The sequence below is a fragment of the Akebia trifoliata genome, chromosome 1 (assembly GCF_017979445.1).
Source record: "Akebia trifoliata isolate Shusen 1 chromosome 1, ASM1797944v1, whole genome shotgun sequence".
Taxonomy (NCBI): domain Eukaryota; kingdom Viridiplantae; phylum Streptophyta; class Magnoliopsida; order Ranunculales; family Lardizabalaceae; genus Akebia; species Akebia trifoliata.
Window position 1 is genome coordinate 8,718,323 of NC_141375.1, and position 72,089 is coordinate 8,790,411.

The 72,089-nt window shown below is 34.3% G+C and overlaps 1 protein-coding gene and 2 pseudogenes across 2 annotated transcripts; all 3 read right to left on the minus strand.

Annotated features, from left to right (window-relative positions):
* Window positions 1-23,712: 23,712 nt before the first annotated feature.
* On the minus strand, window positions 23,713-24,404 carry LOC147410647 (polyubiquitin pseudogene; annotated as a pseudogene).
* A 104-nt stretch (window positions 24,405-24,508) lies between these two features.
* LOC147410648 (uncharacterized) lies at window positions 24,509-27,274 on the minus strand. 2 transcript variants are annotated; one of them, XM_086444610.1, is made up of 6 exons: window positions 27,166-27,274; window positions 25,904-26,019; window positions 25,655-25,815; window positions 24,890-25,485; window positions 24,716-24,775; window positions 24,509-24,638 (listed from the first exon to the last, which is right to left on the minus strand). In XM_086444610.1, exons 2-4 carry the CDS (start codon window positions 25,997-25,999, stop codon window positions 25,302-25,304), a joined length of 441 nt encoding a protein of 146 aa, XP_086300736.1. In that variant the 5' UTR covers window positions 26,000-26,019; window positions 27,166-27,274; the 3' UTR covers window positions 24,509-24,638; window positions 24,716-24,775; window positions 24,890-25,301. The 2 variants fall into 2 exon arrangements, with proteins under 2 accessions (XP_086300736.1, XP_086300702.1); XM_086444576.1 differs by lacking the exon at window positions 27,166-27,274 and adding an exon at window positions 26,826-26,995.
* Window positions 27,275-28,746: 1,472 nt separating this feature from the next.
* On the minus strand, window positions 28,747-29,067 carry LOC147410649 (2-methylene-furan-3-one reductase pseudogene; annotated as a pseudogene).
* Window positions 29,068-72,089: the final 43,022 nt, after the last annotated feature.

A 72,089-nucleotide genomic window follows, 5' to 3' on the forward strand; every position in this document is an offset into this window, starting at 1 on the left:
AACTGTCAAACTAATTTTTTCTCAACTCATTGTGTGTTCCAGGATTTGACCTCGGGGAGGATGATTGGCAGTGCTAAACAGAGTGGAGGACTCTACTTCCTTGATGATGGATCTGAATCGAGGCAACAATCTCAACAAATATGTTCCTATTTTGAATCTATTTCTGTTTCCAATAATAATATTATGTTATGGCATTTAAGATTAAATCATCCAAGTTTCAAATATTTAAAACATTTGTTTCCTAAGTTGTTTGGCAATAAAGATCCATCTATGTTTTATTGTGAAATATGTGAATTTGCAAAACACCACCGTACATCTTTTCCTTCACAACCATATAAACCATCAAAACCTTTCACTATTATTCACAGTGATGTTTGGGGTCCTAATAAGATAAGTACACCTTCTAACAAGAGATGGTTCATCACATTTACGGATGATCACACTCGACTCTGCTGGGTGTATTTATTGAAAGAAAAATCAGAGGCCGAATGCGTTTTTAAAATTTTTTACAATATGGTGCAGACTCAATTTCAAACTAACATACAAGTTTTCAGGAGTGATAATGGGAAAGAGTATTTTAACATAACCTTGGAAAAAAAATTTCCTGAAAAAGGAATAATTCATCATAGTTTTTGCATCGATACACCCCAATAGAATGGTGTTACAGAAAGAAAAAATAAATATTTGTTGGAGGTGGCTCGTGTGTTACTTTTTGCAACTAAAGTTCCCAAGTATCTGTGGAGAGAGGCTGTTTTAACTGCTGCATACTTAATAAATAGAATGCCCTCCAAAGTTTTACAATTTTGAACTTCTTTCCAAGTTTTCACAAATTATTTTCCAACTGCTAGACTTTCTGCTGATCTACCTCTAAAAATATTTGGTTGTACGGTTTTTGTTCATGAACATCAAAAATTGGAACACTTGAGCCCAGAGCTATAAAATGTGTCTTCATTGGTTACTCCCCAACTCAGAAAGGCTATAAATGTTTTGACCCGATATCGAAAAAATGTTTTGTAACAATAGATGTTACATTTTTTGAAAAACAACTATATTTTAAGGATATTCATCTTCAGGGAGAGATTTTTAAGGAAGATTCATTTAACTCGGGCGATGTTTTTCTCTCAGATGATATGTTTTTCTCTCAAGAGTCTGAGTCTAGTATCTCTGCACCTACAGTAAATGGCCAAGATTCGTTCTTTGAAACTCTCCTACTATGAGTGACGTTTCCCTTGAGTCTAGGCCTACATTTGGAAAACAATCTAAAAATCAGAATTCTGAACAACAATTTTTGAAAATTGAAAATAAGGAACAGCCTACTATAATGTCACAACATGATAATAGATTCAAGGAAGGTGACCGAACTTGGAAAGGGATTGTTTACTTGAAGAAGAATCATAAGAAAAGGAAATACGAATTGATTCTACAGCACAGCCATGATTCTGAACCAAGGAAGAATCAACAATTTGAGTCTGTTACAGGTAATTCTCTTTCTCTTCCCAACAGTCAGTCTAAGTCTTCTGATTTAGACATTCCTATAACTCTTCGTAAAGGGGTTAGACCCTATACTAGTCATCCACTGTCTAAATTTGTGTCATACTCAAAATTGTATTCATCTTTTACTATTTTTACCTCTCAATTGTCCAATGTAGAAATTCCTAATAGTGTATAGGAGGCTTTAATGGTTCCAAAGTGGAAGGAAGTAGTACTTGAAGAGATGAGAGCTCTTGAGAAGAACAATACTTGGAGTGTTGAGACATTGCTAGCTGAGAAGACCACCGTGGGTTGTAAATGGGTCTTCACTGTGAAGTACAACTCTGATGGTTCAGTGGAAAGATACAAGACTAGGTTGGGGGCAAAAGGATTCACCTAGACATATGGCATTGATTATTTTGAGACTTTTGCTCCTGTTGCAAAATTAAACACTATGAGAGTACTTTTATCTATTGCTGCTAATCTGGACTGGCCCTTGCAACAACTAGATGTAAAGAATACCTTCCTCAATGGTGATTTGGAGGAAGAAGTGTACATGGATAGGCCGTCGGACTTTGAGAAGAAGTTTGGTTCAAGAGTATGCAAAATAAAAAAGTCGTTGTATGGTCTCAAACAGTCTCCAAGGGCTTGGTTTGAGAAGTTCACACAGTCTGTCAGAAAACAAGGATATTCTCAAAGACAAGCTGATCATACCTTGTTTTTCAAGTTCTTTCATGAAGAAAAGGTTGTTGTGCTAATAGTTTATGTTGATGATATTATTCTCACAGGTGATGATGTGATCAAAATAGAGAGACTAAAGAAGAGCCTTGCATTGAAATTCGAGATCAAGGATTTGGGAACGCTAAGATATTTCCTTGGCATGGAAGTTGCTCGTTCAAGGAAAGGAATCGTTGTCACTCAACGAAAGTATATTCTTGATCTTTCGAAGGAAACTGGGTTGAGTGGTTGCAGACCGGCTGAGACTCTCATGGATCCCAATGAAAAGTTTTGGGAAAAGGGAAGTGTTCCTGTTGATACTGGTAGATACCAGAGATTGGTTGGAAAACTAATCTATTTATCTCATACTCGACCAGATATTGCCTTCTCTGTCAGTGTTGTTAGCAATTTATGCACGCACCTTATGAAGAATACCTCGAGGCAGTCTACCGAATTTTGAGATATTTAAAATCTACTCCTAGAAAATGTCTATTTTTCAAAAAGACAAATCAAAAGAGTGTTGAGGTATTTACTGATGCAGATTGGACAGTTCGATGGATGACAGGAGATCTACTTTAGGATATTGCACCTTTGTGTGGGAAAACTTGATTACCTGGCGAAGCAAGAAGCAAAATGTTGTTGCCAGAAGTAGCGCAGAGTCTGAGTTTAGAGCAATGGCTCAAGGGATCTGTGAGGTATTGTGGATATACAGAATCCTCGAAGAACTCAAGATGACTGTGAAACTTCCTCTGAAGCTGTACTGCGACAGTAAGGCTGCAATAAGTATTGCTCACAATCCTGTCCAGCATGATAGGACGAAGCACATTGAGATTGATCGACATTTTATTAAGAAAAAAATTGAAGTTGTAACTATTTACTTGCCGTTTGTGCCTTCTAGTTAGCAAACAACCGACATCTTGACTAAGGGCCTTGCTAGACCTAACTTTGAACATCTGATAAGCAAGTTGGGCATGATTGACATCTATGCACCAACTTGAGGGGGAGTGTAGGAGAATTAGAAACTGATTTCATAGAATCAGGAAAATAGGATATTCTTCTTGATTATTCTTGATCACTCTTGACTTTCTAGAATATTCCTATAATCTTCTACAATAGGATAGTTGGTTGATTATTCTAGATTATTCTTGAATTTCTAGATTATTCTTATAATAGGATAGTTGGTCTATAAATACCACTATTGGGGCATTTGTAATAATCATTCAAGAATTCTCAATAAATTCAATTTTTCTACACTTATATTTATTGGTCAAATTACATTTAGATTAAATTGAACACTTGGAAAAAAGTATGATCCTCCTACAACATGCCTTGTCAAAAATTGGAATCTTGTATCAATCAGAGTTATAAATATATTATGTCAACACTATACAATAACTTTTGCAGATATAATTTTATTTTAATTTTTTTTTATAACCAAAATTTTATTAGAGGAGGACAAGAAGTCCTCAAAAGAGAATAAAACAAAAAAAGGAGAACACAAACAAGAACAAGAGAAGAAGAAGAAAAAAACACCACCCCACTCCAAACCGGAGTCACCCGCTAGTAACAAGCTCCCACCTTAACTTGAAATCCTCAAAATGATATCCTCAAACTCATGAAACTGCTTACACCAGTAAACCAATAAACCCACAATGCTAATGATGATCTCCTACAGAGAATGCTCCTTCCCTACAAAGATTCACTCATTCTTTTCTTTCCACAAACCCCAACAGATATTCAGAGGTATAAAATGTCAAAGAAGCCTCCACCCACCAACAAATTCTGTGGACTTCCAACAATCAAGAAAAAAAGGGATCGAAAAAGGGGCACACCAAAAGTTATTGAACAAAGAAAGAAAATAAAACCAGACTTGATGAGGCACTCTATAGTGAGGGAGAAGATGGTTGATAGACTCATCATTCGACTTGCAAAGAAAGCAAAATTCCGCAAGGACCACACTCCCCTAATGTATATGCAAGTAAATATAGAGTACACCCATTAATATTTCCTAAATATAAGGACTTCAGCAAGTAAAAAAGATGCACTATTCATAGGAAGGCCTTTCACACAGCCTACATAAATGTGAAAGAGTAAACTCTTTAAAAAAATCATGACAGATGAAACTAGTAGATTGCAAATAAACAACAACATACAAGAAGCAAATAATGGACTGATGAGCAAGGGCATAATTCTATAGTTCATTTTACTTAGAATAGTAAGAGCATCAAGAATTGACATATTGAGTGCACCGATGGATTTTCACATCCAACAACACAGCCTTCTATATTTCATGGTATTGATCAGATATCAACAAAAAAAAAATGAGGCTTTATATAATACCTTTTATTTGTTATTTAAGCCCTGCTTGGTATGTTGCAAATCATTTGCAAAATGCAAATAATTTTCTAGAATCAATTTTATGGTGCTTGGTTACAGAGTGTAAATGATTTGTGTTTCAGAAAATTTGCGTAGATCACCCAAACTCTTAAAGAAATTTCAACAAATGATTTGCAGCACAAAAAGTACCTCAAATCATTTGCAAAAGTGTAATGATTTTCTAACACCTCCCTCTGACACACACCCCCTATGGCCTCATCACAGAAACACAGATCATTTGCATCGGGATACGCACAACCATAAATCTTCTTCTTGTGTATCACAAGCCAAATGATTTACGATTATGTGATGGGGCCGTGTGTCCAAGGGGGCGTCATATTATCACGACTCTTTGCAAAATGATTCGACTCCAACCTATGCAACTCAAAATTACTAAAATACCCCTTTTAATGAAATTACAAGCATACCCTCAGTACTTGTTACAGTGATATGCACTCAAATTTACAAAATTCATGATCAAAGTTACATTAAATTGCATTTTGAAATTACAAAATAATCATAATAATCAAAAGAATTATTAAATTATAAAAGTAGCCCTCTAGTACCTATTTCAATATAAAAATACATCTCATCAAAGATACATTTACTTGCATATGAAAATTACAAAAATACCTCTCATCAATGCTATTACAAACTATCCTTCATCATGATGGTATTTTTATAAATTTATATGCATGTTATTATAACAAGTATTTTTATAATTTGAATAGTTTGTTTGATGATGGATATTTATATAATTTTAATATGTAGGTTATTTTGATAAGGACAATTTTTTTTTTTAAATCCATGTATATGTTAAGTATTAGGGTATTTTTGTAATTTGAATTAATTTTTGATGAGGTCAAATAAGTTAAAACTGTTTAACGTTTTATTTTAATAAGAAACCACTGCAAAAAATAAAATAAAATTGCAAATATGAACCAAAAACAAAAATGATCTTGCAAGAGATTTTCGATGGCCACCAAGCAATAGTAAATAGTAAAAGTTTCATTGCAAATGTAAATGATTTGTAGTGTACCAAGCAGAGCCTTAGTCTCAGTTTGTTGACAATCGAACTCTCATCCTCTCATCTCTATAGAATGCAAAAAACATACAAAGATGAAAACCCTATGTACCACAATCATCTGTGTTGAATATTATAATGGCAATATGTAGCATTCTGTTTTACTCTCTCCACCAAATTAATCTCTTTAAAAAAATATAAATAAATAAAACAGTATAAGCTTAGTAAAGACCTTTGAGTTTGGGATGAAAACCCTTGTTTCAAAAATGAGGCAGTGCTGGACTTGTTTCTCCGTTTTGGCAATGGTTGAAGCTGCACCAATCAAAAAAAAAAAAAAAGAAATCTTTCAAGAAAGAGAGATGTATCAGAACACAAACCCTAATGAATCGATATAATGCATACGAAATTCGATCAAACAACACAAATGATCAAAAAACAAAAACAAAAAAAATCTCCGGGAACGATCAAACAACAGAATTGATTAATAAACCCTGATAAAACTTACCTTTGACCTCTAAAGCTTTCCTTTCAAGTACTTTCTCCTTCTCAGAAATCAAGAACAGAAAGTAGAGATTAATGAAAAGGCAGAGAGAGAGAGAGACGAATTGCAATCGAAATACGTTCTGTCTTGGACTCTTGGTTAAGAAAAAAAAAATCTAGACCAAGGAATACGCATGGAAGTCGATCTAGGAATTTGGTAAAATTACTTAAAAAGACCCTCGCAGAGATATTTTGTCTAAATAGTCCCTAAGTTTTCATGCTTAGTTAAAGAGGACATTTAATAAACTTTTTCTTTCTAAATAGTCCTTGAAGACCATTTTTACCATTTTGGCCTGGGAAATGTCATTTTCCTATCTTCTTCACATATTTAGGTTTCAAATGATGATTGCTATCATTTTTTACGATTTTTGATCATGAATGACGAATGGGAAATGATATTCTCTTAATTTTGAACATGTATATGTATTTTTTTTTTTATTCAATGATTTATAAAAAGATAATTGAAAAACGAAGTTGATTTTTTTTATGATTACATCGTAACTTTTGATTTACAATTATAATTGATATATTTTTTAGTATTTTGAGGAGATTAATCAAGTATCAAAGTTAAAAAATTGAAAAAAAAAATTAAAAAATCTGATTGCATTTTAGCGTCGAGTTCAGTAGTTTTTAACTTACACTCAAGTTCACCACCTTTTATCAAAGAACGAATTTGAGATTCAAATTTTTTTGATGATTACAATCAAAACATATGCATTTTGGGTATTTAAAGGAAATTAAACAAGTATCGAAATTAGAAAGAAAAAAAAAATGAAAAATCTGATTGCATTACAGCATTGAGTTCACTACTTTTTATTTAAATACCATCAAACTTGACGGCAATTAAATAAAAAGTCGTGAACTCGGCACTAAGTGATGAGTTCATCAATTTTTAATTTAGTGTCGAGTTCACCACTTTTTAACTTACTGTCGAATTCACGTTGTATAAATTATGATTTCAAATTAAAATTTTGCGATGTAATCATAAAATAAAAAAAATTTGAATCTCAAATTCGTTCTTCAATAAAAAGTAGTGAACTCGATAGTAAGTTAAAAACTAATGAGCTCACTACTTAGTGTCGAGTTGACCACTTTTTATTTAATTACCGTCGAGGTCGACGGTATTTAAATAAAAAGTGGTGAACTCGACATTGTAATGCAATCGGATTTTTTGTTTTTCCTTTTTCTAATTTTGATACTTGTTTAATCTCCTTTAAATACTCAAAAATGTATAAATTATGGTTGCAAATCAAAATTTATAATGTAATCCTAAAAAGATTTTGAATCTCAAATTCGTTCTTTAATAAAAAGTGATGAACTCGACAATAAGTTTAAAACTAGTGAACTCGACAGTGAGTTAAAAATTGATGAATTTGACGTTGTAATTTAATCAAGTTTTTCATTTTTTTTCAACTTTGATACTTAGTTAATCTCTTCAAAATACCCAAAAATGTATCAATTATGGTTGCAAATCAAAGGTTACGATGTAATCATAAATAAAAAAATTGAATCTCAACTTCGTTATTCAATTTTCTTTTTATAAATCATCGAAATAAATATATATAAAAAATACATCTAGATGTTCAAAATTCAGAGAATATCACTCTCTATTCGTCATTTATGATCAAAGATCGTCAAAAATGATGGCAATCGTCATTGAAAAACCTAACTATAAGAAGAAGATGAGAAAAGGATAATTTTGACATTTCACATGCCAAAAATGGTGAAAATGGTCATCAAGGACCATTTAGAAAGAAAAAGTTTACCAAATGTCTTGTTTAGCTAACTGTGAAAACTTAAGGACTATTTAGAAAGAAGTCCCTCTGTGAGCTTCCTTTAAGTAATTTTCCCTAGGATTTTTGGCTCTAAGCTAAGGTACTGATTGATTCAGTTTCTTAAATCTACTGCCAGTTTCTATTGTCTGAATCTATTGTCAGAAGCTGAAACATTAAAAAACCTGTTTGATAGAGCTTTGTAAAAGTGTTATATTGTTGACCAGAATCTGATAATTACTATTTGATACAGCTTCAAGAATCTGTTGTATTACCAGAATACCCTTAAGGTTGCTAGTGCACCCAGAATGCATTAAAAATTATCATAATACCCCTATAAATTATCATAATACCCTTATAAATATATAATTACAGTAAATATATATAAATATAATAAAATTATATAAAAAATTAAAAAAATAATTGTATTAATTTTAAAATATTTATAATTCTAAAAAAAATATAGAAAAATTTATAATTCTATAGAAATTTTGGCAGTATCTCCTCTTAAAAATAGACATATAAAATTTTCTTGATAAACAAAATATCTGCATAATACACAATCCAACATAATGTACACATAATGCAATAAAAATTACTAAAATACCCCTATAAATATATAATTACAATAAATATAGATAAATATAATAAAATTCTATAAAAATTTCGGCAGCATCTCCTCTTAAAATTGAATATATGAAATTTTCCTGATAAATAAACTACCTGCATAGTATGCAATCCAAATTTTACATTTTACATAACATATCCACATTACATCGTATGTACAGAATACATTCACAACCACCACATTTAGATTCTGACATCATTTAAACATAATAATCATAGTTAATATAATAAGTAAAACTGAAATATAAAAAAAATATGAAAAATATACATCCAACAAATGCATACAAAAGATATTTTTCATTCTTCTTATTTGACTCCGTTATTTATCTTGAGGAACATTATCATTGATAATGTCAACTTCATTTACCCACAGAAAAGACCATGCATGTCTCTATAAAGTAAAATAACACATGAATTAATATCAATGTCACCAAATATAAATACACACCCAACATTAATATCAATACCATATTACCTGCCAAAATAGACATCTATAAAACATCATCCCATAATTTTCTTTTATTTTAGCTGTAACTAATGTCATCACTCGACACATGAACAACATGGTGGATACGTATAGTTTGCCATCAATGCTATTCATCATATACAAAGACAATAAATAAATAAGCATAAAATCTTCAAAATATACTTAAAAATAGTATAATCTTTATTCCAACATTGTTTGATAGTATTTATAATTACAATACAAAATAAAAAAAATAGAATATGAAAATGTATCAATGATTGCCAGTAAAAATGGTATCAGCTATTAAATCCCTATGTATTTTCATTGTTTGTTGACTCTAACGATATATTAATGGGAAAATTGGATACTCTTAATTAGTGATGCCCTCTTCTTCCACTTTCATTGATCCTTCTCTTTGAATCAAGTAAATTCTTCATCGACGATAGCATGTTTTCTAATAAAATTGTGCAATGCCTTGCAAGCAACAACAATGTTTCGTTGTTTGTCCAAATTATATGAATGCATCAACTTTAAGATTGGCTATTTTACTTTCAAAATCCTAAAGGTTCGTTCAATCACGTTCCAAAGTGAAGAATGTAAATGATTGAATAGTTCATTTCGATCATTTGCTCGTGATCTCTTATAGTCTTGTAGATGGTATCGAACACCTCGATAAGGTGCGAGATAACCATCCATGAGTGGTTACCTAATATCTACCAAATAGTATTTGCCTATTATCTAAAATATATATATTAATTTCTAAGATTGAATATAAACAGATATAATTGAAAAACTTTTAAATATAGACCTGGTGGAGGATATGGAAAATTTAAACAGAGAGTATTCAATATCTCAAGGAAGACACGTGAATCATTAGCCGACCCTTCCCAACCGACCACCACATGAGTGAACAACATGTCAAACGAACATATTGCCATTACATTTTTGTGTAAGTCCTTTATGTCCTCGATATCATATTTGTTCCGCTATTGATACAAATGCACTAACATGCATTCCGTCTATCGCTCCAATACAATCTTACATATTTTTAAGGTATATTAATATATAAACATTAATGAAACAAGTATTTTTCAAATATATATATATTACCTTAAAATATGGCAAAAAACGAGAATTATTACGGATGTGCGAAGAGACTTCATTGAGGTCGGGAGGTACAATTAAGGACATTGATAAGTTCATCATAACCAAAAAAACTATGTTGAAATACTTACTAATCGATTGAACTGAATGATCAAAACTATTTGCAACTAATTTTTGCCCTTGATTATGTCCTATTATCAATAAAAACATCGATAATTGTTCTTGAATAGTAATGTAGCGTTCCATCTTCAGTAAACCTCGAACTTCCAAAATACTACACAAATTCAAAAATACGTGTCGTTCCATTCTAAATAATGAATAACACGATGCACGATTATCATCCAGTATTTCCCACACAAAATCAATCCCCTTTAACTGACTATTACTATGTGGCTCCTTATATAAGAAATTCTCGCAATATAATAAGGAACCTAGGACGCCTCCTATAGTGACCATACTTAAAACACTTGAGTTGACAGTATTGGTGGAATCATCATTTGAATCGATGGTATCAACCGTATCAGCTGAATCGATAATATTTGTGGTATCAACATCTAAATCCATGACCTGCTTATGAATCTATATTAGTGGTATATATCTATCTAACAACAAATAAAATATTCATCTAATAGAAAATATTAATCACAATATCCATCTAATAGCAAATAAAATAATCATGTAACAGAAAATATAATATGCACAATATACATCCAACAGCCAAAAATAACCAATGTATATTGAGCTCTATAGGTGCATCATAAAACCCACAAAAATATTGTAGTAACATATAAAACATGTCTAAAAAATTTTTCCAGCCAGAAAATCAAACATCTCGCTCTCCAACCACTCAAGACGAACATCTGCTGATTGTAATGCACAAAAAACCTCTCTGAATTGTTTGTTCTTCATAACTATCTTTATCGCATAACGATAAAGAGCACTTTTGGTGGGTACATCTAGTAGCTGGTCTAATAGCTCGATCGACTCTTGAATACTGCATTTCTTAAGTAGAGTGGGATTGGTAGAAGCGGATATCTGACTGTGAATTGCATCTGCGAGCTTCTCCAATGACTGGCCAATTTGCATAGTAGTAGTCATCTTTTGCCTACGACCTTGAGGTGGTAGAGTATCTCCACTTCTGCGTCGAACGTGGTCTATGGGTGGGGGTACAATAGGAGTAGCATCATCCTCAAACTCATCACCATCATTAGGAGTAAAGTCTAGAGGTGTCTGAGACTCTGGATGCTGGGTCGGCATGACATCATCTAGATCATCCTCATCAAGATTCTCATCCTGAGGTATTGATGCAGATGGCATTGTACCAGATGCAGGTGACCACATCCGGCTACCAGTGGTATATGTGCCTCCAAAGATGAAATCTAATTGTTTCGTAAATTTCAGAGGATACTTTCGAAATATTGCATCTTTTAGATGATGCTATAAAAAATAAAAAAAACCTATTTTACATAAAGAGACAAAAATCTTAAAATAAATAAAATGACAAATTAACAAGAAATGTACCTCTAACCACCCATCCCACCACTCATCACTTGCATCTAATATGCCATTATCAACATCATAAGAGATGCCAGTATTCGTGCAAATCTTATTCCAACGTCCCCAAATGCCTTTTGTCTATCCCACTTGTTTTTCATTTGCCCTCTATCGTAATAAATATTAATTCTTTTATTAAACTCCTTAACCAAGAAATCATAACCGGTCTTGTCAAGCACTTTATGCGGTCTCCTCCCCTTCTTAACTAATTCATAGCAGATCTCGACCCAAACTTCATGTTGTTTGGGTGTCCAATCTGCTTTTGCATTCTTTGAATTGTTATCTTCCATCTGCCAATGGTAATAATATGAGACACTAATAGAACGGAACATATCATATTCTATTTCAATTAATCATGTAAATTATTTGATTACTTACACCATCTCAACCTACAATTTTTGCACAGTGTATAATCAAAGAAAAAAACCAGGAGACAATGTCAGGTTATCATATAGATAGTCGGAAGAACGTACAGTTCTCAGTCCCATGGTTAGGGAACCCTGTGTTCTCAATCTTTGACTGTACAAAATATAGTAATTGTTGTGTGTGTGTGTTGTGTATGTGTTGTGTGTGTGTGTGTATGTATGTTCTCAGTCCCACGGTAGTCATTGACTTATTGTGAAGTTCTTCACCATCTCATCTTTCTCATTTTAGAGTCTTTTTTTAACCAATGACCTAATAGGTTTTTGATCTCTTTTGTGTGTATATGATTTGGAAAATAACCAAAATACAGGTTACAACTGCTAATTTTGGCACAATCTTGCAACCAAACAACTCAAATACAACTTGCACTGTATTTTACACTTGGAAAAATAAATGTAAATGGAAGAAAACATAGGACTGCTCATTTCAATTACTATTGAACTAGAACCAACTCTCATGTTTTGAACTAACAATCAACAGATGAGACTGAAAAGTCACCAGTTATTTGCGCGTAACTAACTAAAATTTAAATTTTATCGAGGCCAATTCATAAAGCAATACAAGTTACTTTCATGCATTTAAACAAAGTAATTGCCTACTCAACTGAATATCGTTTTTAAAAATGACTTACGCTAGAGGGCCATACTTTTATTCAAATATAAATCAAAAGGTTTACATAACAAAAAAAAAGTTTTTGTATTCACCTACAAGTACATAATCACAGTGATAATTTCATTACTATTGAAATCATATTGAAAGAAGTATTAAAATAGTTGTGCAAGGCATAGATGTTACAAAGCTTAATATTTGAGATAAGGCATATATGATGATGACGACAAATAAGGGATGCAAACTACTCATGTGAAAGAAGGGATAACATTCCTCACACTCAAATATAACTATTTACTTATTTATTATTATTATTTTTTGATACATGAGTATTCAAACTTAATCCAACTAATCCCATGGACAAGTCAAGAGTGCACTCTCTTATATAAAAAAAGATGATAATATTAGAAATGGACTAGATATGGTGGTAGGAAAAGATTTAATAGATTGAGTTTTGAGTATCAAGTAATGTGCAAAAATAAAAAATAAAACCAAAATTGTATCCATCTTGGTAGTTGGGGCCAAAAAAGCATCCATCTTGATTGTGATCCGATAGATTTCAATCCAACATATATTGAAGATGAAGAAAGATGAGCAAAATACATCTTCTTACAGTGGCATGGGAAAGATTTCTTAAAAGAGGAGATTGAAATAGATTATATAAGAATAGAGGTTGTGCTACCACTAAAGGCAAAAGAAGCAATGGATAAATCTTTAAAGTCGAAACCATAACTAAAACAACCTCTTGACTAGCTCTAAATCAGGAATTCAAATCTAATTAAGAGCATTGCTAAAATTGAAGATAAGGCATATATGATGATGATGACAAACAAGGGATGCAAACTACTCATGTGAAAGAAGGGATAGCATTCCTCACACTCAATTATAACTATTTATTTATTTATTATTATTATTTTTTGATACATGAATATTCAAACTTAATCCGACTAATCCCATAGACAAGTCAAGAGTGCACTCTCTTATATAAAAAATATGATAATATTAGAAATGGACTAGATATGGTGTTAGGAAAAGATTTAATAGATTGAGTTGTGAGTATCAAGTAATGTGCAAAAATAAAAAATAAAAACAAAATTGTCTGTTGGGATGGATAAGTTGTAATAATAAAAGGCAAAATATTTTAAAAGAATATATGAAATAAAATTAATAAATAGTAAAGTAATGAAAACGCATTTGAGATGGTTTGAATTTAGAATAGCTTTCAACAACTCCAAAAAAATGATTCATGTAAAAAAAAAAAAAAAAAATTCGATCTCAACTATGTAAACGCAAGCTAACAATTGAAAATTTTAATTCTAACGTTCATCTTTAACACTTAAAGAATTGGTTATATATTTATTTATGAATAAAATATAAAATTATATTTTGTTTCGATTTTTGGAAAAAAAAACTATATAACTCAATGATAGTCATGGTCGCACCCAATCAATAAGCTCTCACCATCCTGGATTGGCTTAACATGGCCTTGACTTGTTGAGTTCGAGATCGATATTGTGATGGATATACAGGTAAAACCCATTCTCTAAACCAAAAACCCCAAACTAAAAACGTATTCGATCTATAAATATACTGAAATGAGAAGGATACCTGTAAGAGTTGATGAGTGATGATGTAGAGGTCGAACTCCTTCAAGATCTGTGCGAGAACTTTGAGAAGGAGATGGATTTGTGAGAGATCTGTGCGAGTTGGAGATCGAACAGCTATGCACAGCTGTGTTAGACATTTGAAGACAAAGATGAAACAAAGAGAGAGGTGTCCGAGAGCAAGAGAGAGGTGAGAGAGAGAGAGAGAGCCGTTGTGTCTACGAAGAGAGGTTCGAGAGAGCTTCTGTTGGTCTATTTAAAGGAGAAAATAGGCAGGGGCAAAAACGTCATTTATATGAACCGTTTATTCGGTATCTCAATCTCCCGCAAACGCCGTTTTAAAAAGCTCCTCTTTACCGCTTCTCTTTTGCGTTTCAAAACACAATATTTCAACGTAGTTGCTAGGTCGCATTTGATTAAGCTTCAAAACGCAGCTTTTGATCGCAAATGCTGGAAAATCTGCGTTTTGAAGCTGTATTAAACAACACCTAAGCTGTTGAGGACTGAGGTCCAAAGTTACAGTTTTTGAGATGGTTTTAAGAAAATAAGGAAATTAATTAGAGGACACTAGTAGAGAAATTTATTTTTAAATAGTACCTAAGTTTTGGATTGTAACTTGATAGTCAATTTAGTAAACTTTTTATTTCTTAATGGCCCTCAACCCATCTCACCTTATAATTTTCTTGAAATATCCAAACTATCCTTCTTCTCATCTTCTTCACATACTTAGATTTTCGAATAGTGATTGCAATCATTTTCGACAATTTTCTATCGTGAATGACGAATGGAAATGATATACTTCTAATTTTGAACATTTAGATATATTTTTATTTATTTTGACAATTTATGACGAAAATGAAGAAAGAAGTGGAGATTCTAAATTTTTTGTAAAGTGTCGAGTTCATCACTTTTTATTTATTGTCGAACTCACCACTTTTTATTGTCCAGTTCGACATTTTTTTTTAAAATGTCAAAAACTCGATAATAAAAAGTGGTGACCTCAACAATGTTGGTAAAACCCGCCCATTTTTATTTTTTGACTAACATACATGGAACGATCAACTAAAATTTTAACATAACAACTTGTATAGATGATTTCAAACTAAAAGAATCATTCTTTATTTATTTTCATCCAAAAATGAAGGGAAAAAACTAGCTTTTTTACATTCATCCTCGAAATACTTGAAAAATCCCATGAAAATGGCTTCTCCTTCCTTCTCAAACACTTTCCGTCGGAATGGAATCTCTGAAACTCTCTATTAGAATATTAGAAATTCAAATTTGTTAGATGAAAATGGTGAGTTCGAACGGTTAGGGGAGTTTCGGCATTTCAATTGTGAGAAATGTGGGGAGTTTCGGCAAGGACTATTAAAAAGAAATTTTTACTTAATGGACTATGTGTGCCCTTTACGTAATTTTCCCATAAAAGAATTTCAAGATTTTTTTTTAAAAGGTAATTTCAAGACCTCTTGACAGACTTGAATATTATCTTTATAATTATAATGAGAGAAGCCGAGTAGAAGTGGTTTGGCACCAAAATTTGGATGTCATAAATGCCCCAACTTTTACATTTAAACTTAATATAATTAAAGTCATTTTGGTCAAAACCAAGAAATTACAATCCCATGCCTTTATATATATAGATTATTTTTATTATATAATATTTAAAAATCCTTTAATTAATATTTTAAATTAAAATAAGCCATTTTGGTATATGTGAATTTGCACATACCACCTTTTAGTTATTTAAAAAGTAAGTTTTATCAATTTTCCATAAAGAAAAAGATAATGATCTTATAACTTGTTGAGAAGCCACATTAACTATGGATGTGTACACTCATTGGAAAAAAGACATGCAGTTGAGGTTGAATCCATTTATGACAATGGTGTCTGGACTTTAATAGATCTACCAAATGGGTTAAAATTTACAAAAACAAAAAGGCATATTAGATCTTGGTATAGTTAATGTGATGGACGATTTACATTGATTATTTGACTTGATTGGCACCGAAAGCGAGATAACTCAAGTTATTTTTATCTCAAACAAATTTGTTCATAATAAATTTTGCAATCTACCTAGGGATGTGCAAAATAAGTGTAGACACCCCAAAATTGTCCATGAATTTCCGGTACTTTGTAAAGCAGTAGTTCCAGAAGATCAATGGTTTCAAAGAAATTATGAATGAAATCTTTTTCAAAATAGAACACAAATCCCAAAACCCTAGACCTTTTTAAAAATCCCAAAACCTTGAAAAGACCAAGTCCAAGAACCAAACCTTGGTCCCCAGAAATGTCACCTAAAAACTCATCGAGACCAACCAGATCCAAGTCCAAACCCATTAGCCCAAGCCTTAATAGACACCCTAAGTCTAGAGTGGGCCTAAAAATTTCAAGACTGAACTCTAAGTTCGATCTTAAAAATGACAGGCCTACTGCTATATTAGCCCATTGTTTTAACGCCTTACTTGAGACCGAATTTCAAGGTCAGTCTAAAGCTTAAGAGTGGTTAAAGGCATTCCCTGATAGTGTGTGTTGAGTATTTTCAAGGTATAGCCCAAACCATTTTCAAATTCAATTATGTACTTATATCAGATTTGAAGTTGGCATTGACAAGGGTGGAGCCAGGATTTTCTGCCAGGGTGGGGGCAAACTATAGTTAATGGTCAATTCGATATTGAAGATAATTGGTTTTGTGTAATTTCTCATTAGTCTATGCAAAATGACCCAAGTCAAGGGGTAATGTCACCAGTTTAAAAATACAAGTTATCTCAAATATTCACCAAAACTCCTACATGTATGCTTGACCTAGATCTTCTCCAATAAACTAATGCAAAATAAGCTCATTACCCTCGTCTTCAACCTGAAATCAAGAAGCCTTTGATTTCTCTTCCAAAACAAGCCATCTTCAACCTCTTGGATAAAAAAGTTTCTCTAATTTTCAACCTTCAAATTAATCTACTTTATTCTTGAAATCTAAAAAAATAGGTTTTTCGAATTAGAAGATTATGAGATTTTTTTTTAATAGAAAATTTTATGATTTTTACAAAGGGTTAAATTGATGTTCAAAATGATGGATTCAAGATGAAATTTAAATTAATTTCCTATAGAGGTTGAATAGCTTGGAGAAAATGATTTTAGGGGGAAAAGTAATAAAAATTTAATGAATTTTCTATTACATGTTGAAAATGAGGGTATCTAGGCCATTTTTTGTTACTTTAGTAAAAAACAAGCTTAAAGGGGCATTGAGGAAACCTATAAATAGGGGACCATCTCCCAATTCTCCACAACCAAGAATTACATTTACATTTTTATTCTTTCTAAGCCCGTTCAAAGCCCTCCTTAGACTCTCCCTTCGTATTTCAAGCACCCCAAAATGCTCAAAGTTTTGGTTTCTGCTTGAATTCTTTGACTTCTCCAACCATTTTTTTAAGTCTTTCCATCCTAACTTCTGAGACACTAAAGCTTTGCTCCTCACATTTCCCAAATTCCTTGAGACATTTAAAAGTTGTTGAAATTTTCGCTGAACTCACAAGTATAAGTACTACCCAACATCATTTATACGTAGTCTTTCATTAATGTAAAGTTGTAGTGAGTCTCATCTAATGAATTATATTGGAGCACCTCGTTGTCCAATGCGCACTTGGAAAGATCGAAGGAAACACTCAGTTGTGGAAATCTTAGTCCAGTTTTTCCAACCTGACATCCCAGAAAAGTATTGAATATCCTAATATCTTCTTTCGAATACTTGCACATGCTCTCACAATCCCAATCTGAGAATACATATGAAACTAATGGACAAGCTTATAGACAAAGATTTGCATACCCCCACCGTTCAAAACCGTGATCAAAAGAGCAATCCAACAAGAAGCAAATATAAAAAACTTTAGAAGCAGGTCATCATAAAAAATAGTCCTCCAAAGGATGACAAAGAATGGGGCCTAACACCTTTTTTTTCTTTTCAGTCGAACTTCTTACCAAACTTCTAAACCACAAACAAGTTTAGAGACTTATTTATCTATGGGTGATTTTTCATACCCTTGAATCTTGGAATGGTGGTGATTCCATCGTACCACTTAGCTCAACAAAACCTTCCAAGAAAGGATAGGGATCCTGAATACGGTGTCCTCATCGAAAAAGAGGGGATTTACAAAAAGATGATAAGTGGATTTATTGATTTTGATGAAAAAGATAGTGATACAAATCTAAGTACTCTCGCTCAACGAAGTGAATGTGTTTTGATTACCAATTAAATACAAACAAACTGATGACGTATAGCTTTATTCTCTTCGAACTTCATGCTTGATTGATTAAGAAGGATTTTTTAGTTCTTAGAAAATAACTTGCAATGCTTGATTTACAGCAGAGGCTTTAGTGAATTTTCCTATTTATAGGTTTCACTTTTAATCAATTGAAAAAGATACCTTGCTTCTAAAAAAATATTTTAAGATCTTCTTTAGAATTGGTGTCCTAGTATTATGTTGAAAAGCTTTGCTTCTTCCTTGGAGGAGGGTGTAAACATCAAAATTGTAAATTGGTTATTTCATCCTTCCTAAATCATAATAAAATCCTTCGAAGTCATAAATAGATTCATACAGCGAAATTTTGTCCATTGATTGGGAATGGGCCTCTTACGAGTTGGTGTTGGTTTTCGGTAGATAAAAATCATGTCCAAACAAATCCATGTATTTGTATCAAGTATTGGGTCCACACACCCCATAAAATGGATTAGCCCATGATTAATCCAATAAACCCATAAAATGGGTTACGAGACATTGCCCTTCACAAACAAAACCACCTCTAGAGAAAAATAAGCTCTTGCCATTTTCCAAAGTCAAAACATCATTCAAAGAAGATCAAGCTTATGAGACCTTCTCCAAAGACAAAGCTCATAACCCCCTCCTAAAGGAAAATCATAATCGAGATACTATCAAACTCATACGCCCTTCACTAAAATTAAAGCATCATTCTCAGTCGATCAAATGTGAATAAAATTCATGTAAATCCTCTAAATAAGATAAATCATAAAACTTCTTGAGAAGAAAATCTTTCATCTTAGCCAAACAAGTTCAAGCCTTTAAAGAGGAACAAACCTCTACAAATACTCCATAAAATTCAAACCTAAAAGCCATTTTCCAAATGTCAAGAATCCTTTTTAGTCAATCAAGTGTGAAGAAAAGAAAGTGACACCATTATTTTCTTTGTTTTTTATTGTTAATGAGAAGAGATCACCTCGTTAAGTTGTATCACCATATTCATCACATAATAATAAAATCATTTCACATCTTATTTTGTCTATCTCGAGGTAGATCACAAAATTTATTGTCGACATAAGGCTTCTGAGCTTTTTCTTCCCCAAAAAGGAAGCTTAGGTCTTTGAAAATAAAATAATCTAATGTCATCCCAAATGGTCTAGTTTTTTGTATTCATACACCTAGGGTTAGGGGTGTACTAAATACCCATACACACTCGAAACTTGGCCCAGAAAACGTGCCCTAAACCAACTCGAACCCAAAAATTTGAATTGGGCCAAACTCAGCTTGGTTCGGTTACGGTTTAGAGTACTTAGAACCGGCACGAACCTGACCCATAATTTACCCGTGCCCAAACCGGACCCTATAGTCAAAAATTCAAAAAAAAAAAAAAAAATTGAATTTTTAAACCCCCTCCCCAACTGGCATAAGACTATTGGGAGGGGGAAGGGGGAGGGGGTGTTAAAAAATCGAATTTATTTATTTTAAATATATTTATTTATTTTAAAAATAATTTCTTTCTTTCTTTCTTTTATAAATACAACCCCTTCAAAATCCCTTTCGTCCTCACACAAATCATTGTCTCTTCTATAGTCACTCTCTCACTACATTCTCTCTAAATCTCTCAAGTCTCAAGAATTCAAATGTCACACCAAATCACCAATCACTCTCAATTTTTATTGTAAAAAATACAAAAAGTCTCAACTCTCATTCTCTCAAGAATAAATTTTTTTTTTTAAAAGAAGAATCATTCTACCAAGCTTAGCAAGGAGATCGAATTCCAAGTCTATCAAAATTCAAAGCAAAGGAGGACGGTTGACAATGAATATTCGATTTTACCACGCGAATCTCCAATTTCAACGACGAATCTCCGATTTTACCACGTCAATCTCCAAATTTCTTTATAACTTTGATTAAAGGGAAATCTCAAGTTTGATTGTTTTAAATTCTAATTCATAAGTGTATATATTATCCAACTTTATTTTATTATTAGTTTAATTTTTTTATTTTTTATATTTATCTGATCAAATTAGCAATTTATAATGGATAGTCAAATTGATGATTACACAACTTATTTTTATAATACTTATTACGGGTCCCCCCTATTAATGATTATTAAACACATAATGACACTATGGGCACAAGGGACGATGATGAATCTAGTAATGTGCCCAAATCATCAAATCAATAATATAACCTAAAAAATAATAGACAATGGTCCAATGTTTAGCAAGATTTCACAATTAGGCAACATACTGAAGAAGATTGAAATGTAATTCAAAAAGGCAAATGTAATTATTATAAGAAATTATTAGCATATTCCAATGCACAAATAAGAACTAGTTTTTTATAAAACAAATTAAAAAAATTTGTCCAAGAAAATGTTAATCGAATATTTATCAAACAATATTAAGTAGTCAAGAAATGTCATTTCTAAGCATGTGGTCATATAGTCAAGAAAAAGCGCGACACGCTATCGTAAAAAAATTTATACTAGAAGAAATGTCATTTCTAATTGTTGAAAAAGATAATTTTAATAAATTTGTTCATAATGCATTTTTTTTTAGGTTTTGAGAGTTTTTCCAGAAATACCCTTAAAAGAGATGTAATAAAAATATTTTAATAAAAAAAGAACAAATAAAATAAATATTACATATGTATCGGATAAGATTTGCCTCACTTCTGGCTTATGAACATCTATTCAAGGAATTCAATGTATGTGTATCATAACACACTATACATGTTATGATTGGAAATTACATAAAAGAATAATTAATTTTTCTCTACTAAAATAATGCATAACAGAATAATAATTGTTGAGGTTATACCAAATAGTCTTATAGAATATCAAATACATAAAAATATGTACTATAAACTTAGATGATGCATCAACTAATCTTGCTAGAGTACTTTGCCTTAAACAAAATTTATTTAATAATAATAAAATTTTAGAAAATTTATTTCATGTGCATTGCATTGCACATATATTAAATCTTATTGTTCAAGAAGGTATAAAATATGTTGGTAACATTATTGAATAATTTAAAGAATTTATTAAATGTTAAGATTATCACCTACCAAAAAACCGTTAGATTATCATCAGAGGCTCCTTATCATTGGAATGCAACTTATTACATACTAACGCAAATACTAAAATATAAGATGGCAATAAATAATTATATAATTGAAGCAAATCTCACATGAGTTAGTGAGGATGATTGGTTAGATGCACAAAATATTTGCAACTTTTTGCTAAAGCTACCAAATGGTTTTTAGGGGTTAATTATGTTACATTGAATGATTTTATTTACATAACTAGTATAAAGGGACTTATAGAATAAATTTGGGTAATACTATTGTTAATTATATGAAATTAAAATTTAAAAGTATTGAAAAAAAAGTTCATCTTTCTTTAGCATTTGCATCATTCATGGATCCCCGATATGAAACGACGGTTTTAGAATTTTGGCATTAACTTAAGGTCAAGGCTATGGAAGTCACTTAAAAAATTAAATTTAAATGTGAGTAACTTTTTAATTATTATGAACGTAGCTTAGGTGTAATTAGTTTTTCTTCTAGTACTAGTAGTGTTGAAGCTTCTTCTTCTTATGTTGCTAAATTATCAATTTTACGTCAATTATTACTTAGAACTAGAACTTCTATGAGTTACAATGTTATTAAGAATATGACATATTGGAGGTGTAGATACCCCATTTTACCTGGGCTGAACTCGAGAGCACTAAGAATCTTCCAAAAATGGGTTTGACCAAGGTGTTTTGAAAGAAGGCTCTAAAATAGCCATAAAGGGCATTTTCTAATGGGATTCTAAGCCTAGTCGTGGGTGACCCTTGGCCAGGTTATGTTTTGGCCTGGTTTTGCCTCATCCAAGGCCAGTGTTAATTTTTGCACAGTATAGGGGTGACCCATGGCTAGACATAATTCTGGACAGTCCCCAGCTCACCCAAGGCCAAATTTGTTGGGTAGTTACAAACCTATGTGGGCTCGAATGTACTTAGTGGAGAAGGTACTCTAAACTCCCTTCTAATTGACTTTTCTCCCAAGAAATTCCTCCATTTTACCTTCTTATCCCTTCATTAACCTTCTAATAATTCTCCAACATTGGTCTTCAAATAATTAACCAATTTTTCTAACAAAGACCCTTGGTTAAGTATTGGTCCTCACAGGAATTGAATTACCACATTAACCTGATTTTGTTTAGCATAAGAAGGGGTGATTTACTCTTGTGCCTATTGATCCTACCTTCAATTTAATAAGTTTTTCATAGGATTCAATGCAATTTGATCATGTTCAAGAGGTTTTGACTCTTTTATCTTACCTATAGAATCATCTAGGACTTGTACACAAAGACTAAACTATCCCTAGGTTATTGGAAACTTTATCAAGCTAAATGACATTATGGTCTAAAATCTTATCACCTATTTAAATGCCATATAGCCTAGTTCTCTAGGATTTGATCTAAAGCCAAGGTCTTTAAACCCTTTTAACGTCCCTTGAGAATTCTCTGGAACTTATTGTCTTTTATAATCATATCCTTTGATCATCATGATTGGTAAGACTCATAGGATTGTAAAAGGTAATCAAGGACTCTTTGATGAAGGGTATTTAGAGTTATTCCTTGTAATTTTAGTGAGAATATTAGAAACTCTAGGATTTAAGACAAGTTTATCCCCAATGGTCTCCCAAAAGCCTATAAATATGACCATCATCCAAGACAAAAAGAGGGGGAGCTCAAGTGATCCCAAAATTTTATCAAACTCTCTAACCACTATGTGAAAAAGGCCCATATTTGACGGTCTTAACCCGTCAAATTTTGAGAAATTTGACGGACCCTCCCATCAAATATTCTCTTGTAAATTTTTTTTTTGACAGCCCTGGACTATCAAATTATTGGAGAATGGACTTCAAAAAAAACAAAAAGAAAAAAACCCATAGAGTATGACTGTCAAATTTAGAGGTTTAACAAACAATAGCATGGTCCTCTAATTCACTAATCACAATAAACGAAATAATAATAATAATAAATCAGAAAAAGAAAAAAATAAAAGAAAAATCATAAAACAAACTCCAAATTAACACTGATAAGAATCTCAAAAAGAATATCCAAAGCAAGGTCATAGAATCACAAACAAAATAGTTTATTTAAAATGGAAATTCACATCAACAGTAAACCAAACACCAGGATTATTTATTAAAATATCCAAACCTTAATTTTCATACTTGAAGAACACAACAGACAGACAGAGACAGACACACATAGAGACACCAACCCAAAGGGCTAAAACTTAAAAGCACCACTTACATCTTTACTCATCACCACCGCGCAGACGAATGACAAGGAGAAGAGTAGACTCTTTCTGAATATTGTAGTTAGCCAGGGTTCGGCCATCTTCAAGTTGCTTCCAAGGAAAGATCAACCTCTGCTGGTCAGGTGGGATACCCTCCTTGTCCTGGATTTTGGCCTTCACATTGTCAATGGTGTCGGAGCTCTCTACTTCAAGAGTAATGGTCTTTCCAGTAAGAGTTTTGACAAAGATATGCATTCCACCTTTCAAACGGAGAACCAGGTGCAGGGTGGACTCCTTCTGAATATTGCAATCAGCCAGGGTGCGGCCATCCTCAAGCTACTTTCCAGCAAAGATGAGCCTCTGCTGATCAGGTGGGATCCCTTCCTTATCTTGAATCTTGGCCTTGATGTCAATGGTGTCCGAGCTCTCCACCTCAAGAGTTATGGTCTTCTTTTGATTTGTTACTTCTCCATCTATCCACGCAACCTCCGAATCCTCAGCCCACACGTGTGAGCCGACGGCGATGTTAACAGGAGTTACCTGAATCAAGCAAAGATCCATTTGGTTCAGTCAAATATGTTAAAAGAAAACACAATGGTAATACTGACATTTAGAGCTGCAAATATTTGAACTATTTCACATAAACAACAATTCAAGTTTAATTATATAGGGAATAATGTTAAGCAATACTAACACTGAAATTGTGCTCAACACTATAACAGGTTTCAACCATATCGATCAGCTATAACTCCCCAAAGAACAGAAGTTAAAGCTCTTCCAAACATATATGAAGCTTCTACAACACATTAAACACATTATAAGCTTTGTATTATGAAGTATTCAAGTGAGATACCATCGTTAACACGTGCTCACCTACAAAACCAGCATAGATCCAATATCTTCTTCCCTTTCCGCAATATGAAAGTCTTGTATCTACAATGAAATTTACTTTATAGGAATATTTAGCACAAATTTGACATGAATATGGGCAAATTGACAGAAAGATAAGTGATGAACAAAATTCAATGAAGTAAAATACACACTTACCATGAAGTAAAGAAATGGAAAGAGAGATGAAATTGGTAAACCTGAAAATGTATATCACATAGAAAGGGAGGTTAAGGGTTAGACAGATCGAGTCATGACAACCCAGGCCACATAGGAGCTGGTTTCATTTTTTGTGATGTGGAGGGTGAGTTGATCAAGGCTGGCTATAGTTATTTGGGTTTTGGCTCGAATATAATAGAGAATATCACTTTTTTATGAGATTATACTATCGTAGATCATATTATTGGAGTATGACTAGTGCAGTTTAGCCCATTAAACATGTTCATGACAGGCTTTAAACATAGTTTACAAGCAATAATAATTTTCACTCACCGAATTTGACAAAATTTTAAACATTTACACATTTTTGCATTAAAGAACAAACAACAAAACCATTAGTAGTGAAAAATTATCAACACTCGATGGAAAACAGGGAAAATGTACAAGTATCAATGATTAGTAATTCAATAACAAATTGTGTTGATACAAATACACTAAGCAAAAGCAAAATAATGCTTACAGCAGCATGCAAAGCATCAACTGAATTTGAAACGAAAGGAAGCTGAGAGATATCAGCTCTGATCAAGATTAAGTTCCTGCAAGGCAACAAGTATTACCACATCATATATAATCTAATAAACACAATTTTATCCTTAAAAAAAAGGTATTCCTACTAATAGATTAATCAAAACAACTTTCAGAAAAATTGAAGCTAGAACCTATATATACTGAGAAATGAATTCAAATTAGTAAGTTAAAGAGTACTCTTTAGGGAAGCCTTCTTCCTTCTTAATGAATTCATAGCACTGTTGTAGCATGTTCTCTGAGAAGTCTAGAGCAACAACAAGGTAAATGGAGAATGCATGAGCCTGTTTATACTCGGGGTCTGTAGATGCTCCAATTTGCATTACGTTATGCATCAAAACCTGCGATCAAGGAAATGCATTATTACACGATATATCAGCATACATAATAAAACAGGATCGCAACGTTTGCAAAAGATTTTATACTTACAGCGGATACAATAATAGCCGTTTGCCCAGCTTCAAGGCCATTTAGACCAGCATGAATATTGATAGAGTTTGTGCAAAATACCGCCAAAAGGCCCATGTATAATTTATATATCCATCCTGGTCATATGAGTAAGTAATTTAATCATTCATCAAAAAATAACTATAAACATCCAAAAAGATATATACCAATGTAACTTAATAGCCAAAAGGTGAAGAGAGCAACTACTCATCAAGTAATCTGAAACTAATTTTGTCTCATTTGACACAAAGTTCATGTCCAATTCTCCAGCAAAAAGAGCTAAACACTTTCTAATAGCACGCCAGAAAAACTAGATGGGGAAAAATCAGAATAAGACTGCCGACAAGGATAGACAAGAAGCAATTGATATACAAATGAGCTTGTGTTCCAACTGGAAAGAAACTCGATTTTTTAATAGGTAAAAGTAACTCAAAATGCTTCAAATCTGGAATCTAGGATACATCTCACACACAGAGAAACAATTCCTCTCTTCATTAAATGTACCATACCCATGCAAACTTGAAACCAATCATATGATGGGTCCCAGAGGAGATTCCTAGTTTTACATAAAAATCAACATAATCCAATAAACAGTAACCAAGAAACCTCTCACACTCTATTGAAAACCGTCCAAGGCTTAGATCCATAGCTCAGTTGGTTTGACACATTGCAAAGCAACTTTGAGGTCGTGAGTTCAAGTCTAGCTTACCCATCAAAAGAAAAAAAATTGTCCAAAAAAGAGGTCAAACAATTTTTTTGAAAAAAAAACACTGTCCCCAATTTTTTTTTTTTCTAATTTGAATGGGATTCTCACCCTATGTCCACTTTTGCAGACGAGTGGATCAGTTGGCATCTGAAAACATGTTAAAGAGTTAAAAAACATAGAGAAGAAGAAAATCCTTACTGTCAGCATAGGCCAAAAGATCGCCTTTAGTTCCCTAAAAATGCTGGCTGGGGATTCGAAACGCAAGAAACCCAATACCATATAGTAGATGTTGTTCCAAACTGTCGCCCATGCCGTTTGATCAAACAAAACTTTAGCGAGAACCACCCACCAGTCCTGGAATGGGAAAAGAGCCTGAAAAGAAACATAATTTCCTTCAGCCCTTCCTTGGAAATCAATTTTTAAGTTCGATGTCTTTGTCCTCAATGTCAAGTCTATAATATATAATACATGAGATTTCTATGAAAGCCTGCAAATTGTATTCTCAGTTCTACTGAAAATTTAAAGAATGATAAATTACCTTCTTCAATCTATTCATATCCTCATTCAGTCAATTCTCCCTTACCACCTTTGATTTCAAGTTAAAGAGAAGCAGTAAGCTGTTGATAGGAGTATATAGCTCATCATTCTTCTTGAGAGCTCAACAATACAATATGTTTACATTTGAAATGAATGAGTTATACAGAATAGTGTTAAGTAACCTTGAATTGAATCAAACAAAAATATTAACAACTAGCTAACATAAGAAATAATTAAATAGGCATAAATTTCTGGTATTACCCCCAATGGAATTTGAGGAATCTGGGACCAATATCGGATCAGACCCAAATCTGATCCAATAAGAATCGAATTGGATTCTTGTCAAAGATCTCAATAATGATCCAAGTCCCACTGATAAAAAAATCAAAATCATTCTTTTGAAGAAGAGCATAATCTTAAACATTCATAACAGAAAACGAGGGAGAAATCAACCAGGAAATAAGATAAAATTAAGCAACATTACAGCTCTAACATTATCATCAAGGGGAAAAATACGAAGCATCTTAGTACCAGTAATTATAGTTTTCAAACTTTTCAAGAAATCTCTAAGGCTCCCATTATGAGAGTATGGGAAAAGAACACATGCAATCATTTAACAAAGATGATATATAGTTACCATATATCACAACTATCCGTTAATTTTACATAATGACCAAAGACTTCTAACAAAGAATTACTATAAAAGTCCAATGTGGACTTTTCTAAAGAATATTCAAGTTGAAAACCCATAGAATTGCCAGATATAGTGTTGAGGGGTCCACAAATCAAAAACACATTTAAATATTTATTTTCCTTTAAACATATTCCTTGTGGTTTTTGTAATCATTATGGAATTTTAATTCTTTTCATGGATCCATTATGAAGTTCTTTCATTAACTCGGTTCTTCTAGAAACAGATAAATGAATAACAAATTTAAATTACGAACAAATCAGAAATAGAGTGGCCCCACACTTCCAAATCAGAAATGGTGTTTCTTTACACTACATTGCTAGTAAAATTATGAAAGATGTAGAGAGAGAAATAGAGGCATATAGTAATATTATGAAAGATGTAAAGAGAAAGAGAATTCACCTGATTCAATGACCATCGGATGTCATGAATACAGTTGTGATGATGATGATAGACTGATCTAAAGTGATGAAAATATGAGACGACGAGCACGTAAACTTAACAAGTAAATCGTTGGTTTATTTAACACGTAAACTTTACCTCTCTCTATTTCAATTAGAGTGCAGAATTATCCGAACAACAGAACTTGCTGTCACTCAAGAGAAACTTAATGAACTGCAGCGACAAAAGGATGAGAAATGTCGAAGATTTAAAAATTAAAAACATATCAACTAAATTAAAATCATTTTTTAAAATAAATGATGTTTAGTAGGTGAGAAATGTATTAAAATAAATGATATTTAGTAGGTGAGAAATGTACCTATGGTATCGTAAACCAAATCATATTTTTCTTGAATTTCTTCGTATTTTGTCTTTGTGTAATCGACGACTTTGTCAGTACCCAAGCTCTTGAAAAACTTCACCTTTAGAGTGCTTGTTGTGGAGACCACATTAGAAGCACTTAGCCAACTGAACAACCAACGTGCTAGCACCACCAACTCCACCTACAATAAAAATGGTCTGGCCCTTTTTAAAACACGCGGTCTCAAAGCCTTCAATGGCAGTTTGTAGTGCTAGTGGCAAACTTGCGACCTCGTCGAATAACAAGTTTGCGGGTTTCAGTGCCACCAAGTTTTCCTCCACGATGATGTGCTCTGCTAGCGTCCCAAGTTGCTTTAACTTCCTTTTAGCGTTGAAATCTTGGATGTTTCCATAAACCTTGTCGCCAACATTAAATTTTGTGACAGTTTTTCTAATGACAATTCCAGCCATGTCACAACAAGGAACCACCTGCATCAATATCCCAACTCATTAATTCTTTAAGGCCTAAGAATTATATAACACATAATGAGATGTTATTTAATTTAGACCAATTTAAAGCGAGAAATTGAATTAAAACCGAAATGGGTCAAGCCGATAGCTAATCATACAGCTCTATGTCACACAACCTTCATATAGGATTGCTTGATAGTATGATATTTGGCTTATAGACCTATAAATCATCCATTATGTGAACCCACAGCTGCAACTCTAAAGCAATATTTTGAAATTACCAGCTTTGACAAGATGGTGACCTAGAGGGGGGGTGAATAGGACTAATTTAAAAATCTACTGAATGTGTATGTTTGGGATGTGAATTAATTTTAATGTCAGGGAGCATCCACAAAAACATTCATGTAGCAAGATATTCATGCGAGATATGATCAGTCATGATATGCATTCAAATTGGCATAAAGATAAGAGAATTTGAGACACAGTAGAATACACACGATTTATAGTGGTTCAGCACCCGTGCCTACATCCACTCCCAAGAGAACCCAAATTGGTGGTTCTTTGGTATCCACTAATACAGAGGTTTATGGTTCACCTTAAACCGCACACAGAATTTTTTCCCGGGATGATTCTACAACCCTACAATTGAATGGACCACATCCACTCAAAGTCCTTGAGTTTTTACTTAGGAAACTCAGTAACCCTTGTCACTCAACATGAGTCTGCAACTCAATCAAGTGCTTGATTTTGAAGAAGAAATCAAGTGAACTATTACAAGTGTATTTTCAGAATTTAAGATACGAACAATCAAACTCACAGTAATGGTGATGGTAGTGAGTGTGTTGTTTTTAGTTCTCCGTTACTCCCTTCAACACTGGCTTCTTGACTCGCTCGTTGTTAAACTGCAACTCTCGAAGGGTGGATTAAGTAGAGCTTGATCAACTAAGACGTGATAGATTGTTATGCATGATATTGATTACTCTTCACGACTCTTCTTCCTTTGTTAAGCCTTTTAAAGTATGCTTATTTGCTTGGGCTGAACTTTGGAGTTGTTGATCAAGCCAAGAAGAGACCAAGTGCTTTACTTTTATAGGCAGAGCTCTTAACGGCTTTCTGTCGGTGGCACCGACCAATCATAACGGTCGAAAATCTTACCGTTTCGCATTTTCGGTAGCACTGACGGTGGAACCTCCAAGCTTCATCGGTGGGACCGATGAGGAATTTTACGGTGGAACCGCCAGGAGTATGTTTCTGCCACCGAATGAAAACTCCTTCATTAGTTCTGGCGGTGGATGTCGGTGGGACCGACAAAGTGTTATTCGGTGGAACCGATGCCTAAACTGTCGGTGGGACCGGCAGGATTGTTCTTCTGCCACCGATAGGAGGTATCTCATGTTAATTTGTCGGTGTCTAGCGGTGGAACCGTCAAGTCTTCATCGGTGGAACCGATTTATATTCTATCGGTGGGACCGACATATTAGAGCTTCTGCCACCGATAGAAGGTATCTCAAAATATTCGGTCGGTGGTTGGCGGTGGATCCTTTACTCCTGCCGACAGCTTCTGATCTCTTTGAGATAAACCTGTTCTGATGCTCCACGGGAGATGATGCCCCTTGACCTTGATTGGTTTTGATATATTTTGGATTTGTCGTTGAATTATGAACACACAACAATGTTTCTAGTAGTTACATCATGACATCATACGACTACCCTTGTAATTTGACAAAACATGGTACTAACATATTTCCCCCTTAGTGACCTTTGAGGCCTTCCAATTTGGAGTAATATAAGAGGGCAATGATGCATGTGTATGTGATGGAATTTTACAAAATTTAAGTTCAAAAGCAGTAATTTAACCTTTTAGGAATTAAAATGAATAGTACGCTGAAACAGGAATTTCACAATTTTTCTCTACTATTTTGGTAATTTCCTCCTAGTTTTAACATAGTTTTGGATGGGTTGGACTTCAACTGTGAGTGCTCCTAATAATCAATCGGGACAAACTACAACCATAGAACAAACCTCACCAAGGTTATGAACTACAAGCATATTATACCTAACTAATTTATTTTCATAAACGACTTATGTCAATTCGGTTCCAATTTGGCCTCAAACAGAACCAAATTGCACTATTGTACATAACCAAACCGTCTCAATAATATTTATTTTTCACGAATATATTCCTTTTTGAATTTATCTTTCTCAGTATTTCCATTTATCAATCTAACATCCTCAACTTAAGTAACTCCATCCTAAGAACATGATTTTTATTGCCCAATATCATATACTTCATTAAGCATAAAAGATCTAACATCAATCACACAACATTTCAAAAGCATCTCTCCATCTTGTCACCAATTTTTAACTTCAAGGAGGCTCATTTCCTTCTCCATACCCCCACCAACTACATACTAGGTATCCTAATTCGCAGGGTCAAAAATGATAATATGAAGCTTCTACCTCTTTTCTTTGTTCATCATCATGACTATCATGGTATAGCCTCAATGGCTAACTTGCCCAACACAAATCAATATCATATTGTTTCTTGATATTCCAATTATTTCATATATCAAAATCATTTTTCGATGAAGCACTTACTTAATGTGGGTTGTGGAGACTAGATAGTGTTGGAAAGCAAGTGAAAAATAAATTAGAAAATTCAGAATATCAATCTGAGACATGAGAAATGATATTTTTCCCCAAAATGTAAGACTTAGTGAACAATGGATTACCAACAAAATTGGTTCAAGAAAAAATAACATTTAGATTAAATTTCATTTTCCATGAGAATATTTTATAGAAAATTACATGATGCAAACCTAATAGCACCTTTCTGTTAAAAAAATAGAATTTCTTTAAAGAATAAATATTTTTCCAGAAAATTACATGATTTGAACCAAATATAACTAGAATTTTTCCCCCAAACTACTACTACACATTCAAGATGGAATCCAAAACAAAAACATTCAATAAAAAAACAATAATGCTGCAATTAAAACACCAAATCAATCTTTAAAAAATTACTTTTAAGATCAGATTTACAAATCACCATCATAAAAATGAAAAAAACAATTGAACCTTGATCAAGACAGATAAGAGAGCTGGAGAGAGGTGGGATTGTGAGGGACGATGTATTGGTTTAACAGATCTGGCTCCGACTTAGCTCTGAGTTCATGAACATTGATCCTTGCTATTTAGATTCACATAAAAAATGAAAATCGTATCAAAATAAACAATGATTAAAACCAATTCAGAGATCGAAGAGTTCGTGGAATCATAAACCCTAGATTTCATTTTCAATAAACTGAACAACATCATGTATCTACCAACCTGAGAAATCAAAAGATCACTTTAAGGCTCTAGTTTACTCTAGATCTCATCTTCACTCCATCATTTTCAATGTTGAGAGATCGAGAGATCAGATACAGAAAGAGACCGATCAGATATAGAGAGAGATGTGATCGAGGAAGACAAATAGAGAGATATTTTCACAATCAGGAGAGCTTCTCACGAACTAGATGAGAGAGTGAGAGGGAAGAAAAAAAAAACACAGAAATTTCTCACAATCAAGTAAGCTTCTCATGAACCAGAGAGTGAGAGAGGGGAAAAAACGCAGACAACCCAGAGATAAAGAGAGTGTGAGATAAGGTAAAAAAAACACAGATGAGAGAGAGGGAAATTTTTTTTCGCAAATATTCTTTAAATTTCGTGGGCTTCTGACCGTCAAATTTAATTTGTAAAATTCGTCGAGCCAAGCCCAACAAATTTTTTCTCTAATTTTCACAATTTTCACCTAGTGAACCTACCAAAATTCTGCCCAAATTCCCTCAAGAAGCCTAAATCAATTAGAAAATAAAGAAAAAAAGAAGAAGAATGAGATACCAAGGTGGAAAGGAGTTCATAGCTTCTATTTTTTTATGTAGTTAACCCCCTCTCATTTGTCACTTCTATCTAAATCCCTCTCTGTACGTTTCAAGCACATTTACTTTAATTTTCTTTCAATTTTAAGCAATGTAGACTTGTCGATTTCTTAGTTTAAGGATTGAAGGTAGAGAGCAATCCCTCTTAGTGAGGTAATCTCCCCTACTAAGTCATTAATAAGCTTTTCAAGAGCATTTAAATTCCTGCACTTTATTTTAAGTCTTATAAATTCTTGCAATTTACTTTAAGTAATTTGTCAATTCTTAGATTAAACTTTGCTAGTTTCTAATAGCTAAGGGAAAAGATAGTAATCCTTCACCTTATTGAGGCAATCTTCTCCTTAAAAGATCATTAATAAGTTCTTCTTGGAATACTCATGCATACACACTTGCACACACCACATCCATCATTTTCAAAGATTTTAAGAGTCAAAGGTGATGATCTCCCAAAATCCCCACCTAACACTCTAAACCAACACAGAAATAGTCTCAAAGAGGACAAAACTCATGTATAAGGTCCCTAGTTTTTCCATATTGGTGTTCAACTCATGAACACTTTTTAAAAGCAAAATAAACAAAAATATGCTCCCAAGTGAGTACATAAGCCCTAAAAAAAGCTTTGGGGTTCAAAATGGTAGAATCCAAGTGGATTCCCACCAAAGTCCCAAGTTCATAAAAAATTCTAGCAAACACTATTTTCCATTTTTATCTTTCTTACTAGTTCAATTTTTTAATTTTTCAAATTTTCAATTTTCTAAAACTAGACAACAATCGATTTTCTCTATAACTTCCTCTACTTTCAAAACTCACAAACATGGTTTCTAATCTCACCTATTATAACCATCTTTGGATGCGAAGGACAAGGTGCCTAACACTTTGTTTGGCCCTCAACCGTACCTCCTTACCTTAGTTCTCTAGGTAGATCATTCCCCTCTATCCTTTGAATATGTGAGTTGCATACACCCCAATTTGATTGAACAAGCCCGATAGATCATTTGAATTTAGTGTTAAGGATCAATTCGAGAGGATTTCAATCAAGCAAAGGGACCCGCTTAAATCAATCAACATTAATCAATCAAGTGATAAAATGGGTTTTGCCTGGCCATGTAAACCAAATGGCAAGTATAATTATACTTGGCTATTTGGCACATATAGCCAGACCATTTGTTGTTGTGACTTTTCTTTTGTGGTGCACAGGTATAAATTTGCATTGGCTCTTCTTAAAGAAGGGCGAAGAATAATTTTTTATGGCTATTCCTTGCATAGGGCAAAGTCAGATAAGTTTGATTTTTTTTTCTTCTAATCCCTACTTAATTTCTTAAACACTCATGCTTTAAATCTCTAAATTTCTCATCACCTAGATGTTTTGGTAATCTCTATTGTCCCCTAATCTTGACTCAAAGTCACCTTTGGTTCCAACTTAAGGAGAATTACCTCCTTTAAACTTGGTTTATTGAGACTCATTAGGGTCAAATCACCCTTCTACTCTTTTACTCTTTTACTCTTTTTAAGAATCAAAGAGATTCCATGACATTCAATGTAAATTTATCAAATTCAAGGACCTATGAACATTTTATTCAGTCTCAAGAAGACTTTACAACTTGTGTGTAAAGACACATATCCGTCAGTTGTTAGAACCCTATATAGGTAGAAGGTCTAAAATATTGAAAACCCAAATACCAAATTTATAATACCCCAAGTTTTTAATTTGTATCTCGAGGACACTCAAATAATGAAATTTTGAAAAAATCCTGAAAGTAGGACTTAGGGTAGAAATTCTCAGATTTTATTTTGTTCACTTTTGACTAAAACTAACTTTTCTATTGGATTCAAAATGACCAAAAACTTACTTTAGCCTATAAGCACGCTCAAACCTGAGTTCGGATACAAAATCTTGGATTTTTGTGTTAGATGAAACCTAAAAAGGTAAATTTTTGTTAAAACGAAATAGAGTACTCATTCCTCAATTTTTGAGCCCAAAAAGTCAAAATACTGTCAATAATAGAAATAAATTAAAAAATACCCATTTTGCCCTCAAGTCCTTATAAATAAAAGAACTTAAAGTTCTTTTATTTCATTCTCTTCTCTCCAACAACCCAAACCCCAGCCACTTGAGAACCAAGGGTTTCAACCCTCTTCTCTTCTAGATCTATCGTGAACAAGCCATCGTTGAGCCTTGGCGAAGAAAAAGAAGTTTTCTACATCGACAAGCTCTACAACCTCACAATTGTGACACTTGATGATTGCATCAGAAGTGGCTAAGAAAGGTCTTCCTAGGATGACAGGAACATGAGTGTTCGGGTTAATGATCGGTTCAGTGTCATGAACCACGAAGTTAAAAAAAAAAGTAAAAATCTTTGACTTTAATGATTGCATCCTCTACTATTCCCTTAGGAATCTTCACTTATCTATCTGTTAGACTCAAAGTGATATCAGTAGGCTTAAGTTCCCCCAAACCTAGTTGTTGGTAAATAGAGTAGGGAAAAAGATTCACACTAGCCCTGAGATTTAATAGACATTTCTCTATAATCGTGTCTCCGATGTGCACATAAATTGTAAGACAACCAAGGTCTTTGAATTTAGGAATAATTGTCTGTGAATCAGACAGGAAGACTGGGCTGTCATCACAACCTCTCTTGGCACATGAGTTATGCGTTTCATAGTGGTATGATCTTTGAGAAATTTGGCATACAAGGAAATCTGAAGGATTGCATCGAGGAAGGGAATATTGATCTGAATGTTTTTGAAAACTTCTAAAATTCCTTCAAATTATTTTCCTTTTTTGTTGTCTATGAGTCTATGTGAAAATTGGACTTTGGGAATGATTATTTGACTTTTGAGTGGTGGAGATGTTTCCTTGGTTTGGTCCTCTTTATCTGTGGAAGATGCATTGAAGGTTGTTCTTTTTGGTAGAACTTCCTCAGGCATGTCTACTTTATTGTCTACCAATTTACCGAATTGTAAGCTATGGATGGCTTGAACAAAATTAGAGGGACCTACCTGGCTTGTTATTTCATACTGCCCCCTTAGGACAGTTCCTCCTGGATTAGGCACTATTTGACTAGGAAATTGCCCTTTGTTTTTCTCCCATATAGAAGAAGCTAGTTGACCCAATTGAACCTCTAGTTTGTTAATTACTTGCGCATTAACCTGATTGATCTGAGACTAATTCTGGTTGGTCTGGATTTGTTGTTGTTGCTTTAACAACTCAACCATCATTGATTCTAATGACGAGTTCGTTTGAGCAACAAGAGGAAAGTAGTTGGTCATGAGGTTGACAATGATATCCCGTTGATCAGAATTTTAAGGTGAAGAGTAGGATGGTTGCAAACCAAAGATAGGTTCGCATTGGAATGAGGTTGGCGGTTATAATTTTTCTAGAAACCTGGATGACCTCTCGATTGAATAGGTTCATTTTGACGATATGAAAAATTGGGGTGAAACCTATGTCAGGATGGTACGTTTGACTATAAGAGTTAGGAGTGGGTTTCCTATACATGATATATGTTTCGATAACATTGGCTTTCTCGACCTTTACTACTGGCAAAGTGGGATAATCCTTAATGGAATGAGTGGAGCTTTCACAGAGTAGGCATGATGAAGATGTTTCTAAAACGACTTGCAAAATTGGGGTGGGTTCTTGGAGATTGGTTTTGACACTAACAGCATGAAACTTTTTATTCAGACTTTGCATGCTAGTGACTAGGCTTGTCATGACATTCTTGAAATTAGGATCAGATTTGATCTCATACATGTCTGGTTTCTTAGTTCCCAACTCTCCTCTATCAAAATCTCCTAAGTTGGAGCTCCAATTTCGAGCATTCTCAGCCAGTTCGACTAGGAACTCATATGCCTGATTGGGATTGGGATTCATGAACTTCCTTTGATGCATAGACTCTAGAAGGATACAGTGGGATGTCAAGAGATTATGATAAAAGAAGTTGACTAATTGGGCTTCATCTATCCCATGATGCGGACATTTGACAAGAAGATCGTTAAATCTTTCCCAAGTTTGGAAAAATTCTTCATCAAGTCTTCCCTTGAAATTCCTAATGGTATTTTTGGATTGTTCCATTTTTTTCATCGGAAAGAATTTGGCCATAAATTTTCTTGATAACTCATCCCACGTGGTGATAGAGTTAGAGGCCAAGGAATTTAACTATGCAGCAGCATGATCTTTGAGAGAGAGACGGACCAACCTAAGCTTGACATTCTCTTCATCGAGGTATCCATTTTTTAATGTCTGACACAAGGTCAAGAATTTATTGAGATGATTGTAAGGTTATTCACTCTCGAAACCGTGGAATTTGGGAAGCATCCACATTCGTGACAGGTAAAGCTATACAAGAAAGAGGATTGGTTGTAATAGGGGTAAACAACTCATTGAGAGTTAGTTGATCCTCATGAAGGTGATGAGGTGGAATTGAATGTGGATCCATTTCTGGGATTGGCGGGGTGGTTACGGTGTTGATTTCTCTTCTAATCCTGGGAAGTAGATGAGATCTTGTGATTTTCAGATCAAACGATTCAATCGGATTTTTTCTAAGATCTCCTACCTAACATACACGAAAGAATTGCATACAAAAGATGAAAGAATTCACACGTGATCACTGGGTTCTTACGACTAGACAGCTCCTAACTGATTCAAAGGAATAATCTAAGCCTTCCAACCCAAATCTCTGAAATAAAAAACAACCAGTTTAATCCCTAGTTGAGAGGTGACACACGATGCTAAGCAAAGGCACTCTTGAATCACTTCTTATCTAGAATAGATGTTTTTTATCCCTTGAATACACGTGGTACTACGGGGCAGGATTACGCTTAGGCATTGTTTTCAATCAAGAAGTGTAGTTGGTACAACTTGAATTAACTTTGCTAAATGAGCTCAATGGGACCTAAAGTCAAATCTAACCAATTTTAATTAATTATGAGGCTCTCAACTCTTATTAGTAGCCGTATTTTTTGAAAACTTGCATGTAGGGTTTTTATCGAAATTGTAATGTTGATTTAAAATGTAAGATTCTGTTTATTTGTTTCAAATTCACGCCAATGTCTTCATGTTTGATGAGTTTTTATCATAATTTAACAATCGAATCGTTGGTGGGATATTAGACCTAAGTATTGTGGAAGAAACCCAAAATTTTGGTTGAAAAATCAAATTTTTTGACCAACCTATAACTTGCTAACAACGCCACCGTTAGTCACTGATGGTGTTCCTGTCAGCCACCGTTGGTCACTGATGGCGCTACCGTTGGTTTAATGTCCTTTTTAATTTTTTTTACTTTCCATTTACTTTAAGTTCTTTAATAAAAGTAAGATTTTACCCCCCATTTCGGAATAATGGGAATAGTTTCAAGATCTAAATCTCAAAGGATTAAAATTCATTTTTTGGTCCTAAGAACAAAACGTAAATTTCGATGTTTTTATCAGATTTTCAAAAGTGAATATCTTTTCGTTTCTTTGAATTGAGTTATAAAAATTATATGATGTCGAATCTTATGTTCAAGGCTTTCATTTCTAAAAACCCATTTTAAAAATTCGCATTTCTGAGACTTAGCCAAATTTCCACAAACTTTCCCAGTTTTAGTAGTTTGACTTCGTATATTTATTGGGACCCCATTTTAACTAAATTTTGGTAGTTTTTCAGTTGAATGATCAAAATGAATTTGAAAGTTTGAAAAAAGAAAGTTGTGTTTAATAAAAAGTAAAAATATCGAAAAAATAGGAAAAGAGATGAGATGGTAAAATGTAAGAATCACACCCGATGGGTGATGTCTGCATTTTACATTTTTGTGTTTTGTGTAGGTTGGTGAATGGATATCTAGGGATAATAATTCTAGATGCATGTTTATTTAATTTCTGTAGCGTGAGGCACAGTTTAATTTTTGCACTGTTATTTATTTTAAGCAATGGGGCTACTATTGCAGGGTAGGAAACTGGATATCCATTCGCAATCTTGTAATGTTAATTTCTCATTTGTTTAAAAAAAAAAAACGTTATACATATATAGTTATTTTGTGAATTATTAAATAATTTGTGAATGCCTAGGTATAATACGTTGTATCATTCGGAGTGATGTACTATCTTGGGATGTATGGTAGGGACATCCAAGTTCATACATGGTATGGGAGCGTATGAAAGTGGAATCACAACTGGAATTCAGAATTATTCATCTCTATCTTTACTAGTGAACTTGTAATGTAAAAGTGGTTGTATACGAATGGGATTGTATAATGAGAATCATATGCACACCTGATAGGTATAAACGAAGATGATTAGTCAATGATCACTAATAATCTAGAGTAATTGAATATTTTAACACATTGAACAAAGACTTATTGCTTACAGTCACGTCAAACAGCCAGCCAAAACTGGATAAATGGTCAACCAAGTGTGGTACACATCGACTAACCACAAAATCAATAACTAAAAGTCAATAAAGTATTGTAACATCATGTCTCGATTGTGAGCGATCCAGTCGTGAATCCCAACTCTTTAATTCTACTATTTCACTATTATGTATTATGTATATGTTGTTTTATTTTGAATTAAAAATAAAAAATATGTTTACTATTTCAATGTTATAAATTAGAATGGTATAAAAAGAAATGCTATAGTGAGTACTGTTGATTGATGTAATATGAATTTTTAAAATATTTAATTGCTCATCCTTGACTATATGTGCTAGTTAATCGTAATTTAATTTGTAAAACGTTACATGTATTGAAATGTTTCAGTATGATTACTCGATGATGTTTAGGAGAGGTTATTAGTAGGAATTGTTTGTTTTATTTTACATTCCCTTACAATTTAATTTCCTAAACTAGATGCTTTATTTCTTGTTTTCTTGATGACAAGAGAGCTAGAGAGTAAACCCTCCTTGGAGGTAATCTTCTCTTGATAAGTCCATCACATGCATTATTTTTAAAAAGGTCGAGGGTCAAAAGTGATGGTTTCTGTAGATCTCTACCTAACTCTCTAAACCAACAAAAATAATCTCATAGAGGACACAACTCATGTATAAAAGTTCCTAGTGTTTCCATGGTGGTGTTCAACTCATGAACACCTCCTAAAGACTAAACTAATAAAAAGATACCCACAAGTAAGCGCATAAGCCTCTAAAAGAGCTTTGGGTCCAAAATGGTGGAATCCAAGTTGATTCCCACCAAAACCCTGGGTCACAAACAATTCAAATAATCTTTATTTTCTACTACTTTAGCTTGCTCATTAGTTTAATTTGTTCATTTTCTAAAAATAAACTTTAGGCAATTTTCTCTAATTCCCTCTATAACTCTCTCTACTTTTAAAACCTCAAAATAACTTTTAAAGCTTCATCTCTAGTCAATCTATGGTAACCATCTCTGGATGGAAGGACAAGGTGCCTAACATCTTCCTTGTCCTTTAATCGAACTCCCTTACTTTTTCTAGGTAAACCGAAAACCCTTATATCTTTTGGATATGTGAGTCACTACAAACCAAGAAAAACATAATTTCAAAAACTCTTTCATAGTATCCATTTAAATGGTGGTGACTCTTCAACCCACGTAGATGAGTTCAAACCTCCCAAAAAGTTTCGAAGCCCATGCATATACATAAGTCACTATAGCAAAGAAAAATAGAATTTTAAAACTCATTTATGGTATCTATTCACACCTTAATTGAATGATGGTGACTCCTAAACCCCAAGTAGATGAGATCAAAATCTCCAAAAAGATTTTGAATCCTTACGTATCTACAGGACGTTTGTGATGAGTAAACCTACAATGTGTTATATTGGTTGAAGGGACACTTTGTTCAATATCGCGTGTTATCTATATGATGGCATGTGATCTACTAATTATTTTAATGTATACAATTGCTTCAAAATCAACATTTAGTATAGGTGAAAGAGTTTTTTCAACATCTAGAAGTCACCTAATTTCAAAGACGATGGAAGCGTTGATATGCTTGAAGGATTGGTTCCTTGTCGAAAAAAGAGATCAAGCAAAGAGAAATGGAACAACTTCCTAATGAATTAGGAAAAATAGATATATAATTAGATTAGAAATATTTTTATTTTTAGGTTGAGTTATGTAAATGATAGATAGGTGAGTGGGTGCCAACCTAGCTGGGATGCACTCATACTATAGTGATGCAATTCCTCACACTAAGGGTTAAGGCCTAATGTACTCTCAATTAGTGAAATCTCAATTCTTATATGTAAATTATTTATCTAATTTTAAAATTTATAATGTCATTAGTCATTAATGTACATTGAATGAATGAGAATAAAACAAATGCATTTTGAGATTTGTTTCAATATATGTTTAATTTTTTGTCTATCATTATTTAGATTAATACACTCTATTTTATTTTTATAAATTTTTATACTGTAAGATTTACATATTTATAAGTTTGAACTTTAGTTTAGAAACTAAAGTATTTATATAATTAAAAAAATTATATATAAATCAGTTTGTTAGATTTAAACTTTAAAGTAAACTAACCTATTTATATAAATTATTATATTTTAATATTTTACATCTAATATATGTTTGAATTCGTACCTGAAAAATCAGGTTTGGGTAGGGTATGGGTATACCCTTTTGCTACCTACTCATACTTGAAAATAGTAGGTTCAGTTATGATTCCATCTATACCCAACCCATAGCCGATAAAAATGGGAACAGGTTCGGTTCTGGGTACCTGAATGTACAAACCTACCTAGGGGTGGATTAACTTTCCAACAATGACCCTAACTTAATATATGTTGGCCAATTGAATAAAGGTCAAAACTTATAATACCTTGAAATTTTGGAAATAACATTATTATTTATTTATTTGAAAATAATTATTAGATAGAAAAGTCTCATACATTCGGATTAAAAGAAGGAAAAAAAAAAGATTTTTTTCTTTATTAATTAGTTTATTTTTATTATTATTATTATTGGACTAGGTCTAGGCCCAACATTCAATGTGGAGGGCCCAATAGTGAGTCAAAGTAAATGAGGGATATTATATTCTACATTTTACTAAACTTAGACATGGGATTTTAATGAAATTATTGAATAAGGGGTATGATATAAGGGCGGCATTTTTGTCTTTTTCTCAAGTGAATAGGGGGCTAAGAATGGGTGGGACGTCCTACCCATATGACATTATGAGAAAATGCCACCCATGATCAGAGCACCCTCATCCCTTTTATTTCTCTTAATTGGTTGTTTATATTTTTTATATTTAAAATTTAAAAGTTTGGCCATGTGTCATCATGAGAGTGTTAAGTTTAGATCTTTGTTGGATGTGCAAGAAAGAGCCATGTTTCAAACATAATGTCAAAGTGGTGGGAATGGTTTCTTAGCGGTAGAAGTTGGAGGAGATTGTGCCACTTGGAGGAGTTTTGATTATTTTTTGGGATGCTAAAATGAAAGAAAGAAAGTGGAAGTCGTTGGAACCACCAAACAAATAAAAGCGTGATGCATAATGGGTCTACCATTACAACCTTTGGATATTTTGAGACTTCCCCAAGTCCAAACGTGGTTACTGGGTGGGCTGAGAACTCATTCAAAAATTCCTTTCATTCTCCTCATCTCTACTAATATACTCTATTTTTTTTTTAAGAAGTCAAGTTCATTGTTATAGGTTGATAGTAAATCATCAATGTCTAAGGAAAAAGACCAACTGAAGGATTCTCATTAAAATGATGAAAGTATGCATCTAAATATGTAGTAGAGATCCATGTATAGAGGTCCTGAAATTCATTTGTATGATATTTTAATCAATATTTTGATCATGATGTTAGAGAATTCTAATCTTACTTCATTGAATTGTATAAAAATTCTTTAATAATTAATTATATATATATATATATATATTTGGAAAGATTGATGATACTATGATAATAAAAAGGATGTTTGATCGGTACAAGGAATCATGTAATTAATGATGATTAATTTGGTTTGGAGTGAAACCAGGACTGATGTGTCCTTCGATGGATAGTCCCTAAACCCCTCGAGGAAGATCGTGTGTTTTGAGATTTGAAAAGTTTGTCTGAGCTGGTGTGAAAATGCGAGATGATGGCCTAGTCTAGCCGAGCCGGTGTGAAATTCTGGCTTAACATTATTATAATCGTTGTTGTTAAAGTGATGAAATGTATACATGTGGTAGTATTATGGTTGATTAATTACAAATTTTGCCTAACATGTTTACATTATTTTATTGTTAATTTTCTATGAGATGAATAAAAATCCTATGGGGCTTTCTGCTCATGATGTTTTAAAAATTTTCCAGATATATGAGCATCGGTTGACATGGAAGACCAGTTGATGGAGCTATAGAATAATTTTATTTTATATTTTATTTTTTTAGTCAGGAATCCTGAGAATCAAGGCATGACAAAACTGGTCCAATTCTAATTTTAGTGGTTTATGGAATGTTGGTGGAGTCTACAATCAAGTTGTTATCTCAACGTATCAAAGCTTCTGTTAGCATTGCTCGACCTTAAAGGTTCAAAAACTCCAAGAGTTGTAAGATGAGGGGAGATGGTGGAGTACTAGGAAGTATAAGAGATGTACCTATTATATCAAGTCTTCTTACATTGAACATTCATGAGAGGCCATTGATCCATTACTTTTGTTGCTGAGTTTAGCAAGGGAAGGTTTATACACTAGTCTTGGAATCTTATATTGTAAACGTATCAAGACCGAACATTGGAGAGGATATGAATATATTTGCTGATAAGTCCTGAAGTTAAAATTACAAAAACTTGTAGTTGTGGTCATGGCTCCTCTGAATGAAGATTTGAGGTGATCTTGATGGCGGTGATCAAAGTTCTATGAAAATGTATATGACCTTTGTAAAAATTAAATAATTGGTCAATAAAAAATTTAAATCGGTATTTATCTAGTTTCAAAAATAACTACAAAAAATGGTTACGCGACGAATAGGGGTGCAACTTCGGTAGGCTGGCCTGAACTCAACCTGATTGATGGGCGAGCTTGGGCCGAGTTAGGTAGAAAATGAGTTGAGCTTGGGTTAGAATATTTCAATCCGATTTTTATTCAAGTTGAACTCGGGTTGAAAGTACGACTAATCTGACTCAACCCTGACCCAATGTTATATACTACTATTATATAAATATTTTTATATTAATTGTAGATTTTGTATTCCGTCTTTTTATTAGGACTTGTGGACAATTAGTAAATATTAATGTGAATTTTGGGATTTATGGTTTCTCTAAATATTCTCTCCGTGATGGATGTGAAGGTTGTATACAATTTTATTTACTAGTAGTTTTATTTTTTTATATTCTATATTTTTAAATATAAAACTTATTTGCTAATCAAAATGAAATTAAGGTTATTCAACGAGCCAAACATTATCAAACCTCCCAAAATTACCTAACCTGGTTTTAGAAGATCAAGCTTGGGTTGGTGAGCTTAGACCAAATGGTTGGGTTGGGTTGGGTTGGGTTGGGTTGAGCTCAGGTTCAGGGTTCTGCTACTTGGGTTGAGCTTGGGTTTACCCTCCAATCCACCTAGGTTACAGTCCTAGCGACGAATTCACTAGTTTTTAAGATTTGAAACTAAATTGGATAGCTACAAAATTGTGCCTAAAAGTACTACTAAAATAACCTCGAAATGAAAGATAAAGATATTAGAACACCTTCATTGTTCCAATTGGATATACATTCGTGAGATACCCCTAAAATATAAATGATAATAGTTAAATGGATGCTTGGATTAAAAATTATAAACTTCTTAATATTATCACTGTTTGTTTTCATTGCTTCTAAACATAAAAGAACAAACTCACCACTTTTAAATGAAAAAAGTAGCAAATTCACCACTTAACCTATCTTTGTAAAAAAAATGTTGTTTCTCCCTCCTTATGGTTCAATTCAAATAATCTAGTAGATGATTCATAGATTGAGATTTGGATACATTAGGAGAATAGTGATGAGTTCTTGGTTGATTTCATCCCCATAACAAGGAAGAGGATCGGGAATTCACTATCGCAATACGGCAAGGTGAGTTAGCTCCGTTCTCAGAATTTCTTTGGATTTTCACAAAATAAGATTATTTATCATATTTTGGATTTTGGAAATTGATGGAGAGAAGAATTAGGTTTATCGATTAAAATATGATTTTGACAGTCAAAATCCATTTTTACGATTAAATATAATGAAACTCACGAATAAATTCGGATTTTAACAGTGAAAACCATGAATCATTGATGAAAAATCAAAAATTTATCATAAAGATGAAAATGATGAAAGCTATAATACAAATTTGATCTCACCTTCGTCTAGAATCAAAAGAATTTCTAAAAATTTGATTAAATCTTCTTGCTTAGTTCTTTTATTGATTGATTCCGATTCAAATTACAATAAATCTTCACTGTAAATGAGAAAAAATAATTATTTTCCTCTCTCTCTCTCTCTCTAAACTTTCCAAAAGTTAAAAAAAAAAATCTAACAATTATTCCATCTCTTTTAAAAGAATAATCTATTCTCCCTATTTATAAAAATCATAAGGGGAGAAATTTTACAGATTAAATCTTTCCTAAAATAGTAAAGACGTACTTATTACACACTGTCTGAAAATAGACATTTACGCAAAGAACACGTGGAAGAATTACATTATAAGGATACGTGCGTTAGAAAATTACATCACATTTCAAAAAGCACGTATGGAATTATTTAACTGAATCGAAAGAGAAAAAATGCTATATGATATAGTAGCATAACGATTTTTCTTGAAATAGAGATTTGTTGGTGTAGTATCTATGTAGCGATTTTGACACAACATCCAAATAGAGATTTTTATGTAGCACCCCTTCTGAGCGATACAGTATTCCTTAAAGTAATTTCAGACATCAACATGATGTCTCTGACTTTTTGCTTTTTTTGATCAATTCTTCTTCATAAGGCTCTGGACATCTATAATTGGGTTTGATTTTCAGACAGGAAAAACATGACCATTGTAGATACGCAAGCTTCGAAACCTTTGAGAGATTTTGAGCTCATCTACACGGGTTTAGGAGTCGCCACCATTCAATTACAGTACGAATTGATACTATAAAAATTATTTTGTGAAATTCTATTTTTTGACTTGTAGTGACTCACATATCCAAAAGATGAAGAGATGATCTACCTAGATATAATGATAAGGAAGTTCAGTTGAGGGATAAGGAAAGTGTTAGGCACCTTATCCCACCCATCCTAAGATGGTTACCAATATATGACCATAGGTGATTTTGAAATATTAACTTAATTTTGAAAACAAAGGAAATTATGAAGAAAGTTAAAACATCGATTCACTATAATCTAGCTTTAGAAAATTATGGATTTTGACCGATGCGCAAGCCAAAAAAAAAAAGAAAATATACTTGCTAGAATTTTTTATGGGCTTAGAATTTTGATGAAAATCCATATGGATTTCACCATCTTGAATTCCAAGCTTTTTTGGAAGATTATGTGCTCACTTAGGAGTATCTTTCTATTAGTTTAGTCTTTAGGAGATGTCCAAGAGTTGGATACCACCATGGAAAGATTAGGGACTTGATGCATGGGGTTTGTTCTCTTTGGGACTATTTTTATTAGCTTAAGAGGTTAGATGTTGATCTAAGAAGATCCCCACATTTAACCTATAGCTATTTTAGAGAAAAGATGTGATGTGTGTGCTTGTTGTATATGAGTGTAATGGACTTAGAAAGAGAAGATTACCTCCAAGAAGGGATTACTCTCTAGCTCTTAAGCCATTATAAAATAAAGTAGAAAAATATTTATTTTAAGAATTTAAATTACAAGAAAAGTAAGAACAATTACTCTAATAATATAAGGATTGCTAGAAAGTAGAAGTACCTATTATAATGCTCATGGAGCTTATTGAGAGCTTACAGGAGAAGATTACATTTAGGAGGTTTTACACTTTACCTCATTGTCTCACCAAAGCAAGTAAAATCTACATTATTACAAGCAAAGAAACATGAAATAAACTTGCTTAAATGAAAAGAAGGGGATAGGTAGAAAAGTAAGGTTTATAAGGGGAGAATGGAGGATTCAACCCCACCTTGGTTTTCTTATTCTTCTTGGTTAGAGCTTCTTGGAAATTTGAAAATGGATTTTGATAAGTTAAAGAGTTTTGAAGAGAGACTTGAACAGTATTTTAGCTTCTTGAGCTCTTTCTCTTTTTTGCCTTAGACAGGAGTCCTATTTATAGGATTTTGGGAAACCTTTGGGATAAACTTGTCTTAAATCATTGGATTCTCAAAATTTTCAGTAAAACCTCCACAAAGAATATCATTTCCATCTTCTAACCTTGTCATTGATGGTCTTTATCCTATAGTTGGGTCTCAATAATCTTAACCATCAATGGGTATTATGGTAAACATTCAAAAGTTCCAAAAAAAATTTGATGAAGGTTAGAATAGTCCTAAGACCTTGACCTTGAGTCAATTATGAAGGAAACAACCCAAACGACGTGTAATTAAGTGATAACTTTTTGGCCTCTTGGATCAGTTTCCTTGAAAGAATCTCTAACAAATTAGGGATTGGTTGGTCATTAGGCACAAATTCTAGAAATTTCTCTTAGGCAGACAAAGTAATCATAAGCTTTGAAAATTGGTCATATTATATTGAATGTCATAGAAGCTCTTTGAATTGTAAAAAGAATAGAAAAGGGTAGAAGGGAGATTAACCTTTGACAAGTCTCAACAAACCAAGATTAATGGGGTAATTGGCCCCAAGTAGGGATCAAACTAGACTAAGGTCTTTATTAGGGGAATTGGTGAATTACTAAAAATAAAAATGAGAAATTTATTTGGGTAATTAAAGTAAAAAATAAAATAAAATAGTAGGATTTTTTGAGGAAGATCAGTTTTAAATGGAGGGTTAATGGGTAATTAACCCTAACCAATTTCGAGTGCACATGGATTAAAAAAATTGCCCAACAAAATTGTCCATGGGTGAACCACGGCCAATGCAAATTTTATGCTTGGCTGTGGGTCACCATTAGACCAAGCAAAATCAATGCTTGGTCGTAAGTGACCCTTGGCCAAGTTTAAAAAATGTTATGGTCGTAGGTTACCCTTGGCCAGGCTAAAAATTCTACCTGACCACAAGTTACCCTTGGCCAGGCTTAAAAAATCTTATGGTTATAGATCACCCTTGGCCAACTCAAAAATGAATGATAATTGATCCTCAAACCTTGATTTATTCCACATTAGGGTTTTTGAACCCTTAGGAAAGCTAACTTGGGTCAAGCCCTTTCTTAGAAAGTTTTTGGTGTTCTCAGGCTCAGCCTAGGCAAAAATGGGGTGTCTACAACTGTCCCTCTTTGTGAGAGTTGCATGCAGTGAATCACAAAGATGTAGAATCAAACTCTTTTTTGTCTGATCGAGTTTAAGTATGCTTACTTGTTTTCATCTCATTTTAGTGAACTCAGATTGAATCTATGAAAATAGTTAGTCATCCCAAGTTCTAAATCTATCAGGGATTAAACCTATGATTTTAGGCTTCTTGGCTTGATGTATGGCTCTCAAAGTTTTTGAAAAAAATAAGTTTTGTGACATGATATAGGGTTCTTAAAACTATTTGATAAATAAATATTTTGAAAGTAAGGATTTCAATATGTGTTCATTTTGGTAAAAGTCAACTTTGCATTTGGAGTTGGTGAAACTTTTCAAGACTGGGTTTAACTTAGATATTTTTCGATAATTGTATACCCACAAATAAATTAGAGTGAAGAGAATTTTACTTGAATCTTGTTTTGAAAAGGGGATTTGGGTTTGAACGCACTCCCTTTTAGGGACCTCAAGTTCTTACCACAATACTGCGCCTTTGGTAGGTTTGGGTTTTAATGCATGCCTCTTGGAGGACTTCAAAATCTTACTACAATATCACATCTTTGGTATGTTTAGGTTTGAATGCACGACCCTTGGAGGACTTCAAGATCTTACCACAATGTTGTGCCCTTGGTGGAATGCATGTCTTTGGAGGGCCTCAAGCTCTTACCGCAATGTCACACCTTAAGTAGGTTAGGTTTGATTGCATGCCTTTTGAGATCCTCATGTTCTTACTCTTTTGCCACACCTTAGGTAGGTTTGGGTTCGATTGCATGCCCTTTAGGGGACCTCAAGTTCTTGCCATTACGTTAGACCTTAGGTAGGTTCAGATTTGAACACTTTCCCTTTGGAGGACTTCGAGCTATTACTGCTACTCCACGTCTTAGGTAAGCAAGATAATACTCGATTCTTCGGGAGTTTTCTCACTTATGGATTCTATTGTTCGTTTGTCTTCTGTGTGCTTCGAAACAACTTTCTAGGATGTCTTTTCTAACCAAGAAAATTCCTTTTTTTTTTTAAATTTTTTTCGACTTTTGACTTTTTCTTGGACCGTGGGTGAGGCAGCTAGGCTATTTTTTTTTGCCTGGTCGTGGGTTATCCCCATACTGGAACATTTTCTCAAAATTTTTAAAATCAAACTTCACATTCATTTGCTCATTTGCTCCAAAATCGAAACTTCCTTGCTCCTTAGCTAGTATGGATTTTGACCCATAGATTTTTAGATTTTTGCTTCCAAGCTTGATCCACGGTGTGAACTCAACTCATGGTGAGTTGCCTCGGTCTGATTTTGTTTGCCACGTTTGATTCGTGCTGATTTGAAGATTCGCAACTAATTGTGATTGAGTTGATCCAATCCTTCATCTTGAAACCTTAAATTTCCTTATAAGGTACATAGTAATCTCTGAATTTCTTTAATTTTCCATTTATATCCTTCAATCCATGAGATTGGAGCTGAATTCATCAATTTTCACTTGTTTCTCCTTTTAGATATATGCTTCAATGAATATTTATTTTCATTAAAATTGATAGATTAGGTCTGAAATGCAAAGGGGTAACTCCTTAGGAATTAGTTGTAAGCAAAATTGATATATTAATTAAAATGAGGTATTCTAAAAGAAGTATTTTGGTTTGAAGGTGGCCCAAGGCCGACCCAATCTGGACTGGCCGAGGGTCAGGTTCATTCTGGTAAATTTTTGCCTTAGCCAAAGGTTAGATTCGGCTAGGCAAAAATTTGCCACAATCCGAAGGTGAACCATAAACTAGAACTCTATGTGACTTTAAGACCTGAAAAGTCAAATTTTTAATATGAAAACTATAATTTTGCTTTGAGAATATTATGATCATAGAACCCACCAAACATCCAAGAACGAGTGATAACGAAATTGGAGAATGATCCAATACCTTGAGGTGTGCACCCCTTTTGCAAGTGAAAATATAACAAACTTATTATATATATATATATATATATATGTATATATATATAAAGTTTTTTTTGTAAATTTCTGGATTTTTAGGGATTTTGGTTTAAAAACTTTATTTTAATTATCATTTGATTACTTCCCTACTTGGATGCAACTTTGGCTTTTCGATCATTTCTTCTCTACTAAAGTATTTGAGCGTCTTTTATCTTATAGCACTGATTTAGTTTCCTTGATGTCGATGAGAAAGTATTCGCTCTTCGTGATTAGGAAGGAGAACTAGTATCCTTATCTTCAGTTTGTTGATGAGAATATGATTAGATAGGTAGGCCATTTCCAACATTCTGTTCAGTCTTCCCTATCTTTTAGAAACTGCCGCTTTTTAATTTTGATTGGATTATTGGGGTCTACTCATTATTTTTTATTTCGAGTCTTCCGTCAATATGGTCACATTCAGGGGGTCCATTGCCCTAAGGACTTTAGTGACTTGACCGAAAATTTTGACTCTTTAGACACCCATTTACGATATTGGCTATGTAAGTTTTAGCAGAATATGGAGATTCTCTATGCTCCTATCTTTGCTTCTCACAATTTTTTCTGGTACCAATCTTGGCTTAGAGACTTGATGATTGGTTTTCCTTCTCTTGTTTCTGGTCACTATCTTGGTCTACGTATGTCTTGCATCCATGACTACCATGATCAGATTTAGGAGCTTCGAGTAGATTATCGTCATATTGAGCGTATTTGGGTACAATCTGAGCAGAAGCTACAATGTGATATTGATCGTTTGAGTGTCGCTTTGAGTAACAGCGATACTTTGAGACGTAGTGATGCCGAGAGGTATCAGGTTGAGATTGATGATCTCAGAATGAGGTTGAGCTCTAATACTCGCGTTGACAACATGGCATCATATCTAGTGAGCCGAGATCCTTTTGATGCATATAGAGTGATCATTGATTTGGTGGCTAGAGTCCGTGATTTAGAACTTTGCCTAAATATTTTTTATGCTTCACGTAATTTGACGTAATTTCTCTGTATTTCTTATACCTTTATTTTTTGTACACTTGAAGAAAATGATGTAAAATTATGCAATGAATAGGAAATAATTTTTTTTATAAATATTATTGACTTTTGATATATTGTAAAACCCCGAATTTTTGATTCGTATCTCGAGGAAAAATAAATAATGAAATTTTGATAAATCTTGAAAATGGGATTTAGGGGTAAAATTTTAGGATGTTTCTGATAATTTTTAATGGAATCTGACATGACCATTAGATTCAAAATGATTGAAAAGCATACTTTAACCTGTAAGCATGCTCAAATGTGAATCTGAACAGAAACGTTGCACATCCTTAATTATCGAGTCAAATCAAGCTAAAAGAATGACTTTTTACTAGAATAATAATTTTTAAAATTTGATCATACTATTGGATTCGTAATAAAAAATTATACAAATTTGAACTATTTATTTATCATTTTTGGATATCAAAAGGTCGAATTATCGTCAAAAATAAAAATGCTGTCAATTTTAGGGTCCATCGGGCAAAAAATGTAAATTTTTGTTAGAGATAGAATTTATAGAAATTGACCATACCAATAGATCTGGAACAAAAAATTAGATGAAATAGAGTATTCATTCGTTACTTTTGGAGTCCGGACGGTCAAGTTATCGTCGATCGAAACAATAGGCGAAATACCGATTTCGTCGCAAGACTTTATATAAATAATTTTTTTCACTATTCATTTTCCAAAGTCACCAAAATCCAACCAACGAGTTTTTTTTTTTTTAATTGGTTTTCTTCTGATTTTCCAACTTCGATTCGTCGTTGACGGTCGAAGATTTAGCGGTCCATCTTCGACCGTCAACGCAGAAAGGAGAAATGTCCGCAGCCTCGTTCTCTACAAAATCCACCCAAGTTTCTTCTATTTTCTCTCATTTTTCATCCCGTATCGTCAAAAATCAGTCGTATGTATATACGGGAATTTCGAAACTTTAACCTCAGATTACATCAGTTTCGAGGTCAAACCGTCCTCCGTCGTAGAAGGGAGAAAGGACGACGATGTCGAGATCTTTGAAACCACCAGGTTAGATTGGAGAATCAGCCGTCTTAAAATTTGAACCACCTCGATTTTTACGTATGTGTTTCAATTTTTTCGCATAGAGATCGTAAGGAACTCTCAATTTCTATTAGTATCGTAGATTGTGAAAATTACATTTAGGATTGTATTAAAAATTTGTAATGTGTTTCCAAAAATATAGAAATCAATTGATTTTTTCAAATTCACGCCAGAACTTGCATATTTGATATATTTAATTGTAATTTATAACAAATTATACGTGGGTAGGATATTTCACCGGGTTATTTTCACCAATTGGGTCCTATGCACCGCTCAGATCTTATTTTGATATAAGTTTTGTAAATTTTCAATTTAAATGATAAAAATAAATTTCATAGTTGAAAAAAAAGATTTAATATTCAATGAACTCATATTGAGTTGATGAATATCAGAAAGTGGATATTTTGTTTGAAAGATTGAAAACTGTAACAATTGAAAAAATGAAAAAAGGGTATGAAACGATAAAATGTCAGAGTCACACCCGAAGGGCAATGTCTGCATTTTACATTGTTGTGTTGTGTACAGGTTGGTGAACGGATATCCAGGGATAATGTTACTGGTTGCATGTTTATTTACTTTCTGTTAGCGTGATGTGCTGTTTACTTTTCCATTCTGTTATTTATTTTAGGTCTGGTGGCCACAGTTGCATGGTAGGAAACTGGATATCTATTCACAATGTTGTATTATTAATTTCTCTTTTGTTTTCAAATGAAAATAATATATATATATATATATATATATATATATATAGCTATTTTGTGAGCTGTTATAGAGTCTGTGAATGCCTGAAGGGATAGTGCGTCATATCATCTGGAGTGGTGTACTATCCTGGGATGTACGGTAGGGACCACTAAGTTTATACGTGGTATGGGATGCGTATAAGAGTGGAGTCACAAATAGAATCTAGGTTATTCCTCTCTATCTTTATCAGTGAACTTATAATGTAAATGTGGTCGTATACGAATAGTTTGTATATTTGGGAATCACATACACGCCTGATAGGCATAGACGAATATGATTAGTCAGTAATCACTAAGAATCTATAGTAGTCGAACGTTCTGACACATCGAAAAGAAACCCATTGCTTACGGTCACGTCAAACAACCAGCCTGAGCTGGTGAAAGCGCCATCGATCCGCGGGGTGCACAGATCCACTTTTGACCCTTGAGGTTTGGGAGTTGCCACCTAGTTATTATGGTCTAGGAACCAAACTGACTCTAAAACGGATAAAAAACTAATCTACTACAGAAAAAACTGAATCCGGGGATTATATTACGGGGTTGGAAGGTGTTAGGCACCAACCCCGCCTGGCCAATGTCGATCTCTACTTATTCCAAATATAACTAAATCGCTAATGACAAAACCTAGATAAAAATAATAATAAAAATCTTACCTTCGATCTGCAAAGGTTCTATTCCCTCAGATCTGGTGAAAATGCTCCTTGTACCGTACTCCTTATTTCGTTTTGTCTCCGGATCTGATTTCTGATCTCCGAGGTAAAGTATCGCCTTCTTGGATCTGAGTGCTTTGAATTTGTTGTGGATTTTGAGTTATTTTTGAAAGGTTTCTGGGTATTTTCTAGGCCAAAATCGAAGCAGGGATGTTAGGTAAGGAGTTGGGGTTCCAAAATTAGGATTTTGGAGAGGTTGTGGAAGCTTCTTCACCTACTTTTCCTAGGGTTTTTTTTTTATACGAAAATAGGGTGTGGAGAATCCTATTTATAAAGTTTTTTAGGAGAATTAGGGTTTGATTAGGGTTTCTTTTAGGGTTTCAATTAGGATTTAGACTTTGGTCTCACGAGATGGACTTAGTCTTTAGGGTTTTGACTTTTAGTCTTATGAGATTGACTTGATTAGTGTTTTGATTTAGGGTTTTGACTTTAGTCTTATGAGATTGACTTTAATACTTTGACTTTAGTCTTTCTTGGTTGGCTTTTAATATCTTGACTTTAGCCTTACTTGACTTTAGTCTTACTTGATTGACTTTAATGTTTCACTTTACATTTTTTAATGATTTATTTATTAATTTCAAAATTTTTAATTATTAAAGTTGTAAAATTACTGTTTTGCCCTCGGAGATGATTTTTTGCGTTTTAAGTCATTTTTCAATGTTCCAGGATGTTTTGGAATTAGTTTTTCGTAAGGAATTCAATGAGAATGTTGGTTTTTGTCATTTATGAAATTTTTGTGTGAAATGGTTGTGAATTTTATGAGGGGTATTTTCGTAATTTTGTCAAATTTTGTGAAAATTGGCGAAGTGGTTTATTTGGTTTCGATTTGTTGTTTTATGTGTTTGAATGGGTCTTCCTAAGCGTAACGTTGATTCTAGGGTTATTTTGATACTTAGGGGTATTTTGGTAATTTGATCATTTTTAGTGATTTTTATCGTGAAGCTTGTTTTTGGTTTGCAAGATGATGATTTATATGTTTCTGGGGTCGTATTTTCCTGGCGTAGTGTGGTTTCTAAAGTTTTGTCAGTTCGAGATACCTCATTCGAATTTCTGAAACATATCTGGTAACAAAACAAAGCATTGGAATAAACATCCATCATTGGGAACCGTTGCGATCGGGTTGACGAGTTGATTAATCAGGCGAATGCAAAAATGGGATGTCTACAGATGCCCCTCTTTGGCAGAGGGTTGAAGCAAATTAGATAGCAAATCTATTTTGGTAAATAGTGTGATATCCGAATGCCAAAGCTAGTGACAGTTCATTTTGCAGCCTGATTTAGCAATTCGTCTGGGTGTTCAGATCCTTGAGGGTAAAACTCTCCTCGAATTAGAAAAATGTCAGGTCCTTAAGCGCGAGCTCTCACTGGCAGTGTCAGATCCTTAAATTTTAGAAAATTCTTCTTGATTGATGTAACAACTGTGCAAGTGTGTGACTCAAAATTTGAGATAGATTTCAAAGAGTTTGAGTTGGAAATGAGTCAAATCTGAGCACAAAATAAAAATGAATTAAGCATAAACTGAGCATAATTGGAGCGTAAACTGAGCATAATCTGAGCATAGATTGTTAATAAACTGAGCATAATTCCAAGAAAACCCTTGGCGGCATCTGAGCATAGTTCCTAGAAAACCCTCGGTGGCATCTGAGCATAATTCCAAGAAAACCCTTGGCGGCATCTGAGCATAATTCCGAGAAAACCCTCGGCGGTAACTGAGCATAGTTCCGAGAAAACCCTCGGTGGCATCTAAGCATAATTCCGAGAAAGCCCTCAGCAACAACTGAGCATAGTTCCAAGAAAACCCTTGGCGGCATCTGAGCATAATTCCAAGAAAACCCTTGGCGGCATCTGAGCATAATTTTGAGAAAACCCTCGGCGGTAACTGAGCATAGTTCCGAGAAAACCCTCGGCAGCATCTGAGCATAATTCCAAGAAAACCCTTGGCGGTATCTGAGCATAATTCTAAGAAAACCCTTGACGGCGTCTGAGCATAATTCCAAGAAAATCATTGGCGGTATCTGAGCATAATTCCAAGAAAACCCTTGGCGGCATCTGAGCATAATTCCGAGAAAACCCTCGGCGGCATCTGAGCATAATTCCAAGAAAACCCTTGGCGGCATCTAAGCGTAATTCCGAGAAAATCCTCGGCGGTAACTGAACAGAATTCCAAGAAAACCCTTGGCGGCATCTGAGCATATTTCCAAGAAAACCCTTGGCGGTATCTGAGCATAATTCCAAGAAAAACCCTTGGCGGCATCTGGCTGAGTAAAACTGTGAATGAAGGAATAAATATGGAAAAGAGGGGTTGAATCTGGGAATAAATAAATCTGGGACAGAATGAATGCCCTATCTCCTATGTGAGATCCAAAATGCAATTGTTTGAACCTCAAGAGTTTATCCAAAAGTTTCATGAATTTAAAACCTGAATTTGAACCTCACGAGTTTTTCAAAAAACTGTTATCAAGATGGTAACCTTAAGTTTGGGGTTCTCATTATCTTTTAGGATTAACATTGCTCAAAAAAAAATGTCCCTAGTTTGACAATAAACATGGCATTGAAGATAATTGAATACATCATGCAAAAATAAAAAAATGCCCCTAGTATAAGGGGAAACTACATATTAGAGGAAAAAGAAAAATGCCCCTTGTATGAAGGTTCAAAATATTTGATTACCACAAGCGCAATAAAGATCCAACTTTTAATTTTGATTAATTTTATTGAAGGTTTTGAGTCAGGCTCAAGAGAACAAAATTATTTCCTTTTGAGACTCATCATAAAATTCATTATTCTCTCCTTTGGTTCACTTGGGGAAGTAAGAATTTTCAGATCAATCGTAGACAAGATACTTGTGGCTTCCGAGTCTATGCCTGGTTTAAGCTAAGTATTGACCCTGATTATTCAGACTTCTGATGTTTCAGCTCGGACCGCTCTCAGTTTAGGATTTTCTTCTGTTTTTCTTTGTTGCTCTAACTTTTGCCTAGATCGCCTTTTCAGGTTTTCAATCTATCGAGCTTGCTCTAGCTTTTGCCTAGATCGCCTTTTCAGATTTTCGATCTAGCGAGCTTTTTCTTCTTTTCCTCTCGGCTCTGATTGTTGCCAAAGTTATCTTTTCAGATTTTCAACCTTGCGAACTTGCCTTAATTTTTGCCTAAGTCGCCCTTTTTGAGTTTTCAACTTAGCAGGCTTCATCATTTTTTTTTTATCTTTTTCTTCTCTTCTAGTCTTCTAGAGTTACTGTCTGATCATGCTTTGCTATCTTCCTTGACTTTTCGCACGGTACTTAGAAGGACTTTCATGGGTAAGCTTAGGACTGGGTATAAAAAGAAAGGGATTTTGAGGCTCAAAAACCCAAATGCCCCTTGTGTGGAATTTTTTTTATTATTTTACTTTGAATTTTCTTCTCCAATTTGAAGATATTTCTTTTTCTTTTCTTTTTAGATTTTTTCTTTATCGGGGAATCTATTTTTTTCATTTTGATGTGGTCGGGCTTGAAGTAACTTCTCAGGTTGCCTACGTACCCCAAATTTTTAGGATCAGACCAAAATGTAGTTCGGATTTTCCCTCCCCTGGGTCAGGTAATCAGGCCAAGAAGTAAAAGGCATATTTTTTTTCTCTTTTTTGAACAAGCTGCAAAGGGGTTTAGAAAGGAGACAATGAACTGGGTAGTAGAAAAATTGATTCGGCCAAAAATGGCCTCCTTAAATGAGTACCGTTTGATTTGATCAAAGTTGGTTGGTTCTGGTAACTCGATTCCATCATGATCTTGAAGCCTGACAGCTTTTCCTGGTAATATCTCCTTGATGATATACGGACCTCCCCAATTTGGTTTGAACTTCCCTCTAAGATCAAAGATAGGTGCCCGATTATCTTTGAGTACTAAATCCCCGACTTGTAAGTGACAGGCCTTGATCTTTTTGTCAAATGCACGGGCGACTCTTCTTTGATAAGCTTGCACGTGATACAAAGCTCTCAGTCATTTTTCTTCGATCAAATTCAATTCTTCATACCACTAGCGAACCCAATCTGTTTCTGACAGCTGACTTTCCAACAAGACCCTGAGAGAAGGAATTTCCATTTCAACTGGCAAGACCGCTTCCATGCCATACACTAAGGAGTAGGGAGTAGCTCCAGCAGAGGATCGAATTGAATTTCGATATGCCCACAGTGCAAATGGTAGTTTTTCATATCAATCTCGATGTGATTGACACATTTTCCTGATGATAGTCTTAAGATTCTTATTAGCTGCTTCGACTGCTCCATTTGTCTGAGGACGGTAAGGAGATGATTTGTGGTGTGAGATTTTGAACTTTGAACACAGAGTAATAACCTCAGCCTTGAAATGTGACCCGTTATCAGAAATCAATTCCGAAGGTACCCCGTACCGACTGATGATGTTCGTTTGGATAAACTTTACAACTCGAGACACAGTGAGGACAGCATAAGAGGCAGCTCTGACCCACTTAGTAAAATAATCGATAGCAACTAAAATGTATTCATGCCCGTTTGATGCTTTAAGCGATATTTTACCAATAATGTCAATTCCCCAAACTGAGAACGGCCATGGTGAAGTTAGACCAACTAACCGAGAAGGTGGTACATGTATGAGATTTGCATGTATTTGGCATTTGTGGCAGGTCTTGACCATGTGATGACAATCTATTTCCATCGTAGGCCAGTAGTACCCTTGTCTCATAATTTTCTTAGCTAGCATTTTCCCACTCATGTGAGGGCCGCATTCTCCTGAATGTAGTTCAATCATTATCTATTCAGCTTGATCTTCATTAATGCATGACAAATGAATACCATCATAAGACCTTTTGTATAAACTTCCTGCGCACAGGATGAATTGAGATGCTAATCTTAGTAAGGCTTGTCGTTCCTTCCTCGATGCTTCTTCTGGGAATTCTTATTTTTCCAACACCTTTTTAATATCTGTGTACCACGGCTTTCCATCAGGTAGTCGAGTAGCAATACTAATCTGACAGTAATATGCAGGTTTGTCTTTGACTTCAACAGTGATCGGCCTCAATTCCATGCCAAGGGGCAAATGGATCATTGAAGATAGAGTGGCTAACGAGTCATTGAGGCACCAGAACGACATTGGCAATCCACTCAGGGTATTTTACTACTTCCAAAAATTCAGCGTTAATCTACTTCGTAACTTCTTCTTTAATTTTCAGAGTCCATTCCGGTTTCATACGACAAAGTTTCTGTTTAATGGGTCGAGCATCGGGATATAACGGAATCCGATGTTAAACAATGTCTGTGCTTATTCCTGGCATATCCTCGTAAGACCACGCGAACACGTCTTTGAACTTTCTGAGCAAGTCTACTATCCCTTTGCATTCATCAGGGGATAACGTGATCCCAATCCGAATCTCTTGAGGACTTTCTTTTGTTCCGAGATTGATAACCTCTACTTCCACCATTGGAGGTTGAGCCCGACGTTCATTTTCGTGTTCAAGTAATTTAATTATTTCAGGGGGAGGTTCTTCATCAGAAGATTCTCCCCCCGAAGTCAGATTATTAGTTAAATTATTATTGCGCTCGGGGTAATCGAAAATTTCTTTCATTTCATTAAAAGGAGATGGGGTAACAGGACTCATTGCCGACTTGACAGACTCACTAAACTTAGTAGAAATAATGGACTTACTTGACTCAGTAGAAACAAATGACTCATCAGGCATGTCAGACTGAACAGGACTAAGGGGACTGACAGACCCAGTTTTGACATGCAATACAGGACTAATTACATGATAGCTAGAGAGACACCCTACAACGGTTTTGATTGTAGACTGAGGATTTGGTATCCCCTCTTAGTTGACAACACCAGGACACTGTGATCTTCAATGAATAGTTGATCAATGTTGAGGGAGTCCAGATCGAGCTGCCAGTCTTCAATTTTCTTCTTTTCAGCTTCTGTGCTTGCTTCTTTTTCAGGCCAATCCATACCAAAAAAGATCTCAAACCCTGGCAGACGAGTACCTGTAATGTGGTCAATGAATGGCTCGGGGAACCCACAATAACGGAAATCTTCTCCTTCCTTCACAAAATAGCCATTAAGGGTCTTACGATAGGGCTTAACTTTGATGAGATCCGTGGTGTGTCTTTGCCTTTTCCTAATTGCCTTGTCCCGCTTTGTCTTCCAGTATTGGGCCCAATCTTCATTAGTAGGCTTATATCCTTGCCCGAATGTGCCGATGACCTCTTTAATCACTGGTGCCTCTTTAATACCTTGCTACTTGCAACCTAAGCCCATACCAGGAAAAATCTCATGTTCTTGAATATATTGGCCATGTTGCACTTAGAAGTATTTTCCATTGGAAAATATTCTTTCATGGCTTGATCCCATTAGACTGAACATATCTTTTCAAACTCGAATCCACTGAGCTCTACTCCCTGTTGTTCTGGCTGGATCTCAAGCAACCGCTCATCCTTAGCTTCATTACTGTTTATAATCCCTACAATTTCAGCATCTCCATGGAGAGTAATCACTAGCCCATCCTTGATAAACTTGACCTTCTGATGCAGCGTGGAAGGTATGGCTTTGATTTGGTGTAGCCACGGTCTTCCTAATAATAGATTAAAGGAGGACTGGATGTCTATGACTTGAAATTCTACCAGAAATTCAACTATACCCGTAGACAATCGATGGTGCAAATTTCCAATACATCCCTTTTGGTGTTATCATAGGTCCTAACCCCTTGATTAGTAGGCTTGAGATCTTCAGTTTTAAACCCAAGGCAAGTGGCGGTCTTCAAAGATCAAACATTCAATGCACTCCCATTATCGATCAATACCAGAGGTACCCTCATCCCATTACAGTCAACTGTGATGTGCAATGGCTTAGTGTGATTTGCTCCTTCCTTTGGGAGATCGGAGTCTAAGAAGGATAAGATATTCTCCACATAGGTCGCCCCTACTATGTTGGCCAGCTGATCTGGAGAAGTATCAAGGGAGACTTGAGCTGTACTTAATGCTTTGAGAATAGCCTCCCTATGGGCAGTGGAAGCCATAAGTAAATCCCAGACTGAGATGTTGGCTCCCGATTTCTTCAATTGCTTGATCACGGAGTTATCTTCTTCAATATTTTCTGTGATAAGATCTTCTCTTTCTTTTCTTGCCAGGGCTGCCGGATTATCAATACAAAGTTCTTGTGGCTTAAAAATTCTTCCCCCTCGAGTCATATGTCTAACTTCATCACAGGAGAGAGAGTAGGGTTCATCTTCTTCAGTCTGCAAGTATGGATCTTCATCTGTCAAAGATACAGGACTTTTCAAGTTCATCTGAGCCAACAAGTAACTGGTGAATGCGGGACTACTGTATCGAGGCGGGGAGAAACAATACGTATCATCTGAGGTTAAATCAAATGGTTCACAATTTGTGGTGAAAACCTCATCAGTGAAGGCTATCCCGGCAAGGGGGTAACTAGGCGGTTTGCCTTGGATGGGATGGATAAAAGAGACAAGGTCGAATGGTAATGGTGTGTGAGAAACCATGTTCAAAGTTGGTGGAGGTTGATAGGTAGGTAGTGGATTAGTAGTGACATTCGGTGGGCTAGGGATTGTGACCTTTTTGTTGTCGATCAGGTTTTGAATGGTATGGCGTAAGGTAATACATCGATCCGTGTGATGGCCAGGGTTTTGATGGAACTCGCAGAATAAGTTAGAATTGTGTCCAGGTGGCAAGGGATTAGGTAGAGGTCGGGGTTGGATAGGGGTAAAAAGCCCTTTTTTCACCAATTTGTGAAAAGCTACAGTGAGACTCATCCCTAGATTGGTAAATTGACGCGGCGTTCGAGGTCGACTTGGGTGAGCCTGGTTATTAGTTCGGACTGGGGGTTGAGCTGGGATAGCTAACGTGTTAGCTATGCAGACATGGTTGGTGCTAGGTTTAGAAACATAGGGTTTGTTAAGCTTATTATCCGAAGGGTTAGAGAGGATCCCAGAGGCAAAAGCGTCCTCAAGTTGTATTCCGGCTTGTAACAAAGACTCGAAAGTAGGGAGATATTGGGCCACCAAGTGTTGAGCATATCCTTGTGAGAGGTTCTTTAAGATGATCGCTACTTGTTCCTTTTCCGAAGGTCTATCCCACATTTGGGCAGCCTTGGCCCTCCAACGACCAATGAAATCAGTAAATGTCTCCCTATTTCTCTGCTTAGTTGCTTCCAAATCCCTTCTTGATGTCTCAATCTCGGTACTATACTTATACTGATGCCAAAAAGCCTTTGACATGTTCTCCCATGTACCCACAATAACTGGATATTGAGACATTAGCCAACGTAGTGTTGATCCTGATAAATTTCTCTGAAATAACAACGTCATATGTTCATCGCTGAGCCCCATAGTGCGCATGTTAGTAACATACACCTTAAGATGTGTTTTTGCACACCCTATACCACTAAACTTATCCATTTCCGGCATTACAAACTTCTCTGGCAAATGGATTCTGGGGATGCGGTTCAAAGCTTCAATGCCTGCTGCAATTTCATCGATACCCTTTATACTCTTCATAGCTGATTCTAACTGAGATATTCTGTTAGCTAACATTAGGTTCTCATCAACATATTTTTCATCTCCGTCGAGTTCAAAGACTTCACGTGGACGTCTCTCTTCTACCTTCTTTCCTTTTGGATCATTTAGGGGATTACCCGTTGATTCCGAGGTCTGTTCTAACACTTCTACTTTTCCTTTTATACTGTTGATATCGTTGGCAAAGGCTGCCAAGATCTTACGGATCTCTGTAAGTTCAGATTCTGAAGCCATCTCTGCTTGCTGACTTGGTACTGTAGCTCGTTCTAACCGACTGGACCTACGACTCCAGCTAGGAGGTGGACGCTTGAGTTTGGGCGCAATGATAATCCTATATGACCCCATCAAAGGTAAATTTAGTCAATTTCAGTATTACCCTCTTGATAACATTTTAAGGAATCATTTCATTGAGGTTTGTGCACCAATCCATTAATTAATCTATTCACATAATGAATATTCAAGGAAGAAATCAATATTTATTTGAAAGAAAAATGGCTTTATTGAAAATGATTGACAAATAAATGTTCTTATTAAAAACATCTTTCAACAAATTTGACTTGAACTATTTTTACATGAACGCTTGGCTTTGTCTTGATGGTCATCAGGATTGCTGTCAGGCTTGACCCTCTTAGCTCTAACAACTGGCTCTTTGAATTCTGCTGGTCCGTCTGGATACCCTAAGGTGCGCATGTTCCAAGCTTTCTCAATGAGGTGTACTAACTTTTCAGTCAAAGGCTCGGGGGGAAAGAAGGCTTTGTGCTGAGGTAAAGATAACTCTGTAGGTACGTCGTATTGTTCTAGGATCAGATTAGGATGGTAAAAATATGTTCTTCTAAACCAATCAGAAGGACATAGTATGATCCTTTGGTTCCTAGAACAGGGGGATCAGTCATCCACCAAGGGCACCTAAAACCAATATGACAGGCAATGCGAGAGTCTAACCATTTGCTCCAAGCTTTGACTGAGTTGTGACGCACTAACAAATTTCTCTTGGAAAAGTGTTCTAGCCCATATTCAAGGTTTGAGGGAACATCTACAATTTTGAGACGATCACAAAGTCACATATAGAGTAAGTAGGGGCTTTTTTTGAAGTTTTTCCGCTCACCATTTTTTATGGCATCTAAACCTGAGAAAGTTTCAGCTAGGATGAGAAGTACTGGGTTGGCTTTCCTTGAGAGTGGTGAGGCTATATCTATGAAGGACTCAGGGATAGTTTGGCCATCACTTTTGGAGGTCAGCATGTATTGGGTTAGGATTCCTAGGCACAATCGATAATCTCTAGTAGCTCGCCAGGCTTCAAGTTTTACATTGATAGGGTGACTGCGGGAGCGATACGGGCCCAATAAAGGTACTAAATACAATCTCCCGTTATAAACTAAGGCCTTGGCTTCTTCCTTGGAAATGTCCTGTGGCGAGGTCACCAGAATATCCGGTCTTCAATGAGGGCCTGACTAAAGGTCCTGAAGTGGATATCCCCATGATGCTACAATAATCCTCGTGAGTAGGGCACAAGTGCATATACCCCATGTGGAATATATGAAGGTTCCATCGCTTAGCCATAGCGTGTAAGAGGTTCTAGTCTATCACAAACTCATGGAAGTAGAGAGCACTCCTTAACATGAATCTCACAAAATTGATCTTCTCTACAGGGTGCATCCCTACAACAATTGTTTTGACTAACTGATCGATTAGGTTATCGCCTGCGACTAGCATCCTGATTTAATACAAAAGGGTATTTTAGTACTCTTCCAAGGTCCATGTAAAAATATCAATTTTTCTCTTTATTTTGAGAAAATATTTTCATTTTGAAAAATCTTGTTCTTATGGAAAACATTTTTTGGAAAATATTTTTTCTAGAGAATAACACTTTTTCTGGAAAACACTTCCTTTGGAAAACATTTTTTCTAAAAAATACTTTCCTTTTGTAAACCATTTTTCTTCTTTTGAAAATTTGATTTCTATTTAAATGGCCCGGTCCATCATGATTGTTGGATCAAGATGGACTGGGTCATTATTGAATTTTTGCAAGAAATGGATTCCTTATCGGGTTGGTGCACCCATTTTAATTTTCAAAAAAACAAAATTTCTGAATCTTGAGGACAATCACACACTCTGATCTCATCATCCACATCATTCACATCAATCACAAAGTCTCATAAGATTCTATTTAATGAACAACCTGGGAACACCCACGATAAGTTCGAGTCGTGATCTACAGGGAAAGTTTCTAGACTCTAAGCTTACTACGTGCAATGCATTTTATCTGGCCACCATTACCCAAATACACCTATATACCTTTCGATACATGGTGACTTGGTTTGATATACTGTATAGGTGATAATCTAAAACCTCAACTCACTTTTCTGAAGCCAAAAACAGCCAGTTTGATCTCCAATTGAGAGGTGGCGCACAATACTGAGTAAGGGCCCACTTAAATACCTCTCGTCTAGAAAAGACATAGTCTATCCCCCTCGTACAGTAGGGTACAGCGGGGCAAGATCTTGCTTAGGCACCGGTTTTGACCAAGAAGTGCAATTGATATACTTAGATTATCTTTTATACCTACGGGTACGAGTCAAGAGTTGTAGCTTTCATAAATGGTTTGGCATCCCACGAGGGGACCGACTACGTACTAGTACTACGTTGGCAATCGGGACATGTGACTGTGTGGCTCACAATAGGTCAAAGGCTCAGGTCGCTCCAGCCTGGGTGTATCAATATACCTCTAAGAATCACCTGATCAGACAGTATTGATGCCCCAGTTTGATATATCCTAAGGTACGTAACTGAAGTTGTGGTTTTCATGAATCACTTCGCATCTCCGAAGAGACCGGGCCACGCACTAATGCCACGTTGGCTATATAGGACGTGTAAGTGGGTAAAATAGTAAACGTGCATATGTTGTGTGCAACATAGGGTGGGGTGTGCCCGGGGCCTTTTCCAAACAACAGGGGCCGATGGGCCTTATCAAACCATTACAACATTGATGTGGCATGAATATTAAATATCAATTCGATCACATTCTATCACATCAACATTATGATCAACATCAAACATGTATCTCAAACAAGATTATGGCATGTTAGATATGCAATTAGCATAAATTAATAATATAGTCCGAATCATTGAAATAAGCCCATAGTTCCAAGTCTCAAAAAATTTATATGGCTCAATCAAGGTTATTTTGAGGCGACCCAAAATAATTCAAAGTTTCTAAGGATATCGAATTGAGGGTATAATAATGATCGATGAAATAAAGAGGATGTTTTTTTTTTCAGAAAACAAGTTGATTTTAATCAAAAGCATTTTATGAAACCAAACAAAATAAAAAGATATACACCCCTATGTTGCTGTCGGCAACATTCAAGACTTGATTTTTTTTCTTTTGAAAATATATATATATTTTTTTTAAACTTTCTTATCGATTTAGGGACTTGATAGAGATATAATTTAATGTAGGTGAACCCCTTAATTGATAGAAAATTGTCCGAGAATTATGATATTTTTGCGGAATCTGATTTTAAATCAAAATTATTATATCGAAATTTTTCGACTGATAAAAACCTGCAAAACTAGAAGAACAGATCGGAATGGCTTGATCCATCAACGTCATGTGATTGTTTTTTTTTTTTTAAATCAATGGGTGCTTAACAGCCATCCCCGTTGTCATGTGTTACAATAATTGTTATTGTAAAGCAATCATAATGGAACAGCAACACTTCATGTTCACCCCGATTATCAATCTCCGTTTGATCAACATTTTTAACTATCCAAAAATCGAGAGCAAGAACTAGAACCAACAATATCAAGTTAAACCAGAAAAATCGAGAGAGTAAAGAAAAATTTTCAAACTTTAAAATTCTGGTTTTTCATTTTAAGCTAATCTACCCATTTCCAAATAGAAATAAATCGAGGTTCTCAAGAAAAATCGGAACATTAGATCGAAGAAGAAAAGGAAAACAAAAAAAAACTATAAATTTCTGCCATGAAATCCTTTTTAGAAAGGATCCATATCAGGTTTGATTCGATCGGGATGGTTCATGTCTCGATCTCATTCGAACTTTGAATTTACCACGGCTTGAACCAATGACCATGGAAGTTTTCTTCGACAAAAAAAATCGATTTACTCCTTATGAACTCCTTTAATTCGAGTCGATTTTAAAAAAAACTACTTTAAATCAAAGGGATTTAGCGATTTTGAGCAAAATTTACAGACGATCGGGTTGAGATTTCAGCCGATCGAATAGAGAAGCAAGTTCGGCTTCTCTGTTAACAACGCTGAAACAAAGTCATTCTTTTAGGGAAGATGGTGTGCGGCTTTAAAAAATGATTTTTGCTTGTTACACACCCACTTAAAATTGTTATCAACAGAACTTAAAAACGAAAATTTAAAAAAAAAAAATCGATTTTATTCTTATTACACACCAGCCCCTCATTGTTGTAGACAGCACCCTTTTTTAAAAAAATGGAAAATGGGAGTTGCTAAAATGATTAGCTTTTATTTTTACACATCAACACCCTCAGCCCATTATCATTGTTAATGGAAAAACTTAAAAGAAATTTAACAAAAATAACAATAAAATAAAACAAAATAAAAGAATAATAAAAAAATATCGAAGGATATATCATCCACCAAAAAATTGCATTTAAAAAAAAAATCAAACCTACGTGGTTCACTAATCATCATTCCATCCTCTATTAAACTTCTTGATTTTTTAATTATTTAGGATCATTCTAAATACCCTTCGATTAAGCCACACTAATAAAATAAAACGAACATACAAGGGCAGAATATTCAGGATCCAAACACACGATCAAACATTGAACAATAGGATGCTAAAAATAAATAAATAAATAAAAACAAGAATAAATAAATAAACAGATAAGCTAATCAACTAAAAAAAACTAGATCGCTTTAGCAATGCTCCCATACTTGCGGTTTTTCAAGTCTGATCCTCAATGTCCCCAGTGGAGTCGCCACTGAAAGCGCCCTCGATCTGCGGGGCTTCTCAGATCCGCTTTTGACCCTTGAGGTTTGGGAGTCGCCACCTAGTTATTATGGTCTAAGAACCAAACTGACTCTAAAACGGATAAAAACTAATCTACTACAGAAAAAACTGAATCCGGGGATCATATTACGGGGTTGGAAGGTGTTAGGCACCAACCCCGTCCGGTCAATGCTGGTTTCTACTTATTCCAAATATAACTACCTCGTTAATGACAAAACCTAGATAAAATTAGTAATAAAAATCTTACCTTCGATCTGCAAAGGTTATATTCCCTCAGATCTAGTGAAAATGCTCCTTGTACCGTACTCCTTACTTCGTTCTGTCTCCAGATCTAATTTCTGATCTCCGAGGCAAGGTATCACCTTCTTGGATCTGGGTGCTTTGAATTTATTATGGATTTTGGGGTGTTTTTGAAAGGTTTCTGGGTGTTTTCTAGGCCAAAATTGAAGCAAGAAAGTTAGATAAGGAGTTGGAGCTCCAAAATTAGGATTTTGGAGAGGTTGTGGAGGCTTCTTCACCTATTTTTTCTAGGATTTTTTCTTTGATACGAAAATAGGGTGTGGAGACTCCTATTTATAAATTTTTTTAGGAGAATTAGGGTTTGATTAGGGTTTCTTTTAGGGTTTCAATTAGGATTTAGACTTTGGTCTCATGAGATGGACTTAGTCTTTAGGGTTTTAATTTAGGATTTTGACTTTTAGTCTTATGAGATTGACTTGATTAGTTTAGATTAGGGTTTTGACTTTTAGTCTTATGAGATTGACTTTATTAGTGTTTTGATTTAGGGTTTTGACTTTAGTCTTATGAGATTGACTTTAATACTTTGACTTTAGTCTTTCTTGGTTGGCTTTTAATATCTTGACTTTAGCCTTACTTGACTTTAGTCTTACTTGATTGACTTTAATGTTTCACTTTACATTTTTTAATGATTTATTTATTAATTTCAAAAATTTTAATTATTAAAGTTGTAAAATTACTGTTTTGCGTTCGGAGAGGATTTTTTACGTTTTAAGTCGTTTTTCAATGTTCCAGGATATTTTGGAATCAGTTTTTCGTAAGGAATTCAATGAGAATGTTGATTTTTGTCATTTATGAAATTTTTGTGTGAAATGATTGTGAATTTTATGAGAGGTATTTTCGTAATTTTGTCAAATTTTGTGAAAATTAGCGAAGTGGTTTATTTGGTTTCGATTTGTTCTTTTATGTGTTTGAATGGGTCTTTCTAAGCGTAACGTTGATTTTAGGGTTGTTTGATGTTAGGGGTATTTTGATAATTTTGTCATTTTTAGTGATTTTTATCGTGAAGCTTCTTTTTGATTTGCAAGATGATGATTTCTATGTCTCTGGGGTCGAATTTTCCTAGCGTACCGTGGTTTCTAAAGTTTTGTCAGTTCGAGATACCTCATCCGGATTTTTAAAACATATCTTGTAACAAAACAAAGCATTGGAATAAACATCCATCATTGGGAAACGTTGCGATCGGGTTGACGAGTTGATTAATCAGGCGAATGCAAAAATAGGGTGTCTACAGCTGGATAAATGGTAAACCAAACGTGGTAAGTGCAGCGACTAACCACAAAATTAGGAACTAAAGTCAGTGATCACTAAGAATCTACAGTAGTCGAACATTCTGACACATCGAAAAGAGACCCATTGCGTACGGTCAAGTCAAACAACCAGCCTGAACTGGATAAATGGTCAATCAAACGTGGTAAGTGCAGCGACTAGCCAAAAAATTAGAAACTAAAAGCCAGTAAGAAATTGTAACATCATGTCCCAACTGGGAGCGATCAAGTCATGGATCCCAACTTTCTAATTCCACTACTTCACCATTATGTATTATGTATATGTTGCTTTATTTTGATATATAAAATGAAATGCATGTTTAATATTTTCAATTGATCAATTAGATTTATATATAAAGAAAATGCTATAGTGAGTACTGTTGATCGATGTAATGTGAGTTTTAAAATGTTTAGTTGCTCATCATTTATTATATGTACTAGTTAATCGTAATTTCTTCTATAAAACTTTTCATATTTTAAAATGATTCAGTATGTTTATTCGTTCATGTTAGGAGTGGTTATTGTTAGAAATTGTTTGCTTTCCTACTGGATAACAATTGTTAGTCACCATTTTCTTATCTATTTTTTAGTTTCAGATTCAGAGCTTGGCGAGGCAAGTATAGAGCACAAGTGAGGATCATCTGGTGGGTCAGATAGACAACCAGAGTCCGTTACCTGGTGAGTATTAGGGTTATACTCGATTTGTCCAAGAGTATTATAGATTTGTGTTGAGTGTTAGGACTTTTGTTAGAGTGAAGAATTTTTGTATAATCCTGTATATAAATTTCTTCTTTTGTACTTTGGTCTATCATACGTTATTAGATGTATATAGGTTTCCGCTAATATTATATTTTTGTATGTATATATGCAGGATTGTATGTCGGTTATCAGGTGTAGGTTAAATGCCTTGGAATGCTAACATAAACAAAGGAGACGATGCCGAAATTTCGAGGCGCCACCTTGTGCCTCGAGATTTGACATGAGACTTTGTGTTAGCATTTGGCGGGACGCCACATATATCTACTTTTATTTTGGAAATTGTTATTTTGATACAAATTCTAAATATTTCCTCATAGGCCAAAACTATAGATTATTTTTATGCTTTTAAGATTTTTTTGGATTTTTGAATTTGTAAAATAAAACTGAAAGAAAGCAAGTAAAGTATTTTTTATTTGTAAAGTTATTCGAGTTAAGCAAGGTTAGGACATGAGTAGGTCAATCCCGAGCACCTTGTAGTCATTGAGGTAAAAAAGGTCGAGCAAATTATGTGAACCCATTTTCAACTTCTCCTAAATCTTTTAGACTCATCCCCAAAGTCGAAAAAGATTTGTCTTCGGGAATTTGAGGATTTTAGGTGAAAGGTACTTACGAAAATGTGTGTTTAGGTTGGTTGGTGGTATCTAAAAGAAACTTTTGACGACTTTTCCTATTTTTTCTTACTATAGACACCCCTTTTTTTTTGCATCCGCCTAATTAATCAACTCGTCAACCCGATTGCAACGGTTCCCAATGATAGATGATTATTCCAATGTTTTATTTGTTACTAGTTATGTTTCAGAAATCCAAATGAGGTATCTCGAACTAACAAAACTGTAGAAATCGCGCTACGATAGGAAAATATAACCCCAAAAGCCTAGAAATCATCATTTTTCAGACAAAAAGAAGTTTCACGATAAAAATCACTAAAAAATGATCAAATTATAAAAATACCCTAACCTCAAAACAACCCTAGAGCCTATATTACACTTAGGAAAATCCTTTAAAACACATAAAACAACAAATCGAAACCAAATAAATCATTTCGTCAATTTTCACAAAATTTGACAAAATTATGAAAATACCCCTCATAAAGTTCACTACCATTTCGCACAAAAAAATTCATAAATGACACCAACAAATATTCCCATTGAATTCCTTACAAAAAAACGATTCTAAAATATCTTGGAACATCAAAAACCGATTTAAAACACAAAAATTCTCTTTAGGGGCAAAACGGTAATTTTTTTTAAAAAAATTTAATTTCAAAATTAATAAATAAAATATTAAATAATGCAAAGTGAAACATTAATAAAATTAATTAAAATTTTGAAACAAAAAAATCGAACAATCAAGCTCTAAGGCAAAATTGTTGATGGTTGCTTAGATATTTATTAAAGGACCCCTCCATTTGGGGGCCCAAAGAATTAAAGATATAATAAAGGGGGTTTCTCCAAAATCTTAAAGTCAATCCAGTAAGACTAAAGTCAAGAAATTATTTCAATCAAGTAAGGCTAAAGTCAATCTTAAAGTTAATTTTAAAGTCAAAACCCTAATAGAATTCTAATTAAATAATAACTCTATTTAAAACAATTCTAATTAAATAATAACTCTATTTAATAGAATTCTAACTAAATTATAACTCTATTAAAAACAATTCTAATTAAACACTAACTCTATCAAACAACTCAAAAAAATCTATAAATAGGGGTCCCTACAACCTATTTTCTTAAAAAATAAATCCTAGAAAAAGTAGGTCAAGGAGCCTCCCCAACTTCCTCAAAACCCTAATTTTTAAGTCCTAACTCCTTACCTAACATCCATACCCCAACTTTAGCTCAAAAAATACTCAAAAATCATTCTAAAATACCTTAGAATCCATAACAAAAAAAATCAGAAAACTCACAGATCCAGGAAGAAGATACCTCAACTTGGAGATCAAAAATCAGATCAGGTGACAGAATGAAGCGAGGAATACTGTACAAGGAGTTGTTCTATCAGATCTGAAGGAACAAAATCGTTGCGTTTGGAAAATATAACTATTTTTATTTTTTTTATTGATTAGGTCTTTTTAGTAATGTTGTTCTATTTGAAAATTAGTAGAGACTAACGCTTGCCGGACGGGGTTGGTGCCTAACACCTTCCAACTCCATAACGTGATCCCTGGAATTAGTTTCTTAGTTTTCATAGATTAGTTTCTTTTGTCCTTTAGTGTCAATGTTCGGTTCCTAGACCGTAATAACTAGGTGGCGACTCCCAAACCTCAAAGGTCAAAAGTGGATCCGTGCACCCCGCGGATCGAGGGCGCTTTCACTTACCAATAGTACCTGTTAAGATTTTCACCAAATCTGATTTTCTACCATTTTTGCATATCGATAGTTTTTTTTATCTATTCACAGCTGATATTTTTACTCACAAAGGCATTTCACTGTGC

What these genes read in the sequence shown, in the direction of transcription:
- LOC147410648 (XM_086444610.1), bottom strand. Translation starts at nt 25,999, where the DNA reads ATGGGCCTTTTGGCGGTATTTTGCACAAACTCTATCAATATTCATGCT. An exon ending in CGGCTATTATTGTATCCGCT is followed by an intron (nt 25,816 to 25,903) that starts GTAAGTATAAAA and finishes CCTTGATCGCAG; the next exon opens with GTTTTGATGCATAACGTAAT. An exon ending in GAAGAAGGCTTCCCTAAAGA is followed by an intron (nt 25,486 to 25,654) that starts GTACTCTTTAAC and finishes GTTGCCTTGCAG; the next exon opens with GAACTTAATCTTGATCAGAG.